Source organism: Sebastes fasciatus, chromosome 5 (genome assembly GCF_043250625.1).
Source record: "Sebastes fasciatus isolate fSebFas1 chromosome 5, fSebFas1.pri, whole genome shotgun sequence".
Classification (NCBI taxonomy): domain Eukaryota; kingdom Metazoa; phylum Chordata; class Actinopteri; order Perciformes; family Sebastidae; genus Sebastes; species Sebastes fasciatus.
Genome location: NC_133799.1, coordinates 35,134,253 through 35,204,496, shown reverse-complemented (window position 1 = coordinate 35,204,496; position 70,244 = coordinate 35,134,253). Strand labels below are relative to the sequence as shown.

Below are 70,244 nucleotides of genomic sequence, written 5' to 3'. Positions count from 1 at the left end.
TGATGATCCACTCTTCTTTCAAGATATATTCAACATGTTGCAAGAAAAAAAACAACAACTACATGATAAAAATTTGATAATGACAGGAGACTACAACACTGTGTTGGATGTAGATCTGGATCGAAAAGGCATACAAACTAAGAATTATCATTCTAGAGCATATAATGCTATTTCTGGCCTCATGACCTCACTAGATTTAATTGACATATGGAGATTGCAAAATCCAAAGCAAACAAGATATACATGGAGACGAGGAAATCAGGCTAGCAGAATAGATTATTTCTTAACATCATTTTCTTTGACTCCAAAAATGAATAAAGTCGAGATTAAAGAGAGATTTAGGTCAGATCATCATCTTATAACCTTGAGCATTTGTACCACAACGTTTCATAGGGGTCCAGGATACTGGAAATTAAATCAGAAGCTATTGAAGGATAAAGAGTTTATAGATACAACAAACAAATTCATAAAAGATTTCTTTGTAGTGAATAATGATACAGCGGATCCTTTGATTATATGGGATGCTTTTAAAATACACCTTAAGGGGACACTGCATTCAATACAGCTCAAGGAAAATTAAAAATCGTTTGGAGACAGAAAAAATATTGATAGCTGAGATAGAAGATTTAACAGAACGGGTAGACAATAATACAAATGTGTCACAAGCTCTACTGGACAATATTGTGCACAAGGAAAGAGAGTTAGAAAGACTATGTGCAGAGAAAGCCATCGTATCATATTTGAGAAATAGAATAGAATGGCTGGAAAAATCGGGAGAGATCAACCAAATATTTTTTAAATCTGCAGTATAAAAACACTGTAAAGAAAAATGTTTTGAAGCTTGTAGTAGGAAATAAAATCATTGAAAAAACCAAGGGAAATTTTGCTGGTACAACATAATTATTTTTCAAAATTGTACTCCTTTCAGAGCCCACCAGAGGATTTATTGCCTCAAAATACTAGCCCCAATTCTCAAGACGATAATACCGTAAAGTTAACAGAGAAAGAAAAAAATCTTGTGAGGGACTTATTACGCTTGATGGAATTACATCCAGCTATTAACTCCTTTGAAAAAGGTAAAAAGTCCAGGAGCCGATGGCATACCTGTAGACTTTTATCAAACCTTCTATGAGTCTGTTAAAACACCTTTGCTGAACACCTTCAACTGGTCATATAGCAAAAAAACAACTTACAGAAACTCGACAGGAAGGTTTAATCTCACTATTATTGAAACAAGATTCAGGTGGAAGGTATAAAGATCCCACTACTCTAAAGAATTGGAGGCCAATCACACTACAATGTAACGATGCTAAAATATTAGCCAAATGTCTTGCAAACAGATTAAAACTAGTACTGCCCAATATTATTCATCCAGATCAGTGTGGCTTCTTACAGTGTCGATCTATCAGTGACAGTATTAGACAAATAATTGAAATAATTGAATATTATGACTCAACAAAAACCCCTGCTTTCATTTTTTTTTTGTTGCTGCCTTTGAGAAAGCTTTCGATAAAGTACGTTTGGATTTTATTTATAAATGTTTAGAATATTTTAACTTTGGAGACTCTTTAATTAGTTGGATAAAAAGTAATGTATAGTAATCCAAAGTGTAAAATAATAAACAATGTTTTTTTTCTGAAACAATTAAGCAATATAGAAGATTGAAAGAAGGATGTCCACTGTCTGCGTATCTAATTATTATAGCTATAGAAATCTTAGCACAAAAAGTAAGAATGAATAACAACATAGAAGGTTTGAGAATAAATAGTTTGGAATCAAAAAATATCAATGTATGCGGACGATGTAAACTTTCAAAATCAACCAAATGTTGCATCCTTTACTGCTTTGGTTAAAGAGTTGAATAACTTCTCAGTAATTTCCGGACTAAAACCTAACTATGATAAATGTACTGTGCTGCGAATTGGATCTCTGAAAGGTACAAATTTTAATATCTATAGTAATCTGCCCACTAAAATGGTCAGATGGCCCAATAGATGTCCTTGGTATACATATCCCTAAAGACATGGACCTTATCACAATGGCAAAACTTTGATAGAAAGCTACATACAGTCGACAGAAAATTAAAAGTTTGGGGAATGACTAACTTAACTTTTATATGGAAAAAATAACAGTGATAAATTCCTTAGTGATTCCTCAGTTTATCTATATTCTCATGTCATTACCTACCCCAGGAGAGGAGCTGTTTTTAAAAAATATGAGCAAAATGTGTTCAATTTCATATGGGGTTGGAAGCCTGACAAAATTAAAAGAGCTTATCTGTATAATGATTACAAACACTGTGGACTTAAATTGTTAAACCTTAAGGCACTCAACTTTGCACTAAAAGCATCCCTTATACCAAAATGTATCTTAAATCCGCAGTGGTTTTCAGCAAAATTATTGAGGTCTGCTCATCCTCTGTTCCACAAAGAACTCTATCCTTACCTACAGTTAACTGCTTTTCAGTTCACTATATTAAAGAGAAAGTCCTTTCCATACTTATCCGGCTTTTTGGAAGAGGCCATAGTCAGTTGGTTTCAATACCAATATCATCAACCAGAGTGAAGTTATGAAATCCAGAGCCAAGTGTTGTGTTATAATAGAAATATTTTGATTAATGATCACCCTATCTTTATTGAATCAATGTTTGAAAAATGAATATTATTTATAAATGACCTTTTGAATAGTGGGGGCGAAATCAAGACTTATGATGAATTTAAAATAGTATACGGTAATGTTTGTGACCTTTTTACATTTAATCAACTCTGTGCAGCTATACCTCAGATCTGGAAAAGGAAGCTATTATTATGTACAAAACAAATGGCGTGTTACCCCTACATTAAGGACACAACATGGATGTATAAGACAAAAATAAACAAGAAAATATATCAGTTATACATGCAACTTAAACACATTTCTGCTGCACCAGTAGCTATCCAGTCAAAATGGGAGTATTTGTTAGACAACTGTATCCCATGGAGGAAAGTATATGCATGTATTTACACAACTTCTTTTGATGTCTACATTAGAATGTTACAACTAAAACTAATCTACAAATTCTTGCCTACTAAGAGAATGCTAAAATAAAAATGGGGCATCCAACAATGTGACATATGTAGATTGTGTGAGGAGGAAGAGGAGTCAGACATTCATTTATTTTGATATTGTAAGGAAGTTGCATTATTTTGGATTAAAGTTGAAAAAGTGGATCTCAGTCTACAAATCAAATTTCTATAGTTGTCCTTTATCTATAATGTTTGGTGATTTAAGGGGTGATGAAAAAAAAAGGAAAAGACCTGAACAACATCATCATTACGATGGGGAAAGCATTTATATTTAAAGCTATAAAAAGACAACAGTTAAACACTGAACATTTCAAAATGTTTTTGAAACATCAGTGGGTTCTTGAGAGGGATGTTAATAGAAATAAAGAACAGAATATAATTTTTGATCATGGGTGGGCTACTTTGAGTCAGGGTGAGGATTGGAGTTAAACAAAATTAATTAATAAGTAATGTCGATAAAAAGGTCAACTAAAGGGATGTAAATATGTCCTTTTTTTTTTTTTTTGTCTGTAAAATAGAATAGATAACTGTGTAAGCGAATGTGTCTAAGTGGATATCTATATGTAAGCGGGTGTGGATATAGACATATGTATATACTGTATGTGTGTGTGTGTGTATCTACATACATAGTCAAAATTGTTGGTACCCTTCCGTTAAAGAAAGAATAAAAAAAAACAATGGTCACTGAAATAACTTGAAACTGACAAAAAGTAATAATAAATAAAAATTTATTGAAAATGAACTAATGAAAATCAGCTAATGTTTTTGAATTTTGGTTCAGAATCATTTTAAAAAACAAACTAATGAAACTGGCCTGGACAAAAATGATGGTACCCCTAGAAAAGATTGAAAATAATTTGACCATAGGGACACATTAAACATTGGTATCATGGTGTGTACCACACTGAACATGGACCACCGAAAGCTAAGAAGAGAGTTGTCTCAGGAGATTAGAAAGAAAATTATAGACAAGCATGTTAAAGGTAAAAGCTATAAGACCATCTCCAAGCAGCCTGATGTGTTTAGGCAGTTGATCGCACGCTAAAATACCCAAGAAATTTGTCCCATTAATAATTCTTTTTCTAACAATGCTAGTTAGTTCTATAGTATTCATAGTGTTTTAGTAGTAGTCCATGAGCAGTTTTCTCCTGTTTGAGCCAAAGTGGACTTAATGGAAGACAACCCCGGAGGGCACCAAATCATAAAAAAAGTGAGACTGGAATTTGCCAAAATGCATATTGACAAGCCACAAAGCTTCTTGGAGAATGTCTTTTGGACAGATGAGACAAAACTGGAGCTTTTTGGCAAGTCACATCAGCTCTATGTTCACAGACGCCAAAATGAAGCATCCAAAGAAAAGAACACTGTACCTAATGTGAAAATGCAAGAGTGGCGTTAGGAAAAGCGTCCTCTTCAAAAATTGTGAAGTTTGGTAAACACGACCTCAGCTGAATGCTGACTATATACACAAAGTGTAGGTAAAAGGTGGAGCTAGTGACATCTCATGAATACGCATGGTTGACAGGGCTTGAGGTTGCCCCCTTCACACTACATACATTTTTTATTTTTTTATTTTTTTTTTTAAAAACCCACTATATTGTAACTCTACCGACATTGCACCGCTTTTTTTTTTTTGGGAGATGACTACAAGCAAAATTAGTGGTGTACTAACACACATCTACCAATTTAAATGTTAACAAATCATTACAACATAGATACATCTCCTAAAGAATTTTATGAGATGGCATACAAGAGATGACCCCCATTTGTCCCTGGATACAGGCTTGATATCTATTACAAACAATACCACCCCATACCCCCACACCCTCTCACAGATACATCTCCTAAAGAATTTTAGGAGATGACATGAAGGAGATGACATACTTCCCTTCTCACACCATTTGTCCTGGATACATGTTAATATCGACTACGAACAACACTAATCCATACACCCTCTCACAAACAAACATATTGTTACAGGAGCCATGCTGATATAGCCTGCAAACAGTACCAACCACCACAGCATCAAAAGACATAAACATTTTGACCACAGCACACTAGGGTTTGTTTGATCTTTTATGGGTACTGTAATAAAAAGACAACTCTTGGATACAACGGAGTTCACATATAGGGATACAACTGTGTTTTGTTCACTGAAGCAGTATCCACAGGAGGGGGTCTTCTTTTGTTTACGGAGCAACTGATAACATCTTGGATACAACCGACTTTTTTTTTTATCTGAATCAGGATCAACACTATGGGTCTTCTGTGGCAACATCAAAAAGCAAAAACATTTTGGTCACAGGGACCAGGGGTTTGTTTGAACTTTTAATGATACTGTAATAAAGACACATATTGGGATACAACTGTATTTTTTATCTGCATCAGGATCCACAGGATGGGGTCTTCTTTTTTTGTTGTGGAGCAACTGATAACACCTACAGCAGACACCTTTGGACAACTATCAATAATTAACATCAGCCCTAGGGTTACAAAAAGGTCACCAGGGTCACCAAGGGTGCACCTGCATCCCCACACACACACACGCACGCGCACACACACACACGCACGTGCACGCGCTTTTCACATGCACGCGCAAACGCACCAGTCTTATACTACTATTGTGTTCTAAAGTGCATGTGGCATGCATCCTTACCCTTTAACCTGAAGGTCTCAGCTCTCCTCTTAATTACATATTTTTCCTTACTGGTTGACCCCTCAGGATAACGGTTATGGATTTTCACATCCAGCAGCTGTTTAATGATACTGGGATCCATTTTCCAAAAGCTCTCCCTTTCTCCACCTGACTCACCAATCTACCTCTACCTACCTTACTCTCACCTACTTACTCCCACCTACCTTACTATCACTTACTTACTCTCACCTACCTTACTCTCACCTACTTACTCTCACCTACTTACTCTCACCTACCTTACTCTCACTATCTCTGACTATTTTTGATTATTTCGATATCTGACTCTCGCTCACTATTGCTTTCTATCGCTTACTATCTCATCACAAACCCACAAAGTTGTGCCATGTTGACTGACTTTATATAGCCTGGACATCATGAGGCCCTAATGACTTCATGATGTCACTTTTGTGTCAACCTGTGCCATCAGGTGTAATTGAACCCCCACCCCCCTTTCCAGGTTTCAGGTAATGCAAGTTGTTTAAAGTTATATGATGTTGTTTTACCTGTTATGTTTCTTTGATCAAGCCTCACGGTCATCTGTCTCTGCTTATACTTTATACATACATAATTAGTAGTTGTAGTTAGTCCCCCCCAGTTGTGAAATGAGAGTTAACATTCATGTCTGTCTACTCTGGGTGAATGGGTGCTGCATATCGTTGTGATGAGAGGGATAAATGTCTGTAGCCTTTAGTGTTGAACATGATCGCTGGTAGATAGCCTACAGATGTTGTATCACAAGTTAATCTGACTTGATCACAGTTTGCCACAGTTGAATGGGTTCGACCTGGGTGTAAACTTCAGACTGTATTTGTCATTTACGAATGAAAGTATAAACAGGTCTCAAATCAACTTCACATCATACTAATAACGATATGATACATACACATATCACACTGACAGCAAGAAAAAGTTGTAAATGATTTATTGACGTTAGCAGTGTTTTCAACAGGCATCGACAAAGTCACCTACTTTACCATTCTCATGTCCTCGCGCTGAGATTGGCGTCGCTACCACAGCCTCACGTCCGCGTAATGACTGTTCTAGCAAACTGTTCTGATCGTAATGTTTCAAATGACACCGACAAAACAATCGGACAGAAAGGAGAAGCGGGATAAGCGATCAATATGTTCCTGGTGAATCGACAGGGGTCCTGACAGGCCACTCCTACCACACATCTGCACGGGAATATCACCAGTTAATTCAGCCACCAGTTAATCTTGCACACCGGTATATCCACCAGCACCATGCAGCATGTTCCGAGTCTCACCGCTGTGTTTATATCTTTACAGCAATCAGGCCGATCCATTCACTTAAAGTGATCAAGACAATCAGTAATATCCCCCACCTGGAAAAAGGAAGTTTGATAGGTGTACACTATTTATTTATTTATTTAAGGTGTTATGGTGAACTTGTCCTGCATTATGATTAGGACTGATAATGATAATGAGGATATGGAGAGTAACGATTGTGTGAGAGCTGTCACTGGCTTCATTTACACACTTTGTTAATTTACACAATCCATACTGGTGAAGATGTGCCGGGTGGAGGTGACTGGAGGAGGCAGAGTGGCACACCGCGGTGGCGCACTGGAGACAGTCTGATAGTTGCATCGGATAGTTGTTTTCATTTTGTCTATGTATACTGTATCTGTCCCTATCTAATAAACCATACATAAATTAATAAGTCATGTCATCACTGCAGCGATTTTACACAACAACTTTATGAAAACTAATATGGTACTTGGTGATATCTGCACACTATTAGAAGATATTATTAAAACTGTTGGCGCTCATGTTCTGCCATTCTTTAATGCTATTTGATATAATCTTGGATTTCTACAACCTATGATGATGATTTCAACAGCTGCTCCACAGCTGACTGTGACTGTCGGTAGTCCGGTCCTCTCCTCTGAGCTCCAGAGGTGGAGGACGTGATGGAGACAGCGCTGATGAGATATTGAGCGGAATTTGCTTTGGGGTTTGAGTTTATCTTTCACATTTGTAAGGTGCTTATGGAATAGTTATGGCTATTCTATAGTTAAGGCAATCTCACGGAACTCCTCAAAACAGTTCACTTGCTTCCTCCGCACTGGAGACCACTTTGACCAGGTGCTCAGTCTTGTTTTTTTTTTGTGCCTGCATACGTAATACAGTTCTCCATCTGGTGTTTAAATGTCATAGTATTAGATTTATTGGGGGTTTTACCATGGCAGATGATCATTGTGTTCTAAAGTGCATGTGGCATCCTTACCTGAAGGTCTCAGCTCGCCTCTTTTTTTTTAAGATTCTTTTTTTTTTGGCATTTTCAAGCCTTTATTGATAGGACAGTGGACAGTTTAGAGAGGGGGTGACATGCGGAAATGGCCGCAAGTCGGGTTCAAACCCGGGCCGCCGCAGTTAGAACTCAGCCTTGTTATATGGGCGCCCGCTCTACCAACTGAGCTATCGTCCTCAGCTCGCCTCTTAATCACATATTTCTCCTTACTGGTTGACCCCTCAGGATAATGGTTATGGAGTTTAAGATCCAGTAGTTGTTGAGCAATACTGGGATCCATTTTCAACAAGCTGTCCCTCTCTCTGCACCAGAGCCTGCCTCCATCTGGCTCAATCTACTCCTTCCTACTTCTAACTACCTTACTCTCACCTACTCACCTCCTCACACAGACAAATGAATATAACAAAGACGAACAGGCAAATTCACACAAACCAGCTTCTCTCAAATGCACACAGTCACAGCTCAGTTACTCACCCACTTCCACTCACAAGGACAATCACTCTATCACAGTTAATGCTCAATCACTCATTCGTACTATGCTAGTCAGTTATACGTATCGCTAACTTGCATAAACTGGGGGAAAAAAATCCCATTCCGTTGCAGACCGAGAGGAAGGAGGCCGGCTCTCAGGTAGGTCAGTGTCCTCTGGCTCTGAGTTGGATTCCGGCTCTGGTGGCTCAAACATATACAGTAGGGCTGTATATGTCCAATAACGCTTCCAGACGTAGCGTCCATCTTTCAGGTTGCTGGGTAACGGTAGACAGGCTGCACCTTCCCTCGCTTGTGGGTGTGGTTTCAGGCCTTCAGCGGACACGCCCCCGAGCGTTTCAGAGCAGAGAATACTGTTGATGTTTCCATGATTTTGAAAGCTAATTTGATATACTTGCTGATTTTTTTAATCATTCAAATATGGCTGGGTGGTTAGTAACACATTTTTCTGTGGTGTGACAAACCGAGAATGCATATTTATTATTGCTTTACACAGGCTTTAAATCAGCTCTTAAAGTACTGGACAAAAAAAAGAACTCATACCACTATTACCAACTTCAAAAAGACAAATAAACACAGGTTCCTGTTCATTTATAATGGACATTTTTGTTGTGATATCTAAACAAAACTATCCGTCAACAAGGAAATAAAAGCCTCTTGTCTACAGACCGGTCTCTATAGAGCTCCAGCCAGCTCAAAGCGGTCTCTAGCGTGACCGCCCAGCTGGCGAGGTAGCGACCCCGGCAGGCGCTAGCTAGCTGTCACGGCAGTTTGTGGAGCTTCTTAACTCCAAAAACGTTGGAGCAAATGTTCGATTCGCCATCTAATATCGTAAAACTGTCAATATTCAAAATCTACACAGCGGATTTCTCGCCTCAAAAACTTTCAGAAGTGAATTTAGGGATGAAATTACTACGAAAATTAAAAAAAAAACGAGCCGTTTTTGGCTGTTGTTGTTGTTGTTGTTGTTGTAACCGTAGCCTGTAGCGTTCCAGCGCTTTGCATTGTGGGATACAGTAGGCGAGGTAGACTGGTCCGATGCAGACTGGAGATTTTTTCCACATCAGTACTGTTGTGTTGGCAAAGCCATGTGAGCCATGTGACATCCAGGTACTTTTGGCATACTGCAGATTTAGCTACATACTACATACTACATGCTACATTTTGGCCAAATCAGTACGTTCTACTAGCATAGTATGAGGTTTCGAATACAGCCTGTGTCTCTCTGACCCTGCTGCCACTCGCGTGCGTGTTCTCTCAGGCTTGCCTGTGACTCTTGTACAATCTTCCGTTTCCTGTAGATGTTCACAGTCAGTGTTGCTGTTTCACCTCTCAGACGGACTTCAGATCAGAAGATGAGTGATTGTGTGGAGGAAGAGGAGGACGGAGCAGAGTCTCTAGTTTCTGGCTGTCTGTCTATGAAGAGTGACCGGTCTAAAGATAGACCTCCAGCCTTCAGTAATGAACCTGGACCCTCAGAGTCAAAGTAAGAGAGCTGCTACTAACTCATTTATGGGACTCGTTTTCACTTTCCTCTACCAATACTGTTTTCTGTGGATTTTGTGCTTCTATTTTAAAGTTTCTACTAAAATGTATTTGCTAACTGAAGTTGAACAAACTTTTCTTGACACAAAGACAGAGCCCCCCCCCACCAGGCAGTGTTACTTCCTGTTTTTTGGTTATCGTTCTTTCTCAGACAGAGAATGGGGATGTTGTAAATAGTCAGACGTCATTCATCACCATTGCAACCAGATTGCATAGTTTATCATCCCAGTTTAGATGAATTTACTGTTTATCAGACCACGAATTAGACCAGAATTATCTCTACACACCGACTCTCTCTCTCGCTCTCTTCTTTACCGTCTCCTGGTGAGGTGGCCGTCTGGCTGCTGCTGGAGCCGCACTGCCGCACGCCGGCCACACTACACCGGAGGACGGGTAGACATGTTGCTGAGGTCCGCCCATTGAAATACAGTTTCAGGACGTTTTGGAGGTTCACCATCCACCAGCACCGGTCGCTCTCTCCTCAGCTCCAGCACCGACACCGTACCGGGCTGCTCTGTGATTCGTTTCTTTCTCTAACGGGACTTTTCTCTTGTTTTCTGTTGAGCTGAAAGTTGTGCTCCCCGTCGTTCTGACCTCTAAGAGGCCCACAAACCTCCAAAACGGTATCGGCTGTTTTCCGTTAATTTATCTCCAGCAGGAGGAGACGGTAAAGAGAGCGAGTGAGAGACACAGTCAGTGTGTTGTGTTAATTCTGTCGGTGGGATTTTGTGTAATCCACTGTGTTGATTTCACCTGTTCAGCACACACATGGTGAAAATAAACACACTAAAGTAAGGAGGAGGAAACTAAAAACTAAAATGAAAACCTTCAGTTAGTGAATGCAACCTGTTGGGCTAGCTAACTACACCTAACTAACTAACTACACCTAACTAACCAACTACACCTAACTAGCTAACTACACCTAACTAGTTAACTACACCTAACTAGCTAACTACACCTAACTAACCAACTACACCTAACTAGCTAACTACACCTAACTAGTTAACTACACCTAACTAACCAACTACACCTAACTAGCTAACTACACTGAACTAACTAACTACACCTAACTAACCAACTACACCTAACTAGCTAACTACACCTAACTAGTTAACTACACCTAACTAGCTAACTACACCTAACTAACCAACTACACCTAACTAGCTAACTACACCTAACTAGTTAACTACACCTAACTAACCAACTACACCTAACTAGCTAACTACACCTAACTAACTAACTACACCTAACTAACCAACTACACCTAACTAGCTAACTACACCTAACTAGTTAACTACACCTAACTAACCAATTACACCTAACTAGCTAACTACACCTAACTAACTACACCTAACTAACCAACTACACCTAACTAGCTAACTACACCTAACTAACTAACTACACCTAACTAACCAACTACACCTAACTAGCTAACTACATCTAACTAACCAAATACACTAACTAACTACACCTAACTAGCTAACTACACCTAACTAGTTAACTACACCGAACTAGCTAACTACACCTAACTAACCAACTACACTAACTAACTACACCTAACTAGTTAACTACACCCAACTAGGTAACTACACCTAACTAACCAACTACACTAGCTAACTACACCTAACTAGCTAACTAACTAGAAAGACAATCTGACAGACAGATAAACAGATTTATTTGAATAACTGTAATCTAAGAGGACTAATTCAAACTTTTAAACCAAATTATTGACAGTAGCAGTAGTTTGTGTGTTTAGAGCTACTGAACTGTCTTTGTCATCAGAGAATTTATCAAGGATTCATGTGATGTGAATAAAATCATCTTGGTGTTTGCAGAATTCAGTCCAGTCAGAGAGCAGAGTCTCCAGTACCCAGCTGTCTGTCTATGAAGAGCGACCAGTCCATACATTTTCTTCAGGACTTCAGTAATGAACCTGGACCCTCAGACACAAAGTAAGAGACTGTTTTTACTGTAAACTGACCTGGTGGACGATGATGCATTGAGGATTAAGACTAAATGTTCTGCTAAAAGATTTATATTCCTGATGCAGAACTATTAGTGCAGATACTGTTTCTTAGTCTGGGTTTTATAGCTACAAACTACTGATTGTATTTCTGTAACAAACACCTGAGAACCTCCATTTCACAATTTACACTTCAAGAAAATATTCATATTTTTGCCTGTACGTTGGAGTCGCTGTAAAGATTTACAACTATTCAAAATCTGAAAGAATGTGCTTCAAATGTGTAATTAATTTTCTCACGTTTGTCTTCAAAATACTGTGTTGGTTTGACTTCCACTAAAATCAGCTGTTATGACAGCTTTTTTGAAGTGGGGTTGTATGTATACTCCCGTGTATACCTCGCCGTCAGACAGCCCTTTCTGACGGAGAACTGAAGCCGTTATATCACTGTCTTCAAAGCCACAAGACTCCATTCACAAAAACAGTAATTTTCCCTCTCAGAACAAGGGAGTATCTGGTCTACCGCTGCATCCATCGGTTAGTTAGTTTGTGTTATTGTGTGACTTTCTGATCTGAACTAACGTGGCGTCCACAGCAGTACATCGCTTAGCTTCCTGCCGGTTCTCCTGTCTGCTTCTCCTAACGGGAGCACGCCGACCGCATTCTAAGTTACTGTATTAATACACTGTGACTATAAGGACGTATATATTTCAATCAGGAGAGACTCCATATCGAATGAACAATAATTTATTACATGGTGCATGATAAGTTGAATAGTGCAAAGTCTTTGGTGATAAGGCTCCATCGTGACGTGGTATATCAAAGAGGGTAGTGATGCTGTGTCATGCTCAAAAAATCATGTGATTATCATAAAGTGGGCGTGTCTGTAAAGGGGAGACTCATGGGTACCTATAGAACCCATTTACATTCACATATCTTGAGGTCAGAGCGTTCTTCCTGACAAACTAGTATGACATGGTTTGATAACAATGGATTCCTTAGGTTTTCTAGTTCTAGTCCATTCTACCAATATCTTCACTCTAGCTTTACAACTGAGCCTGCTACAGCCTCTGAAAGACAGAATAGCGTCCGTAGGATTGTTAAGAGGTTAATAAGACAGCCAGATAGGAAATTCAGCTCATTAGTGTTTTTAAAGCAGGAGAGGTGAAGAGAAGAGTAGCACCGCTCCCGCGACGTCGGTCTCCGCCGGGTCCTCTGGCAGAGCTTCCAGTACATCATTCAGTTCCAAAAGCACAGACATGCCTTCATCTTCCCTCTCCAGAAAGTACTCACGTTCACAAAACTCCACAATGTGCTTCACCATTGCACGGTGGGTTTTGTTCTTAATGTCCTCAGAGTCTTTGCCAGTAATGTTGCAGTACTCACAAACTCTGTGCAGTTCTTTCACAGTCAGTCCATAACAATTTAGTTTCTATTTCTGACAGAAACTCTTCTTGGTGCTCCGACATCTTGTTTAACGCGCTTTTAACTCGTCAACACTTGAAAAACAATAAAACGAGACGGCGTCGTGCTAGCTAGACTTCAACTGTTCTCTGTAGCTAACGTTAGCTCACTTAGTTGCTCTGCTGCTCTCACACGTGTCCAACGTTACCGTGTTCTTCCAGAGTTAAAAAGTCCTTCGCCGTGAAATAATATCCATACTCATCTCGGTAGGACCTCCAAATTGTTACACCACTCACACACACGGTTTGGTGTAGAAGAGAGAGTTCAACTTTTATTAATTCACCGGCAGAACTGGCAAAACCAAACTAGCTGTCGATGCAGCACCGGGCACACGCACTTCACAGAACAAGGGCCCCGTCTAACAACAGAAACTTCTTCTTCTTCGCTGGTAGTCATTTACGACAGAGAGTTTCACCCTGCCCCCTGCTGACGGGTGTAATTATACATATTTAAACAAAAGACTGAATATCACAGCATATTACTGAATGACATATTAGATAAATGTAACTAGGAATAGATATATAAAAAAATTATATATCTCTCAGGTGCTACAATCCTCCCCTGCCAAATGAATGTTGTCCTCAACATTAGCATTCAATTTCAGTGCAACTCTGACTATAGGATGTAATACCAATACAACTACGTCATTAAGACAACACTTTACATTTAACATGTCATATAATGGCAATGGCTTTCACTGAAAGTTAGCAAGACGTAAATGTTCTTCAGTGCATTTGAACAGATTTTACCTTAAGTGTACATTACTATTGTATACCATGTGATCTCAGCACACTCTGCTCTTAAATAACACCACAGTGTTTAAACTTAAGAATAGTCTTAACTCTGAGCAGTTGTAACAATATACAGTACTAAATTGATACTTTGAAACAAAAACATTTCTGTCACTTCGCTATACACTTCACATCATACACACATATACCAAAAACATTCCATATGCATTACTTAAATATGCCATATCTTAATCCAAACTATATAGTTTATGACTAAACTTCTTTTCAGTTGCATATCCCATATGAGTAACGTTTTGAAAATATAAGCAATTTACTAAATGCATCTTTTTTTTCTCTTTTTGTTTAAACCAGGTAAGTGTAAACAACAATTAAATCACAGTAAATAACTTCACATTACTTTCAGACTCTTTTCTTCTGTATACTTTGTTTATCTCAGTCCTCCTTGTCCCATGACATCCATACTGGACAGTAACTACTCAGTTCACAAACAGTCCATGTTACTGTATCTGTTCTTCCAGAATAATCTGCAACAGTCCATAATGAACCTATTAGCAGTCTTTCAGTAATATCCTGCGGGAACAAGAGCAGGATAAACCAGTTGTGTTCCAAACATCTGTGGAGGTAGCCAGGGCACACTGTATTGTCCATATACTGGTAACAGTGCATTTACATACAGCGGGTTAGTGTGAAGCCCCACCACACGACGAGTAGGCTGACCTAATGATTCATAGGTCAATGTCTCTTTCGGTCGTCTTTCCCTCTGTGACCTGCGTGGCTGTGTGTCAGAAGGCTCTGACTCCTGTTCGCTGGGCAGGTCTTCAGACTGAACAGTTTCTGCGACCTCTTGAGTGTCATGTCCAGCTGTGACATCTCCGGTAAAGTCATTGTCCACAAGCATTTGCGCTGGAGCATCCATTCTGAACTCCTCCGCTTCAGCGTCAAGTTCAGGCTGAGGTACTGTTTCAGGAGTAATGGGAGGTGCAACATTTTGCTCTGCAGGCTGGTGGTGATGGTGCCTCAGTCTATGAGCCCAGTAATATTCCTCCTCATCTGAACTCTCTGCGTCCTCTGATGTCTCATTTGGTGTATTCTCTTTGTGTCGCTTTCTTTGTCGAGTATGAGAATTTTGTCCTCCCACAGTGCTTTGAGCTGGTTCTTGAAGTGGCAAAGCATTACATGGCATTAACATGTTGCGATGGAGGATTCTGCCTCTCCCTGTGCCACGTTCAGATTTTACCTCATAGACTGGGCTGTCTTTCCCCTTTTGAGAGACCACAATGTGTATTTGGTCCTCCCGATACGAGCGCAATTTTCCTGGTCCCCCACGCTCTGACATATTTCTCACAAGGACCCTATCTCCTGGGGAAAGCACTGAACTTTGTCTCTTTTGGTCATAATACATTTTTCCTCTTGCTGTAGTCTTTTGGATGGTTTTTGATGCAATGTCATATGCTTCTTTCATCTGCTGTTGCCATTTTTGAGCATATTCCTGGTGTGAATTACATCCTTCCTCATCATTTATTCCAAAGATCAAGTCAATAGGCAAACGGGGATTTCTGCCAAAAAGCAAGTAGAAAGGAGAATATCCAGTTGCTTCACTGGTTGTGCAGTTGTAAGCATGTACGACTTTACTCACATAGTCACTCCAATTCCCCTTTTTCTCCTCATCCAAGGTCCGCAGCATTGACAACAAGGTGCGATTAAATCTTTCAGCTGGGTTCCCTTGTGGATGATAGGGAGTTGTTTTTGAGTTGGTCATGCCAGAGTATTTTTGCAGGCGTCTGAATAGGTGGTTCTCAAATTCTTTGCCTTGATCGTGATGTATTTTAGCAGGGAAACCGAATTTGAGAGAAAAATCATTGAAGATCTTTTCTGCTGCTGTTTTGCCTGATTTGTTACGGGTTGGGTAGGCTTGTGCAAACTTAGTGAAGTTGTCAATAATCACTAAAATATACTCATACCCTCCCCTGCTTTTTTCAAGGTGAACATAGTCTATAGAAACCATTTCGAACGGTGCTGTTGCAGGTACATGACACATAGGGGCTCTGCTATGCACGGCAGGTTTTTTCTGGATGTTGCACTTACAAACTTGGGTTATAAAAAACTCAATGTCTTTTTGCATCCCAGGCCAATAAAACCTCTGCCTAGCAAGGTGTAAGACACGTTCTACCCCCAAGTGTCCCATTTCACAGTGAAGGTACTTGTACACAAGCTCTTTGTATTTTTCTGGAAGCACAATTTGATTACAGGTCGCCGTTTTGCGCTTCAGCAGACCCTCTTGAGAAACATACAGTCTTTTCCATTCACGAAGCAGTTGCTTAGTTTTTGCTGCTTCCATATGCATGATCCTCTTGTCTGGTTTTTCCCCAGACCTTTTCGACTGGAGTACATGGGATACGACAGGATCTTGCAGCTGTGCCTGTAGTAACTCTTGCTGTGTTACTTTTATGTCTGGCTGATTATCTGCAGCTAACTCCTGAACATGTGGGCTGCATGTAATGGCTGAAACCCAGTCCACTTCGTGTTGTTTTTGTGTTGCATTGAATATTACACTTAAAACTTCAGGGGAGCACTGCTCTGTGCACTCGCTCATATAAGAGTCCATACTCACAGGTGTGCGGGACAGGAAATCTGCATCTGTATTTGTTTTTCCTGGACGGTACTTCAGTGTTATGTTGAAGTCGGCAAGCTCACACACCCAGCGATGTCCGGTCGCATTCAGTTTAGCTGTGCTCAAAACATAAGTAACAGGGTTGTTATCACTGTATACTGTTACTGAGGGGGCATAAAACAAATAATCCCTAAACCTGTCTGTAACAGCCCACTTGAGCGCTAAAAACTCAAGTTTCCCTGAATGTAAGCGGTAGTTTTTTTCTGCTGGTGTCAATGTTCGTGAGCCGTACCCAATAACTCTGAGTTTGCCTTCCTGCCTCTGGTACAAGACTCCTCCCAGTCCTTGTTCTGAAGCATCAACATGGAGAATGAAGGGATCTTCAAACCTTGGATAAGCTATTACAGGTGGGTTAGTCAGGACATCAACTAGATAGTTCAAGGCTTTCTGGTGAGTGTCACTCCACACTATTTTCTGATGTGGGGGGAGCTGTCCTGCCCCTGCTGACCGAAAGGTGGGCTTTGACTTAGGACTTGGGGTTACATCTGTTGAGAGTAGTTCATACAGGCATTTTGCATGACGAGAGAAATCCTGCACATAGCTTCTATAGTACCCCAGGAAACCCAGAAGTTTGCGCAACTCTTTAATGTTTGTAGGGGGTTTTGTCTTAAGCGCTTGCACAGCTGCGATTTCTTTACTGTCCATCTTGTAGCCTTCAGCTGAAATCACTCTTCCAACATAGCGTACCTCATTTTTGAATAGGTCACATTTGTCTGGCCTCAGCTTAATTCCCCAAGCTTGCTGTTGTTTGAGGACAGACCTCACATCCTCAACATGCTGTGTGAATGTTTTACTGTAAACCAAGACATCATCCAAGTATGGAATACATATTTTGTCTCTGAGACCTTCCAGGCTCTCTTCCATACTGCGCTGGAAAGCTGAAGGTGCGTTTGTGAGGCCAAATGGAATCCTGTTCCATTCGTACAGCCCCCATGGGGTTGAGAAGGCTGTGAATTTCTTTGAGTCCTCACTGACACTCCCTTGATGATAAGCTTTGCCTTGGTCCAGCACGCTGAACCAAGCATTTCCACCAAGGCCATCAAGTATCTCCTGTATGCGTGGTATGGGGTGCCTGTCCGGGATTGTCTTTTTGTTAAGACTCCTGTAGTCAATACAAAGCCTTAGGCTCCCATCTTTTTTTCTCACGCAGACCACTGAAGCAGCATATGGGGAGGTGGATTTGCGGATGAAGCCTTTGCTTAACAAGTCCTGGATGTGGTTCTTTACCTCCTCATACAATGGGCGAGGTATGGCATTATATGTTCTGGCTACTGGGATCTCATCAGTTAGCTTAATGTCCATTTTTAAGTTTTTAATGTAACCTACATCATCTTTGTGTCTGGCAAATGCTCCTGATTCCTCCCTGAGCATTTGTTTGACCACCGCTTGTTGTTCACTGGTCAAGTGGTCTACCTTGACAGGTGGATCCAGCAGTTTGTCCTGGGGATCATCTTGAGATGATTCTGTGGTGGAGCAAAGTGGAGCCTGAGAATTTTCAACAACTACAGAATTAACCTGGTGTTCTTCTGAGTACACTGGGTAACAGTCTGTTATTCTCTGCATGCTTCCTATCACAGCTTTACTTGGCATTGTGATGTCATGTTGCGTGGTATTTCTCACATAAATGTTCACTTTACGTGAGGAACAGGAAACATTTATCAGTTGACAGGTGATTTTGAGGCCTTCATCCAATGACAAGTTCTCCTCAGGTTCAAAGAGCATTTCAGTTTTCACTTTGAGATTGGTTTTGACAGGACAGGTAATACACTTTATTTCCCCCCTTGGAACTACAACAGATGTGCGTCCTGTGAGGACAGGGTAAGTAACATTCTCATTTGTAGCTCCCTGAATGAGGTTAAGCAATGTTTCTGCCTTTACTGACCCTAGTCTGAGTGAATTTCTGAGCAAAGCTACTCTTTCACTAGACTGAACCTGGTCCTCTCTGTTTATCAACATCTCCTCAATGGCATTAAATCCTATTATGGGCCTCTGCATTATGTCCCTGCTCACTAGTACTGGAACTAGTATCTCATCAGATCTTGCTGCTTTAGCTTTAGGATCACACAGACTGAAACTAACTGGGACCCATCTGTTACGTGCCTGCAGGGCCAGACAGGCCTGCAGAGTTTTCTCCTGTGTTGTTCTGCCCCTCCTCCTTGTCTTGCAGGTGCTTCCAGGGTACAGAGGTAATGGAGGTGATTGGAGTCCACCTGTGCAGAGTTTGCCAGCTGCAATTAGCTCACACTAATTCCATCCAGCCAATCGCTGTCGTGGGCTGCCCATAAAAGAGGCACACTCTGGGCTCTCTCTCTCTCAGACTCATTTGTAATGAGGTTTTTGGATGTTGAAGTCTCTTGTTTCCAGTGGGAAAGGAAAGATAAGGTTTGTGGTAAGGAGGTAGAGGGCATAGGTAAGTCTGGGGTACCCTGTACACTTGCACGTAGGTCTTTTCATGTCTAGAAACACTAGGTTTAGTGGTTGTTGCCATCCCATGTATGTTTTGTAAAACTGCTGTTAGTAGATAAGTTAGTCAGCCTTTTTGTTTGTTGTGTTAAAGAAGACAGATTTAGTTAGGCCTAGTTTTGGTTTCTTAATTTTGATTATTTGGCAAAACTATATTGTCCCTACCTCCACCACATTTGTGAACCTTCCGTTGTACTGAAATAAACTGTTACAGTTTGAAACTTCACGTTGACTCTGTTTTAATTTGGTTGTTGTTTAGTTATTGTTCCACTTTGTGGACGTAACACCATCCCTGAAAGGGGATTTCTGTGCCATTTGCAGCCCTTAAGTCCAGCAGTTCATCATCACTTAGCAGGTCACTGATGGGACGGATTCTTGCATCAGGTAAGTTTTGTGACTTCCATGTCTCACTCATGATGGACACTTGTGCTCCTGTGTCCCACAGGGCTTGAGTCTTGACACTGTTCATTCTGCACCAGACAAGACACTTTTTGCCTACCAGTTGTGCTACTTGCTTGCGTTTTGTACAAGGGTTGTGTGAGTGAGAGGGTTGGTCTCCTTTAAGTTTCACATTTGACTTTAAAGGTGCTGATGGGTGATGAGAGGGCAGTTTTTTTCTTTTCCCCTTCACTGCGCACAGAGTTACAGGCTCTGTTTGAGGGTTCTGCTTTGGGTGATTTTGGGACTTTAATTCCGAGGTCATGGCACGTCCCTCCATCACAACCTCTGGTAGTTTCCCGACGGCTTCTGTCTTTCCCCTACTCTGCACCCTCTTGCCCAATGTGTGTCACTGCCGCACTTAAAACAATGATTGCAGTCCTTTTTGTCCTGCTGACATGCTACACATTGTCTCCTTGGCCTCTTAAAAGCATCAGCTGGAGCTTTGGTATGGCCGTCATCAACAGTATTTCTTCCCCGCTGGACAGTTTGCACAAGGGATGCTACTTGACCGGTCAGCTCCCTTATTGCTGTGTTGCTCTCCTCCATCTTTGTAAATAAGGAGTTGTCTTTAATCGGTTTGTTAGCTTTAGCTGAGACTGGGGTTGTCAAAGGGTCATTTTCATCCTCACTCCTTTCTACTGTGCTCAGGCTTGCTTTATGAGTGGCTTTATTTGTAGCTTTAATCTTTTGGGCTCTCTCATTTTCATAAAACTGTGCTATCTGCATTTTTTGAAGGAGCAGCTCATCACTACTGTTCCCATCCTGCAGATAAATCCTCATTTCTGCTCTTATGTTATCATTTGACAAGCCTGTCATGATGGACTGAGAACATTGGCTATGAACTAGCTCTTTGTTATATTTCAGGCCAGACTGGGAACGTTCAGATGCAAACAGGATCTTTTGCTGCAGGTCAAGTACTCGGACCAGAAAATCAAGTGCAGTTTCACCAGGTCCCTGTACAGCTTTTGTCAGTTGTTGGTACAGTACTGTTGCATCCTTTTCTGCATAGTGTGTTCCTAATATTTGTCTGAGAGTGGCTAGGGTGAGATCCATTTTCCCCTCTAAATAGCTCCTCAGTTTCAAGCCAGGATTCACAGCACATATGACAACCTCCATAATTTCCTCTTCTGGAAAGCCCTTCCTTAGACCACTTTCAATCTGGTGTTCAAGGCTGCTAAAGCTCAAAGTGTCTCTTGATGTTGACTCACCAACATGTCCATTTATCCTGAAGTCCTTTCTGAATCCATTGGAAGCCAGAAAGCTGTTGCTGATGGAGTCTCTGCCTCTGCTTTGCGTCCCCTCGTCCCGCGCTGTCTCCCGGGCGACCCGCTGCTTCGGCGCCGGTATGAGCGGTGCGCGGTCTCCCTGCCGGCGTCCCGACGCAGGCTGTGCCTCCTCCTCCGCCGCCTCCTCCTCCTCGTCGTCGTCGGCTGCAGGTGAAGAGAAGAGTAGCGCCGCTCCCGCGACGTCGGTCTCCGCCGGGTCCTCTGGCAGAGCTTCCAGTACATCATTCAGTTCCAAAAGCACAGACATGCCTTCATCTTCCCTCTCCAGAAAGTACTCACGTTCACAAAACTCCACAATGTGCTTCACCATTGCACGGTGGGTTTTGTTCTTAATGTCCTCAGAGTCTTTGCCAGTAATGTTGCAGTACTCACAAACTCTGTGCAGTTCTTTCACAGTCAGTCCATAACAATTTAGTTTCTATTTCTGACAGAAACTCTTCTCGGTGCTCCGACATCTTGTTTAACGCGCTTTTAACTCGTCAACACTTGAAAAACAATAAAACGAGACGGCGTCGTGCTAGCTAGACTTCAACTGTTCTCTGTAGCTAACGTTAGCTCACTTAGTTGACCTGCTGCTCTCACACGTGTCCAACGTTACCGTGTTCTTCCAGAGTTAAAAAGTCCTTCGCCGTGAAATAATATCCATACTCATCTCGGTAGGACCTCCAAATTGTTACACCACTCACACACACGGTTTGGTGTAGAAGAGAGAGTTCAACTTTTATTAATTCACCGGCAGAACTGGCAAAACCAAACTAGCTGTCGATGCAGCACCGGGCACACGCACTTCACAGAACAAGGGCCCCGTCTAACAACAGAAACTTCTTCTTCTTCGCTGGTAGTCATTTACGACAGAGAGTTTCACCCTGCCCCCTGCTGGCGGGTGTAATTATACATATTTAAACAAAAGACTGAATATCACAGCATATTACTGAATGACATATTAGATAAATGTAACTAGGAATAGATATATAAAAAATTATATATCTCTCAGGTGCTACATCCACATAATAGTTTTCCACCGGCAAACCAGCGGGATGCTTTTATTGTGAGGCAGCTATGGGAAATGCAGTGTATTTGTCAGCGAGATTTGCAGTTCTTTAGCCACGTTTTAACTGCAGGAACTTTTCCCCAGAACTAAGAACCTTTTGAGGAACTCATTGTGTTTCGACTGCAGGGACCAGGGTCTACATTAAGTTCCTGGGACATTTTCCAGGGCCTTTTTAACCCAAAGAAGGCCCTGGTCGGGGGGGGTAGTACTTTTTGAAAGTACCGGAACTTTCAGGGTGGAGTTTGCAGGGATGACCGTTGTTGATTGGTGAAACACACACACAGCACCACTGCTTCAAATGTACCGCTTCATTCATAAACAAAGAAGTTCTCTAGTATCGATTTAGGACCATTTTAGGACGAGGGGAGAAAATGTTTCTTTATTTGATAACATCAAAAGTAAAGTTGGGCTCTGCTGTCGGCCTCTCGACTCATTAAAATAAAGACTGACAGAAAAAGAGAGAGAGATTGCGCGAGTGAGCTGAGAGGGAGACAGCGCGGCGGTGCTGTGAACGAGTGAAAGAAAAGTTATTTTCTGATTGTTTCACAGCGGTTACGTTGTAAAGCACAAATAAATAACCATCAAACACTCAACAGATGATTTACTGTAGAGACGGACGCTCTTAGTCTCATTCTCCTCGTCTGCATTTCATTCACCGTCGCTGATTGGTCAAACACACTGCTTCAACTGTACTGCTTCATTCATAAAGCTAGGAATAAACTTTCTGTTATTCCGTCTAAACAATCCACCAAAATCTACTTCTGAAATCATTTTAAGCGAGCTATAGGCAATGCCACTGCTGAATCTGGTTTTATTTTAGAACTAGATCGCCTAGTTTGACAGCTTGACAGTTTTGTGAGTCGGACACGTCGCACTGGACCGGCTCATGTGCATAAAGCATTGTTCTCCGCCTTTTCATTTGGAAAGAGCAACGGCCAATGAGGAAACTCTGACACTCGGCCAACCAATTGTGTAAGTTCACCACTCACTCAGGGACAGACTTTTGCGGTTGTAGGGCAGATGGCCCTCTGCGGTCCAGCCAAAAAGACAGAGAAAAAAAGAGAGACCGCATGAGCGAGAGGGCGATCAGTAGAAGAGAGACAGAGAGACGTAGCGTGACAGTGTTGTGAATGAGAGAAAGAAATGTTATTTTCTGATTGTTTGACAGCGTTAACGTTCTAAAGCAGAAATAAATAACCCTCAAATACTCAACATGATTTACTGTGGAGATGGACGCTCTTAGTTTCATTTACCTCCGCTGCATTTCATTCATTACATCCAACGTGCATCAGTAAATTTCGTCACAGTGAGATAAAACCTAATCTTTATTTTTTTCGTTTTTTAAATGAAACGGACGGACACACTGAACAGCAGACTGCAGAGTGCGTTTACCGCTGCGACCACCAACAGCCCTCGTCACATGTCATGTTGCTTTTTCATACATCAGCGGACTAATTTGCTGAATCTTCACAGGTCTTTAGACTGTAGTGGAAACACAGACAAAATTGGGCTGAAGGAACTTTTTAGTTCCCAAACAGTAGTAGGAATAAAAAGTCCCAGGAACTTTTGGGGGAAACCCAGCTTTTGTTATTGTTGCTGTTCAATAAAAACAGGTCTACACAATGAGATATGAACATATCCTGCATTATTTGATGAGTGGATCAGTTTTAAATATTACAGTGAGGAAGGAACAGCCACAGTGAGCTGTTTAGATGAAGAGCTGCAGACGGACAGCTGAGGCTCCGCCTCCTCTGCTGTCAATCAAACATGTACACCGACTGAGAGAAAAAGGAGCATTTCTGATGCTTCCACAAAAACTGGACTATATAACCTTTACTTCTTTTTTTTTTTTTACTTTATATTGATCACTGTCATATTGGCAATGAAAATAATAAGCAGATTGTCAAATTTTCTTTATTTTTTCTCAAACTTTTTTCTTTCTCTTTCAGCAGATAGCATTCTGCAGGAGGTTGTAGATGAACATAAGATCAGTCTGAGGAGGAGATGTGAACATGTGACTGAAGGAACTGATGAAACAGGAAGTGGAACCCTCCTCAACAGGATCTACACTGAGCTCTACATCACAGAGGGACAGAGTGAAGAGGTTAATACCCAACATGAGGTGAGGCAGCTTGAGACAGCTTCCAAGAAGATGACCCTCCATGACGATCCAATCAAGTGCCACGACATCTTTAAAGCCTCACCTGACCAACAGGGAAACATCAGAGTCGTTCTGACGAACGGCGTCGCTGGCGTTGGAAAAACCTTCTCAGTGCAGAAGTTCACTCTGGACTGGGCAGAGGGCTTGGAAAACCAAGATGTCAGGCTGGTGATTCTGCTTTCGTTCAGGGAGCTGAACTTGATCAGAGATGAGCAGTACAGTCTTCTAAAGCTGCTTCATGTTTTCCATCCAACATTACAGAAGGTCACAGCGGAGAAGCTCGCTGTCTGTAAAGTTCTGTTCATCTTTGACGGCCTGGATGAAAGCAGACTTTCAATGGATTTCAAGAACAATGAGGTTGTGTCTGATGTCACCCAGAAGTCATCAGTCAACGTGCTGTTGACAAACCTCATCCAGGGGAATCTGCTTCCCTCAGCTCTCGTCTGGATAACTTCCCGACCTGCAGCAGCCAATCAGATCCCTCCTGTATGTGTTGACAGGGTAACAGAAGTACGAGGCTTCACTGACGCCCAGAAGGAGGAGTACTTCAGGAGGAGAGTCAATGATGAAGAGCAGTCCAGCAGAATCATCTCACACATCAAGACATCCAGGAGCCTCCACATCATGTGTCTAATCCCAGTCTTCTGCTGGATCACTGCTACAGTTCTGGACCACATGTTGACTACAGACCAGAGAGGAGAGCTGCCCAAGACCCTGACTGACATGTACTCACACTTCCTGTTGGTTCAGACAAAGAGGAAGAAGCAGAAGTATGGTGAGGGACATGAAACGAGTCCACAGGAGCTGACAGAGGCTGACAGGGAAGTTCTTCTGAAGCTGGGGAGGCTGGCGTTTGAACATCTGGAGAAAGGAGACATCATGTTCTACCAAGAAGACCTGGAGCGGTGTGGTCTGGATGTCACAGAGGCCTCGGTGTACTCAGGAGTTTGTACAGAGATCTTCAAAAGAGAGTGTGTGATCTTCCAGAAAACAGTCTACTGCTTTGTTCACCTGAGCATTCAGGAGTTTCTGGCTGCAGTCTACATGTTTCACTGTTACACAAGCAGCAACACAGAGGTACTGGAGGCCTTCCTGGGAGAAGGATATGTTCATTCACTAGATGACTTCCTGTGGAGAGCCATGGAGAAATCCCTTGAAAGTAAAAATGGCCACCTGGACCTGTTTGTTCGCTTCCTTCATGGCCTCTCTCTGAAGTCCAACCAGAAGCTCTTCGGAGGCCTGCTGGGTCAGACAGACAACAGTCCAGAAATCATCCAGAGGGCCATTAAAAACCTGAAGGAGATGAACAGATATGATACCAAAATCTCTCCTGACAGAAGCACCAACATCTTCCACTGTCTGACGGAGATGAACGACCAGTCGGTACATCAGGAGATCCAAGAGTTACTGAAGTCAGAAAACAGATCAGAGAAGAACATCTCTGTGATCCACTGCTCAGCTCTGGCCTACATGCTGCAGATGTCAGAGGAGGTTCTGGATGAGTTGGACCTGAAGAAGTACAAGACAACAATGGAGGGACGACGGAGACTGATTCCAGCTGTGAGGAACTGCAGAAAAGCTCTGTAAGCCCAGATGTGATTAACTTTATAGATCAGTGTAGATTAGTAGTTTAGTTATTCAAATATACACACTATAAATTATTCTTAAAATATAATATTCTTATATGTGTTCCACGTGTTTATTACATAAATATGTCAGTTATATTTTGTCACAGATGTTCTTGAGCTGTTTCAAATGTTGAGTTAAAAAATGTTTCAGTAGGTTGTGTTTCTAGCTGTCAAGTTAATGAACACACTTATTCTATTTATTTCTAATAATTGTTAAATTTTACAGTTTTTTCTTATTTATCGTTTTGGGTGATGAAGACGACATGTGAACCTGGTAAAACAAATGAAAAAAATAAAAGATCAGCTGGCTGGTGGAGCGCTGGGTCTAACCGGTGTAACGGCAGCAACAGAACGTTTGCTGATCCGGCGGGGAGTCGGGGCGGGCCTGGGATCAGAGCCCTGGTGCTGGGGTTTGCACTGGCTGAATTTGAGCTAACTGCTAACTGGGGTTACGTCTCCTGGAGCTGCCACACACTCTACTCCCGGTGAAGCAGCCTCCCGGAGGCGAGGAGGATGAAGCGGGGGCGCGAGTTTTCTCGTTTCTCCTTCTAATGATTTAATCCAGACAGTGCAGTGTCCGTTCAGAGCATGTCTGTTCAGAACGGGCCGAATGCTTGGCTTGTGGTGTTGCTGCTTGCAGCTTTCTCGAGAACCGCTCGTACAAAAAACTTCACACTCGACATTGTGCCTCCTTGGGTCCTGAGCAATACACCTGCCATGACATAGTTGTGTCACACACCCAAGTCACGGTTACTCATGGTTAGGAACACCGGTGAAAAACACTCTGTTTCAAAGGAAGAAACAGACCCCGGTAGCTGTTACTCGCAGTCAGAAACATCGGTGAAATACACTTAGCGGAGGTAATTTCCAAATAGGTGTATTAGTTGCTTGCTTTGACATAACCACCACGGTTATAAAGTAGAGCATGGATTTAATTATCGGAGGTATTTTTCTCGAGGTAACGGTATTAGTGTTATTTGTTAGTATCAAGTCTGACACCGGGGAAATACCGTCTTACTCATGGGAGAAAAACACACACAGGTCACAGCTTACTCACGGTTACACCCGTGAAATACAGAAGAGTTTGGTTGTAAAGTGAACTGCAGTCAATGAGCAGCGGTCTGCCCGCTGTGGATGACATGTTGGACCCCGCTGCTGCACAGAGAGCTGGTCACTCGTTTATTCAAAGTTTAATAACATTGAACGTGTCAGGCATCCAAACTTGACAATGCATGTCCTTGGATCCCCAGCATTACACCCACCAAGTGTGAAGTCGATTGGATGAGCGGTTCTCAAGATATGGGAAGGACACACAGACAGACAGACAGACAGACAGCTTTATAGTTAGATAAACAAACTATCAAAATGCACACAGACTCTGGATGTATTATTGACAAGCCCTCGGTATTTGATATTAAGCCAAACACCGTACCGGACTGGTATACCGCATTTTACCACTAGGTGTCGCAGCAGAGAGCCCATGAACGAGAGTGGAGCGCCTCCAGTCTACTTGGTTGTAATGCACCTCTAAGCTGGTTTGCCAACCGCCAATAAACACTAAAGAAGAAGAAGTGGCACCACATTACACCAAGCCCCCAGGAAGTGCGCCGGTCGACGATCTGGACTTTCGTGGTGGCCAAACGGCGGTACTGTAACTTCCGTGTCAGTCACGTGGTGCTGTTGGGCCCAAAAATACTTTTTCCCATAGACTTCCATTGGGAAAGAGACGTCTGTAACTCAGCGGATAATTTTTTTTGAGGTGAATCAACTCCCCAGTACGAACACTCTAAAAAGGAATATTAAAGTTGTGAAATGCACTAATAGCTGAATCCAGAGTTATTTCCCTTCCTCCGTTCATGTGAATGAGACCCAGACCGTGACGTTGGGACCCCTTGACCGAGTCATGTGACCGAGCGGACGCTACTGCGCATGTCCCAATTGCCCATGGTCCGCCAAGATCTGGGTACTTTTCCAGACGGAAGTCGAGCCATTTAGGCTTCATGCGCCAATGAGCAACTTTCATAGGAATGAACATGGCCCCGCCTCCAACGCTGTATCCAGTTCTTTTAATACATCCATGCCTGACACCTTACCTCGTCTGTTTTTGGGCTGATCTCTTTCATTGGCTTCAAATCCAAAATGTTTCTTTGAGACCAGCTCTGCCATGTCTCGACTCGTCACCCCAAAAAACACATGAACTTTCTAGTAAACAAACCTCTTCTTGTTTATAAACCAACATAATATCATAATATTATATTAATCATGTTGTCATATTGCTAATGTTTTCACTGGTGTTGGTTTGTTGGTTTGTTTGTTTGTTTGTGTTAGCAGGATTACTCCAAAAGTTTGTGATGGATTTGAATGACATTTTTGGGATGGGTGGGGTGTGGCATAATCAACAATCCATTACATTTTGGTGGTGATCTGGATCATTATCTGGATTCAGGAATTTTTTTAATGATTCCGATCAGCCTGAGCATTAAGACCACAGGGTATAACACATGCACAGTGTAACTGATGACGCGTTGATGACACATGACCCCGCCTTCTTCTTTCTGAGAGCAGAGAGATACGTGTGTGGATGTGTGTGCGGGAGCCACTGACCGTCTGCGGTGAGAAAGAACAAAGCGGTAGCTGACGGGATGAGAGACAACGTAGTGTAACGTTATACAGACATAACAAGGCTGCTGAATGAGAGAGGCATCCGCCGATACGTTACACGGAACACACCGTGTTAATAACAAGCCGACCACCTCACGGTACCGCCAGCTGTGAGCTGTGATCTGTTTCTAAAGTCAGGGGTCTGCGCTCTCCGAGTGCCATTCTAGTTAGTAATGTAATACAGGCTAGATTTAGCACTGTCTCTGTGTCACTTTTCAGGTCTAATATTATTATCCGATTTGTTTCATTTCTGTACCGTTTGGCAGCATTGAATTTTCCCATTTATGGACGTGAATCTGACAGCAGCAGGTAGCTAGCAAAGAGAGGTCATCTTTCTCAACAGTATTATTATTACTCATTCAGTTTTAAAAAGGCTTTTCTAATCAAGAAGGCCTCATGCTAACTTTGTGGAGACGGACCTGGGATCAGATCACACTGACAGACTGGACATTAGGGAAACCTCAATGTAACTACAGTTCTCTCTCTTCTGCAAGATTAAAGAAAAGCAAAGATTAAAAGTCTGCAGGTTTGAGAGAGAGTGATTAGAATTATTGTTTCATGTCAAACAGTGAGATAAGATTAGCTGAACCACTGAGATAAGATTAGCTGAACCACTGATGTGAGCAAATGTTAGTCAAATAAGTATATATCAAACTGTTTAGTCATTAAATGCATGAAGTAAATATTAACTGTCCTCTTTCATAATAACATATTTTGTAATTTTTGTGTCATGACAGACTTTCTCGTTGTGGACTCTCAGATACTCAATGTGAAGTTGTGGCCTCAGCTCTAAAGTCCAACCCCTCCAATTGCCCAGCCTTAGTATGTATCCAGTCAGTATGTTGTGTTTGACAGTTTCCTTGTTGAGCTGCAGGAGGATTAGTAACACAAAGAGGGAATTTGGTACTAAACAGTCTGTAACTTTGGTAAACACTATAAAATTCATTCACCTATGTATCGCACATTTTTTTTTGAACAATTTTGAAATAGATTTTTTAAAGCCAGAATCAATATATTTGCTTCATTTGAGTCTATGCGGAGGTAGAAGGAAGTTACCGCTTTTATTGTTGTAGTCTGAGTAACGTCACGTCATATCCGTTCCAACCAAAACAAACCAGCCAGCCGCCGCGAGCCGAAACGAAAAAGTAGAAAACGGCGGAGGTTCTGCGTGGATACGACCTGCACCCTCACATGTTAAATCCAGCGTGGTAAACACTACACATCTGGTAAAGTATGGAAACACTTTGAGTTTCACACATTGCAGGAAATCACGGCTAAAGCTGCATGCTAACTCTGTCATAGACAGGAAACGTTACCGTATGGCGGTAACATGGCGGTCGAGCCGGCCGTCGCTCTCATCTCCGTGGTCAAATGAGCCGACGCTACAACTGTAGATCATCCATATACTGACATTTATGTAAAATGCATTCAAACAGCCCCAATGGAGCTGACCATGGATGTATAAAGAAAACGGAGCTGATGGGAGAGCTAGAGACGGACTTGGAGAAGTTAGAGGAAGTGTACACGTGTGACTACGTCCGGTTTTCAAAATAAGGTGTTAACAAAGGAAACTGTACATACAAAATACATCTATGGAAATAAGATTGATTGGATTATATTCACCAGAAGTATAAAACATTACATGTCCCTTATAAATTAAAACGAAAATACCACTAATTTGTGAGGGAAATATCTTTATCCTTTGATTTTTTGGTTGCTGAAAAAATTTAATAAATAATTCCTGACAATGACTGATATATTTGACTTCAGGACATCTCTGACTAAATACATGCTGAAAATCAAACATTTTTACTGTATTAATTTAGATATTTTACAAAGTAAAAGTCCCTAGATGTGTATGATTCAACTTTTTCTCACGGTCTAGTGTTAAAAAAGTTAACAAAAATCACAATAAATCGCAAAATCAAATCCCAATACTTAAAAATCACAATACATATTGAATCGTGATAGTTTCGAATCGGGAGATAGTTGAATCGTCCCAGCCCTATTAAACACTCACTTGATTTGTCGGACTCAGACTGCTGAATCTTCAAATTAGTTTCAGTTGAACTTATGAAGTAATTTCTTACAGTGTAATTGTGTTATGAAGGGACCACTTCACAGGAGGAGTGATTACTGCCACAAATAATTATTTTAATGTACATGTGACATGTGGCTGTTGTTTACAGACACACTTGAACAAATGTGGACCTTTCCTGTAAATGACACAAACCTACTAAGCTACCAGATACAGTGAGAAGAAGGCCATGTAATAAAGGAAATAATGAAGTCCAACAAGTCTGATTTGATATTGATCCTCTAATTCCAGACTTGACTGAGATCAGCCGCATGTTATTGATGTGTGTTGACATGAACAGGTGTATGAATGTTTTGGTTGACATTTGGATGATGTCTGTAGAAGGCTGACATTATGATGATCCACAATAACACAATGACAAAGTCACTCTACTCATTTTAGGGGAAAGCTCATTGATTAGGACATAGTAATGTTGAGCTACACATTTAAAACCTGAACACACCTGATTGGATTATAAAGTGATTTTTATTTTCATCATTTATTCTTTATTCAGATTGTTGAGCTGCAGGTTGTCAGAGATCAGCTGTGCTTCTCTGGTCTCAGCTCTGAAGTCGAACCCCTGCCATCTGAGAGCTGGAGCTGAGTGGAAACAAGCTGCAGGATTCAGGAGTGAAGCTTCTGTGTGGTTTTCTGGAGAGTCCACACTGTAGACTGGAGACTCTGTGGTCAGACACCATTTTTCACTTATGTACTGAGATTAATATGATGTGAAAGTTGTGGTGACACTAAACTGCAGACATAAGGCTGATATTATACTGATCCACACTGAGGGCCCTATCTTAGACCCAGCGCAAAGCGGCGCACAGCATAGTTTCAGACTGACGCAGTCGTCATTTTCATGCTTAGCACCCACGTTGTATAAGTAGCAGATTTACTTTTGCTGATTTTTTTTTCTTCTTTTTGTTGCCTGATTTTCTTCCCTTTCCCCCCAAATCCATCCTGACATATTTGACATCTTTGGAAACTTTGAGATCTTGAGTCGAATCTTGAATCAATGTCTGTGTTTTTTATTTGTGTTTGGCTGCACAACATGAGTTTGTATAGATGGATCCACTGGTGGAGCTGTCAGAGTTTAAGAGGTGAAGTCACTACGTCTTTATTGAAGTAGCAGCACGTTGTCATTAATATTAACGAGAGCTCTGTTTCACTGTTTGTATTTTACAGTTTTTAACCTGCATCCTGTTGGCTTCAGGTGTTTGGAGTTTACATTTTCTAAACTTCGACGTTCTAAACCTTCTTCAGCTCTGAACACATTATTAAACATTGAATGATTTCAAGCAGGAACTTTGTCTTCTAAACTTACATCATTTATTCTTTATTCAGATTGAGTTGGTGCAGTTTGTCAGAGATCAGCTGTGCTTCTCTGGCCTCAGCTCTGAAGTCCAACCCCTCCCATCTGAGAGAGCTGGACCTGAGTAACAACGACCTGCAGGATTCAGGAGTGAAGCAGCTGTGTGGTTTTCTGGAGAGTCCACACTGTAGACGGGAGACTCTGAGGTCAGTTCACAGACTCTCTGTTACTATTATAGATCTTATACGTTTAATTAACAATTCAAACTAATTTATGAACAAACATATATGAGGTTGTAGATTGCCTTTTCTTCATATTTTCATGTTTCTTGAACTAAATTCAGTCTGCAGTCACAAAAGACTTATAGAAAATATCCAGTTAGTTGTTGAAGTAAATTAATGTTTATCATTGTTGGTAAATGATCACATCTGGATACAGAAGATCCTCTGGACTAATATGTGTTTTACATTGATCAAGTTTACTTCATGAAGTAGAAACATTTCTCTGGTTTCTGTTAAATTAAATGTGTTTTCACAAATAATGTCTGATCATTGATATTGATACTTCAGCAAACACCAAATGCAGCTGTTTAAAGGATCAATATAGTGTTGATCCTATAATTCCAGACTTGACTGAGATCAGCAGCATTTTATTGATGTGTTTTGACATGAACAGGTGTATGAATGTGGTGGTGACATTTGGATGATGTCTGTAGAAGGCTGACATTATGATGATCCACAATAACACAATGACAAAGTCACTCTACTCATTTTAGGGAAAAGATCATTGATTAGGACATAGTAATGTTGAGCTACACATTTAAAACCTGAATACATCTGATTGGATAATAAAGTGATTTTTATCTTCATCGTTTATTCTTTATTCAGATTGAGCAGCTGCAGTTTGTCAGAGATCAGCTGTGCTTCTCTGGCCTCAGCTCTGAAGTCCAACCCCTCCCATCTGAGAGAGCTGAAGCTGAGTCACAACAAGCTGCAGGATTCAACAGTGAAGCTGCTGTCTGGTTTTCTGGAGAGTCCACACTGTAGACTGGAGACTCTGAGGTCAGACACCATTTTTTACTTCTGTACTGAGATTAATATGATGTGAAAGTTGTGGTGACACTAAACTGCAGGTATCAGGCTGATATTATACTAATCCACACTGATTATGTCAATGCTAAAGTACATTTTCTTCTTCATTGGTTTAGTCCATTGACTGTGGCAGAGCAATGTTGAGCTACACATTTAAAACCTTAATAATCAAAACACCTGACTTTCATCGTGTTAAAATAATTATAAGAAATACATAAATATGAGGTATAAATAAATAATCTCTATTTCAACTATGAGACAATAACAAATATATTCAGTATGTTTTTTCTATAAATGTTATGAATCTATATGATGCTTATAATGACTGAATAGTTTAAACTGAAGATGCTTTGATTTTATGACTCCACTATTCTTAAAATATATATTATAGATGTCTTATCTTTTATATCTTTTGTTCACATTTCCCCAAAATTCATCCTGACATATTTGACATCTTTAAACTTTGAGATCTTGAGTTGAATCTTGAATCAATTTCTGTGGGTTTTTATTTGTGTTTGGCTGCACAACATGATTTTGTATAGATGGATCCACTGGTGGAGCTGTCAGAGTTTAACAGGTCAAGTCACTACGTCTTTATTGAAGTAGCAGCACGTTGTCATTAATATTAATGAGAGCTCTGTTTCACTGTTTGTATTTTACATTTTTTAACCTGCATCCTGTTGGCTTCAGGTGTTTGGAGTTTACATTTTCTAAACTTCTACGTTCTAAACCTTCTTCAGCTCTGCACAGATTATTAAACATTGAATGATTTCAAGCAGGAACTTTGTCTGCTAAACTTACATCATGTATTCTTTATTCAGATTGTGGGGCTGCAGATTGTCAGCGATCAGCTGTGCTTCTCTGGCCTCAGCTCTGACGTCAAACCCCTCCCATCTGAGAGAGCTGGTGCTGGGTAACAACGGGTTGCAGGATTCAGATGTGAAGCTGCTGTCTGATCTTGTGGAGAGTCCACACTGTAGACTGGAGACTCTGAGGTCAGTAGAGGGTCGGAGTCGGTCCATGCTGGTTTCAGCAGTATTGTTGCGATGTGTTTCCTCAGTTAAGCTGTGAGAGGAGAACGGTGACACACAGAGAGAGAGAGAACAGTCAGCCAATCAGATCAGCCAGAAGTTTGTTGTGATCATGTGTTAGAGTTGATGTGGACTTCCGGTCGATAGGCAGATGGAGTAGACGCACTAGCCGGTGCTCCGGTAAACTTTTCATTTTTATACCATCCAGCCCTCTAACTTCCACGCCAAAACGAAACCTTTTTTTTATTTATCTAATTTTTCTCCTGACCGACCCTTTTATTTCTCACAATGACTTCGAAAGGAGCCAAGGGGAGCAAAAAAGAAGATGCTAACGTTAGCTTAACACTGGAGGCTATCACCACGCTGCTTGAGCAACACCGTGATGCGCTAGCCACCGAGTTCAGAACATCATTCAGCCAGCTGGACTCAAAACTAGACCAAACACGGCTCACAGTGGAGGACCACGGCCAACGTGTCTCCTCCTTGGAACTAGCTGCAGAAGACCTCAGCCAACGAGTCGTGGATCTGGAGAACGTGTGCACCACCCTGAGCGAGGATAATGCTAGGCTAAAGGCTAAAGTCACCGACCTGGAGAGCCGAAGCAGGCGCCAGAACATCCGTATCCTGGGTCTCCCGGAGTCCATTGAAAGCGGACGCCCCACTGAATTCTTCTCAAATTTGCTGCGCGAGGTGTTCGGTACCGAGACACTGCCATCCCTCCCAGAACTGGACCGGGCCCACCGCTCCCTAGCTGCTAAACCGGCCCCCGGACAGCGACCGCGCCCGGTTATTCTCCGCCTGCACCGGTATCAGGCGAAGGATCTGCTCATCAGAGAGGCACGGCGGAGAGGTAAACTTGAGTTCCGTGGCCAGCCCATCCGTGTTCTGGAGGACTACTGCCCTGAAGTTGTGAACCAGCGGGGGGAATACAGAGACGTGATGGCAGAACTTTATCAACTGGGACAGAAGCCTGCTCTGCTCTACCCAGCCCGGCTCCGGCTGACGCTGTCCAGCGGAGCCAGAAAGTGGATCAGCTCAGTGGACGAGGCACACAAGTACATCAGCAGCCTCCGCAGGTCACCGGAACATTCATAAAGGGACTCTTTAGTAACTATGGACCCACTGGATGAGAGGTATCACTGTTTATAGCCCTACCATTTTACACGTAGTGCGGCGTATGTTAACTGTCACGTGGGTTTGTTTACATCGGTGAACATGTTCATTTATCCAGACTATACACGTGTTTTTGCGCTGCTCTCTTGTTAGGCTACATATACAGACAGTTGCAAACATTTACAAGCAAACATTACTTTATTTAGCCTGGTTCTATACTGGCTCTCTGGAGCTGTTATCACATATGACAGCTTTGCCCTCTCTGAGTGTGATGCCGTTTCAATGAGAATCTGCGCTGGATTTTAAAGGGCCAGTTGAACAGTTAGTTCACATTTCAAGCTGGAATTATCATTTTGAAGACTGGTTATTCTACGTTTATTAGTACTTAAGTGGGTCTTGTCCTGTACCGTTAATTCAACTATTTAGCTATCTGGTATGGCACAAGTGAATCCATGTTTTCTCCCTCTCTCTTATTTCTGTCTACTTTGAAATCACAATTCCATATGATGTCTGATTCCTGCTTCTATGGTTTTGGTGAAATTTTGTTTTTAATTTTGATTTCTGATTTCTGAAACTCGTGCTAGAGCTTCCCAGCTTCCACAGTTCATAAAGTTGATTGTTTAAGCCAAAATATTGTTTTAGAGGTGCTTGTAATCTACTTTTGTATGTATACCGGAGCAGCAGTTAATTTAGTTTAAGACAGGAAGAGTTGTTGTTGTGCAATGTTTGTTCTGAAGAGCTTGCTGCTTTCTTTTTTAGCAGTTTTCTTGGTTGGGGAGGGGGGTGGGGGGAAGGGATATGTCACTGCCAGTAACACCTTAGTAACTTACACAAACCTATTACTGTACACTAGTCACTCCTGGTCTCCAATGACCTGCTACAGCTGTATCTTAAAGCAACCACTTGAATACTGTGCTCGCGTCCTAACCTTTTTAGTCAAGCTGCATGGATAGGCACTTAAAACTACAGAGCTGGAATGTCAAGGGTTTGAACCACCCCATTAAAAGAAAGAAGGTTTTCTCACACCTCAAACAACTTAAAACAGAAATAGCCTTCCTGCAAGAAACCCATATTTGCAGTTCAGACAGTGGTCGTCTTCTGTCATGCTGGATGGGGCAGAAATTTCACTCCGCTTTTCCAGCCAAAGCCAGAGGGGTTTCAATCCTTATCAGTCAAAGTATTTCCTTCGAACCACACAATGTGATTGCTGACAAGTTCGGTCGATATGTTATTGTATCTGGGAAATTATATGACACACTGGTAGTGCTTGTGAACGTGTATGCCCCTAACTCAGATGATGTAGGTTTTTTCGAACATTTGTTTTCTCTGCTGCCAGACCTCAACACATACTCTCTCATACTTGGTGGTGATTTCAATTGTTGGGTAGACCCAGTTTTAGACCGATCTTCCACTAACCCCAGCACAATAAGTAAATCAGCCTCTTTCATTCAAGCCTTTCTCTCTGACTACGGTGTCTGTGATGTGTGGCGCTCTCTACATCCAAACGATAGGGAATACTCGTTTTTCTCGCACGTCCATCATACATACTCCAGGATAGATTATTTTTTTATCGACAACCAACTAGTCCCGCTGGTTCAGTCCTGCGCTTATCAGAGTATTGTCATTTCAGACCACGCTCCTATTGGTTTGACCATGTCCCTCCCTGGCCTCCCACAGAGGAGCAGGCACTGGCGGTTTAACTCAACCCTACTGCCTGACGATAATTTTGTGAAACATATGGAGAAAGAGATAGCCTTTTTTCTTACTACTAATATATCCCCTGAAACCTCTAGCCTAATTGTATGGGATGCTCTTAAAGCTTATCTTAGGGGGCAGATCATAGCATACACCGCTCAAGTGAAGAGAAAATCCTATAAAGAGCGCTTGGATCTGGCCCACCAAATTGGAGAGATTGACAAACAATATGCTCAAACTCAAAGTCCAGACCTTTATAAAAAACGATTAGAACTCAAAACCAAATTTGACCTGCTTACAACTCACTCAACTGAACACTTGCTTTTAAAAAACAAGGCCAGGTTTTACATATATGGAGACAAATCTGACAAAATGCTAGCCAACCAACTCAAAGGCTTTAAAGCAAAACAAAATATCTCTAAAATCCAAATGTCAAATGGTCACATAACTTCAGATCATTCACAAATTAATGAGACATTCAGGGATTTTTATTCCCAGCTTTACACCTCAGAGTCTCAGGCCGATTGTAATGTAATTCTTGACTTCCTGCACAGTCTAAATATTCCCCAAATTTCTTTGGACTTCAGGAAGAGACTGGAAGAGCCCATATCTCAGGCAGAAATAGCTTTAGCAATTTCCTCAATGCAGTCAGGTAAGAGTCCGGGTCCCGATGGTTTCCCAGCAGAATTTTTTAAAAAGTTCTCCTCGCTACTTTCCCCACAGTTATGTTCAGTCCTATCTGAATCCTGTAGGCAAGGTTCCCTTCCTCAATCATTTACCGAGGCTTGTATCACTCTCATTGCTAAAAAAGGTAAAGACCCAACCGAATGTGCCTCCTACAGGCCTATCTCCCTTTTAAACACAGATGCAAAAATTTTGGCTAAGGTCCTAGCCCGTAGACTGGAGAATGTCATTCCTACAATTATATCCGAAGACCAAACTGGCTTTGTCAGGGGCAGACAATCGTACTTTAACATACGACGACTATTCAATATCATCTACTCTGCCTCTGAGGAAGTCCCTGAGTGTGTTGTGTCTCTCGATGCGGAGAAAGCATTTGACCGTGTTGAATGGAACTACTTATTTGCTGTTCTGAACAAATTTGGTTTCGGCCCGAAATTTACCTCGTGGATTAAGCTACTATATTTGCATCCCTCAGCCTCAATTAGTACTAACTCCCAGCAGTCTAAACCATTCAACTTACATCGTGGAACCCGTCAAGGGTGCCCTCTGAGCCCCATACTTTTTGATTTGGCCATCGAACCGCTTGCCACAGCCTTCCGCAGTTGCGGGGACATATCTGGTATTTGGAGGGGCAACACAGAGCATAGGGTCTCACTTTATGCTGATGACCTCTTGCTCTTTGTCTCAAACCCGGGTACCTCACTACCCCCCGCTCTGTCGTTGCTCAATCAGTTTGGTAAATTTTCAGGATACAAATTAAATCTCAACAAAAGTGAGCTTTTTCCCATCAATGATGAAGCACGAGCCTTAGACCTCACCAACCTGCCTTTCAAAATTGAAAAAAATAAGTTTTCCTATTTGGGCATCTCAATTACTAAAAAGTACAAAGATCTATTTAAGGAGAATTTTATTGCTCTGTTAAACCAGATTAAACAAACACTGAAACAGTGGTCACCTCTGTCCATGTCTCTCGTGGGTCGTATCAATTCCATCAAAATGACCATCCTACCCAAATTTCTTTACCTCTTTCAGGCCCTACCACTTTTTATCCCCAGATCTTTTTTCAATCAACTTGATTCAATTATTTCCGCCTATATATGGCAGGGTAAGCGTCCCCGTCTTAACAAGGTTCATCTCCAAAAAACCAAGGCTACTGGTGGTCTGGCACTTCCAAATTTCTGTTTCTATTATTGGGCTGCTAACTTGCGATGTCTTGCGTTTTGGTCTTACTTTTACAATCAGCCCGACTGTCCTTACTGGGTAGCGATGGAACTCCACTCGGACGATAACCTGTCTGTTCTTGCATTGCTAGGATCCTCGCTTCCGCTCCCCTCAATTAAATCTATCAGGAACCCGGTAGTTAAACATTCTTTGAGAATATGGGCTCAATTCAGGAAATACTTTGACTTGGACAGCTTCTCTACTCTAAGCCCCATTGCGTCAAATCATCTTTTCAAACCATCTATTCAGGACCCTGTTTTCCAAGAATGGCACAGGAAAGGTATTGTGCGTTTCAAAGATTTATTTGTAGATAATACTTTGGCATCATTCGAGCAGCTAAGCAAAAAATTCAGTCTTCCTAAGTCCAACTTTTTTAGATATCTACAAGCAAGGCGCTTTGTGCTCTCTCAGTTGTCCGGCTCCTCTGCATCGATAGACACGGCAATTGTCAATACGATCCTTTCTTTAAATCCATCACACAAAAGACTTATCTCCACTCTCTATGGCATGATATCAGACTTGAAGCGTGCCCCCATGGACAAGCTTAGAGCAGCATGGGAGGAGGACTTAGGCCTCTCTCTATCACCGGATACATGGAATTCCATATTGAAGCAGGTTAATTCATCCTCTCTATGTGCTTGTCACTGCTTACTTCAGTTTAAAGTGGTGCATAGGGCTCATATCTCAAAAGCCAAACTGTCTCGCATGTATCCTGAGATTAGTCCCAACTGTGACAAGTGCAAGAGCAGTGAAGCCTCCCTTATTCACATGTACTGGTCATGCCCTAGTCTTACAAACTATTGGACGGAGATCTTTCACACTCTATCTCAGGTGTTAAACGTCAAATTAGAACCAAACCCTCTGGTTGCTCTGTTCGGGGTCACCGGAAGTGAGACGCAATTACCTGCAGAAAAACGACGTACCTTATCCTTTGTTTCCCTTCTGGCTCGGCGAGCAATCCTGCTCAGGTGGAAGGGCGCTGCCCTTCCCACTCACACACAATGGTTGGCGGACATCATGTCTTGCTTAAAGCTTGAGAAAATCAGATGCTCGCTTCAATATTCACATGGGAAATTCCTGAAAGCATGGGGCCCTTTTTTAAATACATTCCAGACACTGTAAATACTTGATTACCAAGTACAGCTTGACTACATCACAAAGTATTCAATCATTCATCGCAAGTCATTGGCGTGACAGTTAGCTTCCCATATGGCGTGCTGGCAGTGACTGGGGAGGGATTGTTTTATTGTTTGTATAAATCCTTTGTTTTGACTTGTTTATTTGTTGGCATTGGTGCCAGCTGCTAATAATGTATACTAATACCTGTCATTCTTTTCTGGTTACCGAATAGAGCTGTACCTTTGCTATATACTGCAAAAAAAACCAATAAAAAGATCTTGATTTAAAAAAAAGAGTTGATGTGAAGAAGATGTTGTTGTTGTGTTCATGTCTCCAGGAAATAAAGCTGGATTACAGCTGACAGCATCACAACATGTATAGAGACAGTGGTCCTCATCCATCAAACTGTCGTACCATCAAATCTGATCAGAAAGTCTTTATTCTCTCATTGATCAGTTCATCTCTGTCACAGCTCTGAGATCAGTCTGACTGAAGCCTCGAATCACTGGCTCTTATTTCATAGAACCATGGTTACATTTCGTAACCATGATGTGGTCTGCCCAAAGAGTTATTAAAGGAGGGTAACGGGATGAGGGTGTGGAGTTTTAGTGTCTTTTGTAACTCGTTCCAGTCACTAGGAGCGGCAAACTGGAATGAATGACGACCAGAGGAGGTGCAGACTTTAGGAACGACCATACTGATGAATTTACTAGAAGATAAATTGCGGTTACTGTTGGAGATATTGAGTAGTGAGCGGAGATATGGAGGTTGGTTCTGCCAGTGATAGTTTTATAAATGAACTGTGTGCTGCATCACTGACTGACAGCTGATGAAGGGAGTCTCTGTAAACATTGGTTTATGACTTCTGTTCTCTTCTTCTCTCATCAGCTGGAACCGAAGGTGGTGATCTCTCTCAGAGTGAGTGATCAGAAAAGTGGATGTGTTGCGAGGATCAGCCATGTCCTGATGATCCACAGAGGTTCACCACCTGGACATGGATAACGCAATGGACTGTAATAGGACTATGCTAATGCAAAGCTCAAAATTTGTTTGTATGAATGTTCCTACTGTTTATTAGTTGTATAATAATTGTATGACTTAATTCCCACCTTTCTATGGGCATGTAGTGACAGTCAAAATACGCCCCCTGCTGGCTGACTGAGGTAATATCCCAGTAAGCAGCAGAGGAAACAGGCTCAGTAGTTAGTATGTGGATGAGTAGAAGGAGCTAATTCATGTGTTGTTGTGCGTTCATGACATACAGTAAGTAGTTTCTTATTTGCTCTCCTTTGACTTCTATGTAATAACTGTGTATTTATTCCTTTCTGTGCTTTTTTATCTTGTGCTTCAAAAGTACCGTGCTGTGTTCGCAGGATAGGCTAATTAGCATTCTATCGGAATGATATCAGGCTCTCTATAGTCTTTATTCCCCTGCATTGATATTTGACTATATTGCTATATTTCTGTTATAGTATGGTCTACTGTATAGAGTAGTTAAATAAGTCTCATTACACATTGCTTTGTGTTCAGCTCATGTTCAGTCTGTAGGTAATAAGTGTGGTTAATTAAGGCTGCGCTGTATGCGCTCCGCTGCCGTGCATGTTTCGGCCACCAAAGGTCACTATTATTCATTACGTTAATTCAGCTATATAGTATTGTGATAACCAGTGTGTATATTGTACTGAAAAAAATGTTTTTACAGTATGTAGTTGCTGTCAGGTTGTGTGTAAATGTACAGTATATATTGAGTTCACTGTGGCTATATTATTAACAAGAAATACTGCTGTTTAAGTTGCTTATATTATTTAGGTAAATTGTAAGTCAAGTTAGCTGATATTGTATTTCTCTGTTTGTTTCTGTAGGACCACAACACACATAGATCACAGATACATAACCTCAATCCATAAATAAAGAAGAGTGGATTTAACAGTTATCCGAGAGTGGAGTTTTGTGTCCTGACCGACACCCAGTGGCGAGTGTCATATATCCACCAGCCTAAGAAAGATTCCTCAGTTACAACTATTGTTATTACACAATCATATTAATTACATAGGAATTGCCTGAAAACATGATTTTCATTAGAAGAGATTAACTCAACTGATCTAAACATATATATATATATATATTTATATATATATACATCACAATGATTTCATTCAAAAGACACCTCTTTAACATAAAACGACATTTCACCTACTACAGGGCACTAAAGAGGAACATGACAGATCATGAATGCTTAATTCATGTTGACTTTTCAGAAAACTACGCCTGCAGGCACTCCTCTGAAATCCAAGCTGTACACTTTGCATCAAACCAGCAGCAGGCAACACGCCTCACCTTGAGTTCTACATGCTGGGGGTGTGAAAGAACATTATGTGCTTTTTTGGGCCGTGCACACAATACAGGCAGAAAGGCAATTTTGATCTGTTCTGTACTAAGCTGCAGCACTGTGGGTTCAAATCAGGCAACTGGAATTTTTTTGAGGCGAGCCACGGCAAGAGTGCTCCAGATGGAATTGGAGGCCTCCTCAAAAAGGACTGCTGACAGGCTGGTCAGCCACGGGAAAGACATCCCCAATGCTGAGCTCTTCTTCAACACACTGGTGTATGCACAGACCTCAGTAAAACTGTTCTACATCAGTGAGGATAACGTAGATGAAGCCACAAAGAGCATGCCAGATAGTCTCCAGGTGGTGCCATCAACCACGCGCATTCACCAAGTAGTAACAGTTAGCCCGGGACAAATCAGTTACCGTGATGTGAGCTGCCTTTGCTCAAAAAGACAGACCCTGGAGTGTCAGTGTTATAACTCCCAAACCTTTATCTTCGAGGTTCAGGCAATGGCACCCACACAGGAGGATAACAGTCAGAATCTGTATGAAATTCCTTGGCAAAACTCAGACATCATCGGCCAATGGTGTTGTGTGAATTATGATGTCGACATTTATCCTGGAGTTATTCAAGAGGTGACTGAAACTCATGTCGAAGTAAAATGTACAGTATGCACGGGATTGGAATCAACCGCTTTTTCTGGCCACCGCGGGATGATGTCTTATGGTATTTGCATGAAGATATCATCAGATGATTCCTCCTCCAACTTCTGTGACCTCACGTCAAATGGAGATCAACAGGGACATATGGTCCAAGTTCTCAGATAGTTAACTGTCTGAAATCAAAAGGAACATGAAAGGAACCAAAGAAACACAAAGATGAAATAGACTCAGAGTAGGATCAATTTAAAAGGACTGTTTTGTGATTGAGTAGAATTAAAAGAAACACAAAAGAACAAGAAACAAAGATGAAATACAATATGATTAGGACGAGTTGGAAAGAGAGACACATCTTGACTAGAGACATATCACAGAGACACATCTGGACTGGAGAGACACCAATGAGACACAAATCTGGACTAGAAAGACACCAATGAGACACACATCTGGACTAAAGAGACACCACAGAGACATATGGACTAGAAAGACACCAATGAGACACAAATCTGGACTAGAAAGACACCACAGAGATACACATCTGGATTGGAGAGACACCAATGGGACACACATTTAGACTAGAGAGATACCAAGGAGAAACACATCTGGACCGTTTTGTGAATAATTAAAAGAAACAAAAAAAGAACAAGACACTGGAAGATGAAATAGACTATGAATAGGAGGAGTTGGAAAGGACTGTTTATAAATTGAGAATAATTCAGTATTAAGCATGTTTAAGTTGAAGATATGATGTTTATTTTTTCCATTGTTTCATTGGAGTTAATAAGGACAAGAGGGAGGAAGGGAGTCATGGTGAAAAGGACAGATGAGATGGGAGGGGGGAGGAGAAAAGTAAAGGCAAAAGGAGAAAAGCTTTTCCCTTTCAAGAGATTTGTTATTAAAGATAGGAAAAATGAAGAAAGGAAAACACAGAACATTACTTATGTATTCACACTTTATTTTGTCTTTTACAGGACAGGAGCACAATATATGCCACCCCCAACACCCATGTCCCTCTTGTGCAGATCTATTGAGATGCATCAAGAGACATGCATCTTGACTATCGCATGAAAAGACTGTCTTTTGAGGCACTGATGGCCCTTCTCAGGAGGGAGAAGACCCATGGCTGGGTGCAGCGTATGGAGGTCCTCCTGGTGGTCTACTGGCTGGCATAAGGTCTTTCGTACACTGTTGTTTGTATGTCAGAGAGGGACTATTTAGTATACACACCAGAGAGAAGGTCGAGAAAATGTAAGGGCAGACGCACTTTGGTGTGCCCCATGTTGATGTCCCAAAGACCCTGTTAGTTGGGGCCTTCGTTTTATAGGAGGTGGTTTGACGGCCTTGTCATGATTCTCTAGCTGCATCTCATTTCCCGATTTGTTGCCTCCTCGTCTCCTCGTCTTCCGACTGTTACCCGGAAATCGATCTCAGCGCTCCATCTCGAAGGACATCCCATTTCCTAAAATGCAGATCGTGGAGGCTTGCCGGAGGAGCTATGAGCAAGGATACACTGGAGTATCCTTTGCAGAAGTGTTTTTGGCACCCGTCACGTATAAAAGGCACGTGACACGCAGCTGGAATAATCTCAAACCATGGCGGGAGCACTTCACAAATGTAAGTGTGTTTTTATAGATTGTAGTTGTTTAAGATGATGAAACTTTCTGCCCTTCACCGTTTGTGTAGCACCTCATAAATTGTTGTTCTAAACGCATTCCTCATGACATTTCACATTGATAGTAGTATTATTATCTATGTTTTTATTGGAACATTTGGGCTCCAATTTAACTGCTATAGGCCTAATCCTGACATGATGTTTACAAGTGCAAACAGTTATTAATATTAAATTCTTATATCAACAAAAGCATTTGAGCATTCAGCTCTAATTTGCTGTATTTCATGTTGTCATATAATAGTCAATTGCCCAGTACGTAGTGTGCAATTATCATTCCAAAAACAGTCCTGTGACGAGTGTTCCAATTGGGGCTGTAGGCTACATTTGAGATCAATCTTACTTTGTCATTTCTTACAGGGACCCATGATGAAACTCTGACCGTCATCAGACTGAGGGCAGAGAATGACACCCTGTTTACAGGGAGGAGCCACACAGCCAAACAGGCCTGGGAGTGAGTTAGTGGATTTCTATGTAGTGCATGATACTGTAATCTGTAACTGTTGTTCCTTTCAACATGCTACTAATGTTCATTGCAACCTCAAGATGCTTTTTACATGTCATCATGTTGACAGAGCCCTTTTCTGGATTAAGATATGATCTATAGCATTTATGTATTGGTATTTTAATGATTTCTCCTGAACTTGCTATGACAATTGTTATTTACATGTGAGCTGACACCTGTGGCTGTGGACCTAACTACTTGCTGACAAATAAGTTAACCAGTAACATATTTTTTGTATCACTCAGGGAAATACTTCAGATGATGGGCCTTTCCAGAGTAAACCCCACACAGGTGGCAAAAAAGTGGGATAATCTAAAGCGGAAATAGAAGGTGTGGTTTAAATTGTATTTGCAGGATAAATGCTCAGTGATGTGTAACATGTTCCCTTGCATTCATGTTTGTCTGTGAATCCCATTTTTATGTCCGGTCAGTATACTATTGAATAACTTTCTCTCTTGCTTGTGTTTCTGTAGGAGTTGAGATTCCCCGCTATACTGGGACAGGGACTGACAGGGGAGAGGCCACAGCAGCCACAAGGCCATATTTTTCGGCTGTGCATGAGGCCATCGGTGGGAGGCCATCTGTAGATCCTCCCACCCTGATGGACTCTGCATGTGTGGATGCTGTGGCCTCTGGTAGTGGCTCAACATCCACTGAGGCTGAAGCAGAGCCAGGACAGTGGAGGATGACGAGGCCACTGAGTCTGGCTCGGACAGCCATGTGGAGGATGTTGAGCCCTCCACCTCTGCCGGTCCCCCCCCCCGTAAAAAGAAGAAATGTCTGTGTTGGAGTTTTTAGAGGAGGAGGAGAAATTCAAGAGGCAACATCAGGCAATGCAGGACAATTCTAAACGATTTCTAGACCTCTTTGAAAAGTTTATCAATAAGAAAGATTAGTGTTTTTGGTTCTTGGAATTTTTATTTGAAGGAAGACAATGGATTTGTGTTAACAGTTTAGCACTTTTTTTCTATGTACATGGGTTTCAACTTTTCAGATTTGTTTGCATAGTTTCATTTGTTTTGTGTGTAAACAATGGAGAAAAACTAATTTTCTGGCAATGTCATCGCAGACCCCAATTTTATACTGCAAATATACTTATGGCTAGCGAATTGCAAGCCATATAAGGGTTACCTGTTACAACCGGAGCAGAACCGGCAGCGAGGTGACCCCGCCCACAGAGCGTCACTCTCTCCTCCTCATCCTAAACTATAAGCAAAGTAGCTCCTACTGTTAGTCTGCAAGAACCAGCAGAACAGGCTTCATGTACTCCCATCATCTAAATATAACATGTTCTTTCACAAAGGCTTTATGTAATTACACTGTTTAAACAGATGATATTTATATATTATATATATTTGATGTCACTGTACAGGTAGTAAATAGTGACTGTAAGCACCACAACACATTTCTGTTTCACAGTCAAACTTTATTTGAGAAGAGAGATGACAATATTAATTATACACAGCATTTTTAATCCCACCTGCTGTTATGTTGACATGGTACAGGATAAAGTGTTTCAGCTCCAGTAAGCTAAGCTACGGCAAGCTAAGCCCCCGAGAGTGTAACGTTAACCGGTCTGTGGTCATGGTAACACAGAGACAGCTCCTACAGTAAATAATATACCATTACTCTGATTACTTTACTACATTTATCAGGTGTCTTTTACCAGAAATAATTAACTGACTAGTGTTTCGCATCTTCTATTTTCCACCCTGCTCCGGGGGAGGGGGAGAAATTGACGCTGTGTTGAGGACGTTTGATTGACAGGAAACGCTGACCAATCAGAACAGAGTGGGAGGAGACAGGCTGTGAATCAGGGTCTCTCAGACAGAGGGAGAATGCAGGCTGAGTGAGAGAGACACTATGAGAAGAATGTTTGTAACTTCTTACATGTATAAATCATTGTCGGTGTCCCATGCGCTCTCGCGTGTGGCTACGCTGTTCAGACAAGATTCCAACAAAAACTACATGGAAGCACCAAAACCGCAAAGTTGTATTGAAGCCCGTCTGTTAAACAGTGTTGGCCGCACTGTGCTCGTTCATGTCTATGTAGAGCGAGCACAAGCGCGAACCCAACGCTGACTTTCGGCCACAGGTGTCGCTGTTAACAAGCAATTTCTGATTCTTACAAACAGTCCCTTTAAGTTTCTCAACTGACTACAAACACATTATGTCTGGATTTTGGTGGAAAGTCAGCACCTTCATATTTTATATGATTTTTGATGTAAAATAAACAAACAGATCTGATTAACATGCATTCTCTAGATTTTATATTCAATAATCATGTACATACAGGAAAAGTCCAGTTTTATGTGTGACTCTGCCAGTTTTCACGTGACATGACATGACTGAGCACAGACACATAAAGTCCCTGATCCTGCTGGAGCTGCTTTCTGCCAGCAGATGTCACTGTTCCCTCTGTTTAACCACAAAGGAGGTTTATCTGAATGGATGCAGTGAACACTGAACTGATGATGTGAATGCTTTCTTTCTGACTGACTTGGTTTTGTAAAGGTTAAGTGTCATCATAATGTAGTTAAACTTGATTTAAAATGATGGAAACTGGATTTGAAATTAAACTCAGCACACTAATTGCACAAACACCCACTTGGACTCAAGTATGAACTGATTAGAGTTTGGTGGTCAAAGGTCAAAGGTCACTGTGACCTCACAAAACACACTTTTGGCCATAACTCAAGAATTCATATGCTAATTATGACAATTTCACACAAATGTTTATTATGATAAAATCATGAAGTGATGACATTTTGGACAGATATGGATGTAAACTGCAACTTGAATGGTTGGGTGAGGCGGTAATTCTTGTTTTTTCTTTTCGAAGAAAAAACAAGTTTTTTTTATTTCAAGGATGTTTAAGTATTTAGAATTAACAAATTTTAAAATAAGTTAGCTAACTTTGCGATATTAACAAAGAGATGTAGCTAACGTTAGTGTTAATGGTCAATTTAATTTTTTTAAAACTTCAACATGTTTCTGTGGTTTTCTGTCCACATGTTAAGATCTGTTACTGTACTGGACAGTGAACTCATCATTGTAGTAAAGATGAGACTGCAGGTATTTTGGCATATTAGTATTCAACAACTGTCTTTGACAGAACCTCTTTAACATCTCACACAATAAATAAAAGTTCACAGTGTTCCTCAGCAGGGAGAGAAAACTGCATGTTCACATGTTATAATAAGTGCAGGAGTATATTCTAGTATACGTTACAGTTCCAGTAGCTACAGTTTGTGCCTCTCATGTCTGACCTTTAAACTCAAGTCACAGAGTTAAGCAGACTATTTTCTGATAAAGTCCTTCAACAGCAAACACTTAGAGCTGTTTTGAAGACTCCCAAAGACTCTTCTGAACATCTGTTGCAAAATAAAAACACATTTTTATCACTTTCCCAAGTTGTGATTGTATTAACAAATCCAGGTTGCTGGAAACGGCATGTCCTTTGTTTTTATTTTTGTAAAACACAAGCAAAACGTTCACACCTTTTCTATGATATTGTAATTGTATATTGGAAGAAACATCAATATAAAGAAATGTGACTCATATGATAATATAATACATTTTAAAATGTTGCTTTACATTGTACTAATTGAGCAATAAAGATCTTTAATTTGTGTTTTGATTATGAAAAAGAGTTGAAAAGTTGCAACTCAGGAAAATGGCTGAAATTATTTTTCATTGTGCAACAGTCAGCTCAGACTCCATTTTGAGTAGAAGGAGGAAAACTGAAGACTGAAGCAGGGTGAGTGTTGATCCAACATTTTATTATTTCACTGTTAAAGTGTCTGAGTCAGTTTTCTCCCTGTGGACTGTAGAGGAGAGAAATGTTAGAGTGAACTCAACAGTTTGATTCATCTGGCTGAATAGTATTTGTAAGTTGAGGGTTCGTTGTGTGGTGGTGGATCACTCTTTAGGAGAATAAACATGCAGGATGGAGACAGATAACTTTTTAAGCAGCCACTTTACTGTTCTTCCCACTTCATCAGTTTCACAACAATAACAACACTTCCTTGTTCCTAACTCACATGTCGTAGAACTAACCAATCACAGGCCAGAAGGACCTGGACTAAGGTAAATGTCAGGAAGATACTCACAGGCAGATTCAAGATATTATCATAACTATTTCAAAGATGCTGCCGTAAATATTTGAACATGTAAATATGTAAATAATAATCTTGTAAACATAAATATGTAAATAATTAACTGTAAACATTGTAAGTATATTTTTAGTAAATTAACTCAAATATATGAATTGACTTCTAAACCTTACACTTATATTGAGTGTTGTTGATAAAAAACATTCATGAACTATTGTTAGAAAGGCCTGGATTGTAATAGGACTATGATAATGCAACGTTCATAATTTGTTTGTATGAATGTTCCTACTGTTTATTAGGTGTATAATAATTGTATGACTTAATTGTAAGTCAAGTTAGCTGATATTGTATTTCTCTGTTGGTTTCTGTAGGACCGCAACACACATAGATCACAGATACATAACCTAAATCCATAAATAAAGATCGACACCCGAGTGACGACGAGTGTCATATATCCACCAGCCTAAGAAAGATTCCTCAGTTACAGTTCATATTAATTACATAGGAATTGCCTAAAAACATGATTTGCATTAGAAGGGATTAACTTAACTGATCTAAACATATATATATATATATATTTATATATATATACATCACAATGATTTCATTCAAAAGACCCCTCTTTAACATAAAACGACATTTCACCTACTACAGGGCACTAAAGAGGAACATGACAGATCATGAATGCTTAATTCATGTTGACTTTTCAGAAAACTACGCCTGCAGGCACTCCTCTGAAATCCAAGCTGTACACTTTGCATCAAACCAGCAGCAGGCAACACGCCTCACCTTGAGTTCTACATGCTGGGGGTGTGAAAGAACATTATGTGCTTTTTTGGGCCGTGCACACAATACAGGCAGAAAGGCAATTTTGATCTGTTCTGTACTAAGCTGCAGCACTGTGGGTTCAAATCAGGCAACTGGAATTTTTTTGAGGCGAGCCACGGCAAGAGTGCTCCAGATGGAATTGGAGGCCTCCTCAAAAAGGACTGCTGACAGGCTGGTCAGCCACGGGAAAGACATCCCCAATGCTGAGCTCTTCTTCAACACACTGGTGTATGCACAGACCTCAGTAAAACTGTTCTACATCAGTGAGGATAACGTAGATGAAGCCACAAAGAGCATGCCAGATAGTCTCCCGGTGGTGCCATCAACCACGCGCATTCACCAAGTAGTAACAGTTAGCCCGGGACAAATCAGTTACCGTGATGTGAGCTGCCTTTGCTCAAAAAGACAGACCCTGGAGTGTCAGTGTTATAACTCCCAAACCTTTACCTTCGAGGTTCAGGCAATGGCACCCACACAGGAGGATAACAGTCAGAATCTGTATGAAATTCCTTGGCAAAACTCAGACATCATCGGCCAATGGTGTTGTGTGAATTATGATGATGACATTTATCCTGGAGTTATTCAAGAGGTGACTGAAACTCATGTCAAAGTAAAATGTACAGTATGCACCGGATTGGAATCAACCGCTTTTTCTGGCCACCGCGGGATGATGTCTTATGGTATTTGCATGAAGATATCATCAGATGATTCCTCCTCCAACTTCTGTGACCTCACGTCAAATGGAGATCGACAGGGGCATATGGGCTAAGTTCTCAGACTTGTAAACTGTCTGAAATCAAAAGGAACATGAAAGGAACCAAAGAAACACAAAGATGAAATAGACTCAGAGTAGGATCAGTTTAAAAGGACTGTTTTGTGATTGAGTAGAATTAAAAGAAACAAAGATGAAATACAATATGATTAGGACAAGTTGGAAAGGACTGTAACAGAGAGACAACATAGAGACACATCTTGACTAGAGATATATCACAGAGACACATCTGGACTGGAGAGACACCAACGAGACACACATCTGGACTAGAAAGACACCAATGAGACACACATCTGGACTAAAGAGACACCAAAGAGACATCTGGACTAGAAAGACACCAATGAGACACACATCTGGACTAGAAAGACACCACAGAGATACACATCTGGATTGGAGTGACACCAATGGGACACACATTTGGACTAGAGAGATACCAAGGAGACACACATCTGGACCGTTTTGTGAATAATTAAAAGAAACAAAAAAAGAACAAGACACTGGAAGATGAAATAGACTATGAGTAGGAGGAGTTGGAAAGGACTGTTTATAAATTGAGAATAATTCAGTATTAAGCATGTTTAAGTTGAAGATATGATGTTTATTTTTTCCATTGTTTCATTGGAGTTAATAAGGACAAGAGGGAGGAAGGGAGTCACGGTGAAAAGGACAGATGAGATGGGAGGGCGGAGGAGAAAAGTAAAGGCAAAAGGAGAAAAGCTTTTCCCTTTCAAGAGATTTGTTATTAAAGACAGGAAAAATGAAGACAGGAAAACACAGAACATTACTTATGTATTCACACTTTATTTTGTGTTTTACAGGACAGGAGCACAATATATGCCACCCCCAACACCCATGTCCCTCTTGTGCAGATCTATTGAGATGCATCAAGAGACATGCATCTTGACTATCGCCTGAAAAGACCGTCTTTTGAGGCACTGATGGCCCTTCTCAGGAGGGAGAAGACCCATGGCTGGGTGCAGCGTATGGAGGTCCTCCTGGTGGTCTACTGGCTGGCACAAGGTCTGTCGTACACTGTTGTTTCCCGGGTGTTCGATGCGCCGTAGACGACTGTGTTTGACATTGTACATCGCATGTGCGACTCAATCCTGTCTTTCCTGGACAAAGTGGTCCCCTTCCCCACACTGGCACAGTGTGCTGAAGTTGGCCATGGATTCCAACAGCCCGGCCTTCAGCCACTGTGTGGGAGCCATTGATGGATGCCACATCCGCATCAAGGCTCCCAATGATCTACATGCACAAGATTACCTGAACAGGAAACTCTTCCACTCTGTCCAGCTTCAGGCAATCTGTGACAGCACTGGAAAATATGGACATATTTGTTGGGTACCCCGGTTCGGTCCACAAATCCAGGGTACTAAGAAATAGTCCAGTATTTATCAGGGACTGTTACCCACCAGCTGGTTACTTCATCTTGAGGGATACCCATGTCTGAGGACACCAGTCACCCTCATTACCCCGTACCGGGAGCCTCTGCGGGGAAGAGTGGAGGTGTGCTTCAACGCTCACCAAGCCAGAGCCCGATCCATCATCGAGAGGGCCTTTGGAATGATGAAGGCACGGTGGCGAGGGATCTTCTTCAAAGCCCTGGAAGTGGATCACACCTTCGTTCCGAAGGTTGTCGCAGTGTGTACAGTGCTCCATAATATTTGCATTACTGCTGGGGACATCCTGGAGCCGGCTGAGGAAGAGGAACCAGTGCTACCACCACAGGTAGTGAACGGTGTGCAGGTAGACAAGGTTGTTCGGGTGGTGTTGCCCTCAAAGTTTAAAGACCTTGTGTTGAGAACATCACATGATGGAGTGGCAGGTTATCTAGGGGTAAAGAAAACATTTGACAGAGTGCGCCGCCATTTCTTCTGGCCTCGTCTGAAGAGGGATGTAGGAATGTACTGTAAAACTTGCAACACATTTCAGTTAACTAGAAAGCCCAACCAATTTTTTGATCGCAAGACGGAAACCCGTCTATTTGAGCCAGGGGATCAAGTTTTGGCATTGTTGCCTATAGTTGGTTCACCGTTCCAGGCAAGGTTTAGTTCGGCCTACAGTCAAAAGTCATATGTCAGAGAGGGACTATTTAGTATACACACCAGAGAGAAGGTCGAGAAAATGTAAGGGCAGACGCACTTTGGCGTGCCCCATGTTGATGTCCCAAAGACCCTGTTAGTTGGGGCCTTCGTTTTATAGGAGGTGGTTTGACGGCCTTGTCATGATTCTCTAGCTGCATCTCATTTCCCGATTTGTTGCCTCCTCGTCTCCTCGTCTTCCGACTGTTACCCGGAAATCGATCTCAGCGCTCCATCTCGAAGGACATCCCATTTCCTAAAATGCAGATCGTGGAGGCTTGCCGGAGGAGCTATGAGCAAGGATACACTGGAGTATCCTTTGCAGAAGTGTTTTTGGCACCCGTCACGTATAAAAGGCACGTGACACGCAGCTGGAATAATCTCAAACCATGGCGGGAGCACTTCACAAATGTAAGTGTGTTTTTATAGATTGTAGTTGTTTAAGATGATGAAACTTTCTGCCCTTCACCGTTTGTGTAGCACCTCATAAATTGTTGTTCTAAACGCATTCCTCATGACATTTCACATTGATAGTAGTATTATTATCTATGTTTTTATTGGAACATTTGGGCTCCAATTTAACTGCTATAGGCCTAATCCTGACATGATGTTTACAAGTGCAAACAGTTATTAATATTAAATTCTTATATCAACAAAAGCATTTGAGCATTCAGCTCTAATTTGCTGTATTTCATGTTGTCATATAATAGTCAATTGCCCAGTACGTAGTGTGCAATTATCATTCCAAAAACAGTCCTGTGACGAGTGTTCCAATTGGGGCTGTAGGCTACATTTGAGATCAATCTTACTTTGTCATTTCTTACAGGGACCCATGATGAAACTCTGACCGTCATCAGACTGAGGGCAGAGAATGACACCCTGTTTACAGGGAGGAGCCACACAGCCAAACAGGCCTGGGAGTGAGTTAGTGGATTTCTATGTAGTGCATGATACTGTAATCTATAACTGTTGTTCCTTTCAACATGCTACTAATGTTCATTGCAACCTCAAGATGCTTTTTACATGTCATCATGTTGACAGAGCCCTTTTCTGGATTAAGATATGATCTATAGCATTTATGTATTGGTATTTTAATGATTTCTCCTGAACTTGCCATGACAATTGTTATTTACATGTGAGCTGACACCTGTGGCTGTGGACCTAACTACTTGCTGACACATGGGTTAACCAGTAACATATCTTGTATGACTCAGGGAAATACTTCAGATGATGGGCCTTTCCAGAGTAACCCCCACACAGGTGGCAAAAAAGTGGGATAATCTAAAGCGGAAATAGAAGGTGTGGTTTAAATTGTATTTGCAGGATAAATGCTCAGTGATGTGTGACATGTTCCCTTGCATTCATGTTTGTCTGTGAATCCCATTTTTATGTCCGGTCAGTATACTATTGGATAACTTTCACTCTTACTTGTGTTTCTGTAGGAGTTGAGATTCCCCGCTATACCGGGACAGGGACCCCCCGTAAAAAGAAGAAAAAGTCTGTGCTGGAGTTTCTAGAGGAGGAGGCAGCCAAGGAGGAGGAGAGATTCGAGAGTCAACAAAAGGCAATGCAGGACAATTCTAAATGATTTCTAGACCTCTTTGAAAAGTTTATCAATAAGAAAGATTAGTGTTTTTGGTTCTTGGAATTTTTATTTGAAGGAAGACAATGGATTTGTGTTAACAGTTCAGCACTTTTTTTCTATGTACATGGGTTTCAGCTTTTCATATTTGTTTGCATAGTTTCATTTGTTTTGTGTGTAAACAATGAAGAAAAACAATTTTTCTGGCAATGTCATCGCAGACCCCAATTTTATACTGCAAATATACTTTAAAAAAAATAAATTAAATAAGCATGTTGCAAACAAATCAAGCATGTATCCTTTTTTGGAATTCAAATCAAGACAATCCAGTTTGAAGAAATAACAAGGAGATCTTTATTAAATAGAAAGCTGTGACATGACAAAAAAAGCCAAGGTTTTTTAAACATTTCACTTTTGCAACCTACATTCACAAGGACATCACTGGTCACATTCAGTCTTGTGAAGGGCTCATTACATGGGTGGAATATGGTCTCAAAAAAGTACAAAATGCAAGTCTCCCCTAAAAAATAACCCAAGGGACACTGTAGTGTTTGGACAAAATTAAAATGCCTTTATTTTACATGGCAATAATTGTTTAAAATGACCAACGCATTGCAACCAACATAGGTCTTCATCAGGGTCACTGTGAGCATTCAGCAGTAGCTTGCACACCTATACTGTGTTATACTAATCAGTAGAGTGGGAGGCTGGTTCTCCATCAATGAGCAAGCCTATTGGTGGAAAAACAAGGAAATAACACATCATCAATAGGGAGGAGAAAGAGAGAAAAATAAAGGGGAGGTGAAAAAGAAAGGGGAGGAGGGGGAATTAAACTGGAATTAAACTGGCTCTTAAATGATAGCTGAGAGCAGCTTGGTGCATTCCCCTCTTGGCCAATCAGGGTGTGACGACGCCCTTTCTGTAGGACTTAAAACAGGAGGGAAACTGCACACCCAGGGTCATTCTGATCTCTCCTTCACTAAATGCAACATGTGTTATCAGCCAAGCCAGAAACTCTGGTCTGTTTTAGGCCCTTTTGAGATTCTGTGCTCTTTGTGTTTTGCTTATTGAGAGTGTTGACCGTCCTAGTTGGGGAAACAACATAAATACCATTCAATTAGGTTACCTGCACTAGGACGTTTAGGTGCTATTTGTGCAAGGATCTGGCTTGCCTCACGATAGCCTAGCGCCTGCAGGCTGTATTTTGTTATTCTATTCATTTGTTGATTTTCACTGAAACCCTTTATACCAATTTCTTTTGGTCTATTTTATTTGGGGAAACTTTAAAGGAGGGTAAAAGGAAAAATAATAACATTTCAGTTTCCTGAATTGTTTGTTATTGTAGAGGCATTTGTTCATTATTATTATTATTATTATTATAATAAAGGAGGCATTTTATTTTATATTATTATGTGGATGGGAACTGGTTTTCAGTCTTCTGCCTGATCAACTACAGTCTGGGGGGAATCAATACCGCCACAGTTATGCAATGTCAGCATCAAAATCAAATTTGATCCCGAGGGGAGAAATTGGGTCAAGTTACTGTATAGAAAGACAGTAACTTGCCTGCCCCCCCCCCCCTCATTAGGAGATTGGCCTCACCTGCTGGGAGCACATATAAGCAGGGTCATTTCAAGATGGCCTGTCTCTCTCCCTTATGGAAGGCTGATGCCTTGCAGGCTCCCAGCTTGGTTTGTTTGGTTTTGCTTATATTTAGTTATCCATTATGTTAAAGGTATCTTACAGTACAGTGCTCCATACTATTTGCATTACTGATGGGGACATCCTGGAGCCGGCTGAGGAAGAGGAACCAGTGCCACCATCACCAACTGTGCAAGGGAATGAAGATGGAGGTCAGCAATACAGGGATAGACAGGCAGCACATGTGTCAGCCCTAAACTGGTGTCTCTCACCGCTGCAAGAGCACAACTATTTAATTTAGTAAAGTAGATACGGTTTTCCTGTTTTTGTTTTCTGCCAATAGTTGAAGAACTTTTCTTATACATTTTTGTTTTTTTGCACATTAATAAATCAAGAACTTGCCTTTGTTTCACAGTGTTTGTCCTGTTTTTTGCAGTGGATCTTTCTGTCAGATAATAAAACCATGGGTTGCCAAAGAAACACTAACATCATTCACTCTGAATAACTAGTGGTAAAGGGGCTTACAACTATTCAAACTATTCTAATTAATACATTTAGTAACTTCGCATTTGACTTCTTTCAGTTAACAGAACGGGACCCCACATCTTTTTATGTATTTTTTATTTTTTTAACCAGCTCTGCAAAAAGCCTAAGGAACTGCTAATTTTGCTCCATTAAGGCAGCATCGCTGGCTCCCTCCTTCTCAGCCTTCTTCCTGAGGAAGGCCAACACGCCCTCACCCCTCTTGGTGGGTGGCTGGGAGGAGATGGAGGGCATGGGCTCCTCTTCCTCACTCGAAGCATCATCCAGGATGGAGGTTCCTGAGGGGTTCTTTGGAGGGTGAGGCTTCAGCAGCAGCCTGGCCACGGTTTGGCACCGAGCATGAGGCAACAAGTGTGGGAGGCTGAATAGACTCCACTAGCGCGTCATGCATGGAATCAAACCACGGCCAAGTAGCTGCTGTTGCCTCACCACTCTCTGTTCCTGTGCCGGTGGGGGGGATTCTTCAACTCCTATGGATAACAGAATGTTAGTGAAAGGGCAGCAGAATGCAAAGTGACCAATAATGGAGTAGTCTATCTGTTACTAGCCATTCAACTTTGTGGCTACTCATAGTTGCTTTCACCTCAAATGTTGAAAAGTTCATCAAATGTGTAGATTACTAAGTAATAGGCACATTACATTTCCATATAGTAGGCTGGAGTATCCAATGTAAGCTTATTTTAATTGTACACAAGCCCAGCCATATGATTTGCTTTACCTTGTATTTGGTTTTCAGGTTGTCTCACTTTTTTGATGCCTGCAGGCCAGTCACCTGCCCCTTCAGACGCATTTCCTTCACCACCTGTCTGTAATCAGTCAGAACAGCAGCTCATCAGCAGTGTGTAATAAATCAATAGGCTATATATTTATTTATTATATTTATTATATTTATTTTAAATAAATACAAATTAAGATTTTTGGACCAAGTCCTCAAATAAATCTAAAAAACGTTTGTTTGTTTGCTGAGTTTCAGCAAAGCGCTCCTCCTCTTTTTTTGCTTCCTCCTTCAGGAAATTCAGCAGTGCCCCCCTTGTGGCCCGCCGCTTTCTGGGTGGGGGACGGGTAGAGGTGGATGGCTCATCATCCAGCTCCGCGGTGCCGCTACTTGTGCCAGGCTGGGCAGATTCCTCTTCCTCCGCAGATGCCTGGCCACAAATAGCGGACCTAGCTCTGGATGATGAGCCACTGGGGGCCACGTTAGCCACGGGCTCAGGGTTTTCCCCGACACATGAGTCCATCAGGATAGAGGGCCGCCTCCCGATGGACTCATGCATCAGGGAAAACCACGGCCATGTGGCTGCCGTGGCCTCACTGTCGTATGAGGAGTTTACAAAGGGGACCCAATCGCAGAGTAACAGGCAGGACCGGTAGTTAGAAATAAAAGCGAGCTTTAATAGAGCTGAAAAATCCAAAACAACAAAAGGCAGGGAGGGGAACCAAGTACCAGAAGAACAAATAGAAACAAACAACAAAAACCAAACAGAGGACCAAAACCAAAAATCGCAAACCAGGGAAACACGAGGAACACCAGGATCAGAGCAGGAGGAAACAAGGAACACGGAGGACAAGGTAGACGGGGCTGGAGAGACAAACGAACCGACAAGGGCAGAGGGGAACACACAGGCTTAAATACAAGACATGATTACACACAGGTGAAACAAATCAGGGCGGGGCAGACAATCAACAAAAGGCGGGAAAGCAAACAAAGGAGGGAAGTAAAACCAGACAAGACACAGGAGGAGTGAATTACAAAATAAAACAGGAAACTGAAATGAGGATATAAAAGAAACCAAACACAAACCAAAATCACATAAAACATAACTAATAAGAAAGACTGGCACAGCCAGAACATGACAGAGCCTCCCCCTCAAGGGACGGATCCCAGACGTTCCACAAACAGAACAGGGTGGGCGGAGGGGGGTCCGGAGGGGGGTCCGGAGGAGGGACTCCAGGAACAGCGGGCAGTGATGATCTCAGGCGGACGACCCGAGGGCAAAACCGGGACAGAGTCTGGGAACTCGGGGGGACGGCCCGGGGGCAGGGCAGAGACAGAGCCGGGAAACTCCGGCAGATGACCCGGGGGCAAGGCAGAGTCAGAGCCGGGAAACTCCGGTGGACGACCCGGGGGCAGGGCAGAGACAGAGCCGGGAAACTCCGGCAGATGACCCGGGGGCAAGGCAGAGTCAGAGCCAGGGAACTCGGGCGGACGGCCTGGGGGCAGGGCAAAAACAGAGCCAAGAAACCCGGGGGCTTGGAACTGTGGCCCAGCAGTCACAGGAACACGGTTTTTGGGCTGAAACCCAGGCGAAACAGGAGGTGGCGGTTGCGGCCCAACCGGGACAGCAGGTGACGGTTGCGGCCCAACCGGGACAGCAGGTGACGGTTGCGGCCCAACCGGGACAGCAGGTGACAGTTGCGGCCCAACCGGAACAGCAGGTGACGGCTGCGGCCCAACCGAAACGGAGGTCGGCCAGACCCCCGACAGGAGACGTGGAACGGAGGTCGGCCAGACCCCCGACAGGAGACGTGGAACGGAGGTCGGCCAGACCCCCGACAGGAGACGTGGAGCGGAGGTCGCCCAGACCCCCGACAGGAGACGTGGAGCGGAGATCGCCCGGACCCCCGACAGGAAACGTGGAGCGGAGGTCGGCCGGACCCCCGACAGGAGACGTGGAGCGGAGGTCGGCCGGACCCCCGACAGGAGACTTGGAGCAGGAGTCGACCGGACCGCCGACAGGACACGTGGAGCAGGAGTCGGCCAGACTCCCGACAGGACACTTGGAACAGGAGTCGACCGGACCGCCGACAGGACACGTGGAACAGGAGTCGGCCGGACCGCCGACAGGACACGTGGAACAGGAGTCGGCCGGACCGCCGACAGGACACTTGGAACAGGAGTCGACCGGACCGCCGACAGGACACTTGGAACAGGAGTCGACCGGACCGTCGACCGGACCGCCGACAGGACACGTGGAACAGGAGTCGGCCGGACCGCCGGCAGGACACTTGGAACAGGAGTCGGCCGGACCGCCGACAGGACACTTGGAGCAGGAGTCGACCGGACCGCCGACAGGACACGTGGAGCAGGAGTCGGCCAGACCCCCGACAGGACACTTGGAACAGGAGTCGACCGGACCGCCGACAGGACACGTGGAACAGGAGTCGGCCGGACCGCCGACAGGACACGTGGAACAGGAGTCGGCCGGACCGCCGACAGGACACTTGGAACAGGAGTCGACCGGACCGCCGACAGGACACTTGGAACAGGAGTCGACCGGACCGTCGACCGGACCGCCGACAGGACACGTGGAACAGGAGTCGGCCGGACCGCCGGCAGGACACTTGGAACAGGAGTCGGCCGGACCGCCGACAGGACACGTGGAACAGGAGTCGGCCGGACCGCCGGCAGGACACTTGGAACAGGAGTCGGCCGGACCGCCGACAGGACACGTGGAACAGGAGTCGGCCGGACCGCCGACAGGACACTTGGAACAGGAGTCGACCGGACCGCCGACAGGACACTTGGAACAGGAGTCGACCGGACCGTCGACCGGACCGCCGACAGGACACGTGGAACAGGAGTCGGCCGGACCGCCGGCAGGACACTTGGAACAGGAGTCGGCCAGACCGCCGACAGGACACGTGGAACAGGAGTCGGCCGGACCGCCGACAGGACACGTGGAACAGGAGTCGGCCAGACCGCCGACAGGACACGTGGAACAGGAGTCGACCGGAACGCCGACAGGACACGTGGAACAGGAGTCGGCCGGACCGCCGACAGGACACGTGGAACAGGAGTCGGCCGGACCGCCGGCAGGACACTTAGAACAGGAGTCGACCGGACCGCCGACAGGACACGTGGAACAGGAGTCGGCCGGACCGCCGACAGGACACGTGGAACAGGAGTCGGCCGGACCGCCGACAGGACACGTGGAGAAGGGGTAGGCTGAACCCCCGACACAAGGGCAGGCCTGGATTCGGCTGAGACACTGGGCAGCCTAGATTTCCTTCTCCGATATCCATGCCTCGCTCCAGGGACTCCAGCCCCCAGATGGCAATCCCGCTGGAAGCCAACAGGCCGGGGCTGAGGCTGATGCTCGGGCCGAATCCGGATGCCCAAAAAGGCATAAAAGCTCTCTGCTGGGGTCATTATGGTCGGTTCGTTCTGTCGTATGAGGAGTTTACAAAGGGGACCCAATCGCAGAGTAACAGGCAGGACAGGTAGTTAGAAATAAAAGCGAGCTTTAATAGAGCTGAAAAATCCAAAACAACAAAAGGCAGGGAGGGGAACCAAGTACCAGAAGAACAAATAGAAACAAACAACAAAAACCAAACAGAGGACCAAAACCAAAAATCACAAACCAGGGAAACACGAGGAACACCAGGATCAGAGCAGGAGGAAACAAGGAACACGGAGGACAAGGTAGACGGGGCTGGAGAGACAAACGAACCGACAAGGGCAGAGGGGAACACACAGGCTTAAATACAAGACATGATTACACACAGGTGAAACAAATCAGGGCGGGGCAGACAATCAACAAAAGGCGGGAAAGCAAACAAAGGAGGGAAGTAAAACCAGACAAGACACAGGAGGAGTGAATTACAAAATAAAACAGGAAACTGAAATGAGGATATAAAAGAAACCAAACACAAACCAAAATCACATAAAACATAACTAATAAGAAAGACTGGCACAGCCAGAACATGACACTCACCCCCATCTGTCCCCGTCCCGTTTGGTGGATTTCTCAGCTCCTGGAAGACATCAAACAAGGGATTTATCAGTTATATGTAGACAGACTAAAACACTACAATGTGAGGCATTATGTAAAATAACAATAGCCACAAATGCTTATTTATGGAAGTGAACTGAGCTCATAAGAAATACAATATTTCACCTTGTATTTTCTTTTTAAATTGTCCCATTTTTTGGAGACCTGTGTGGAGGTGAGGATTCCCTCCAGGCCCATCATTTTTATGACTTCCCTGTGGAGTATAAAACATGTCAACTTATTGCATCCCTGATCCCAGACACAAGATAGTTCTGTTCAATATCAATAAAAGGGCATCTCTCATTAATGTGACAATGTCAGATCATATTCAACTGTGAGTTTCACATGCAAAGTGAGGGGAAGAGCTTAAGTGTGATTATTTATAATAAGTATAACACATGATAAATAGAACACACACATAATAGGCACGTGGACAGTTGCGATAGCGTGACATTGTATAGATTACCACAAAATGCAGTGAAATAGCACGGTCAAAACAGACGTAAAACAGTTAACTCACCCCCACGCCTTCTTTGCCGAGTGCCTCTTCCCCGTGAAGAGGTGGTCGTTTTGTGTCCTCTGGGTTATAAGACGTTTTGTGTCTTCGTCGGTCCCTGTTAAATGACACATATTTCATACATATCAGAAATGGGAAACATTAAGTAATGTCACACATCATTTTCCTCACATCATATGAAGAACAATTAATGATAGGTTGTTTCTTGAAATAAGCAGCGCGTCTGCCATGTGAATACTGGTGGCGTTACTTTTGCTCTGGCATAACACACTTATATTCTAACAAAGGTCCGATAAATAACGGATGCTCTACAATACACACATTAGGAGGTGCTGTCATGTCATAACTGAACGGACTGTGGATGAAATAAATGTAAACGTTGCATTAACGTCACATTATTTCACAGAATAACGATGAAATAACATTAAACACCGGACACTTACACTTGTACTGTTTCTCTGCCGCCATGGTTCAAATGCCTGGCAGATGTAACTGGGGGCGGAGCTTTTAAGCTGCACGACTTCCAGGGAGGATGGACTGGTGTATCCTCGCTCATCGCTCCTCCGGCAAGCCTCCTCGATCCTCGCTCCTCGATGCACAAATAAGGGCTTTGGGACGGTCTTCAAAATGGCGCACCAGAACAACTTCCGGTTCAAGCGAGGATCGAGGAGCGAGGAAACGAAAATTAAGAGCTTTGGGACGCACCCCTGGTCGAGGAGGAGCAGAGTGTAGGAGTGAGCAGGCAGGTTGGAAACAGGAAGCAGCAACAGCTGGCAGGTGAACAGACCTGAGCAAACAACAAAAAACAAGGTAAGTCCAAAAACTCCAAAAACACAAGCATGAGCAAAGACGAGAGTAAATAACTAAGAGAGCCTGAATGTGTCTAATACCACTGAGGGCGACGGAACGATCTGGCGATGACTGGCAGGAAAACCGGGGTAGATATACTGCAGGTGTGTGTGATGATTGGATAATTGCTGTTAGCTGCTCCAGCAGTGCCTGCCCAGGAGAAGGAGGAGGAGGAGGAAGGCCATACCTCCTGACACACTGACAGACTAGACAAACAGGGCAAAACACACAGGAGACAAGAGGGAAGGAAACATAGGAAACACAAGGAAAACTAAACTGCCAAAGTGATATCATGACACCACAACAGATAATAGAACAGATATCCGCTGGTTACATTTAGTGCAGTTTGGAACCACAGAACCCTCCGTGCTTATGTGCACATGAAACGTGTCGTTTTGATTAATTATTCTACACAGTTCCTTCTGCCCATCAACAGGCATTTCACTCCTCTTATAACTCCCTCAAGACCGTCCGTGTCAGTCTTTCACCCGGACGGTGTCTCCATCCTGGCCAAAATATCGTCTGAGCTCCACAATTTTAATTATAATAGCCTGAGACAAAACAAGTTGAAAAATAATTTCCGTAGTCCCAGACAACAATACGTTTCCTCTGAGGAAAACTCTCTACAGGACTCCCAAACTGTCAGTGCGTCATGACTGGGATAGTCCTGTGATTAAAGCATACATAGCGCTCCGCGTGTCCGTCCTTACGTCTGTTTGCTTGTCACACTTTTGTTTCCGGAGGAGAACTCGGAAACTATTTAACTTAGGAACAAATTTGGTATGATATTTGACAGTGTGGTCTAGTTGTGCCTTTTGGGAATTAGGAGTCCAGGGTGCCCAAAATTTTAGAAATTTTTGCAAAAGGGCAAAACCGTTGGCCCTACTTTAGTAGGGTTCAAGCAGTGAGCGGAGGCATGTTGCCTTGTTTTTATGCATCATGCAGCATACATGTTTCAGTCATTTAAAAACTGAAGCTACTCCTCAGCTATATCCCCCACGATGGAAAAGGGAAGTGGGTCATAAGTGCTGCCTCTATGTCTCTATATCACTCAATGATTATTCCAAGGAGTAATTGGAAAGCTTGTGGTCTGTGCTTCAGTATCCAGTGTTACGAGGGTGTTATTGGTCAGGAGGTACAAACTTTTATTAATATGCATAAATACGTTTGAAGTAAGAACTTGAAGCACAAGAGTGAATGTCATGCGCGGTGTGCGAAATCTTTAATTCTAATGATCGAAGTGCAATAAACATTTTAACAAGTCTGTTCTATTTACATAGCTCCACCTCTCTTACACATACGAGTGCTGTGGGCAACACTACATCCCAGATGCTTCCGCTGTGATAAATCAGAAATAATTCACTTTGTAACAAGTAGGGATGTTAATAATTAACCGTTAAGCATTTTAACCGATTAACGCTACCGGTTAAAAGAAATATGAATAATTAATTGAAAAGCTTAGAAAAACTAGTCACTTTAAGGAGAAAACCTGGTCCACCTTAAAGGTCACATATTATACTCCATTTAAACTAGTTATTATAGGTCTCAGACACCTCCAAACCATGTCTCTGAAGTTTTTTTTTCAAAAAAACAATCAGATCATGCATTCCAGCATGTCTCTATAACCTCTGTTTCAGCCCATTTCCAAAAGTGCTGATTTCTGTGTCTGTGGCTCTGTAGGTCTCATATTATGCTCATTTCCAGGTGCAAAGATGTATTTTAATGTTGCACTAGAACATGTTTACATGCTGCAATGTTCAAAAAAACCTTTATTCTTCTCATACTGCAGCCTGAGTCTGCCTGCCTCAGAGCCTAATTCAGCCTCTGTCTGAAAACCCCTGATTCACAGCCTGTCTCCTCCCACTCTGCTCTGATTGGTCAGCGTTTTCTGTCAATCAAACGTCCTCAACAACAGCGTCACCCTCCCCCTCCCTCCCGGAGAAGCTCTCTCTCTCTCTCTCTCTCTCTCTCTCTCGAGAGAGAGAGAGAGAGAGAGAGAGAGACGAGTGGAGAGATAGCAGCTAGAATAAAGTTTATAAACCACTTTAAAGTTTATAAACCAGAAACTTCACCCAGCGCACGTTACCGGAGGAATCTGATCAGAAATCGGCGACACATGATCAACATCTGCGGTCCAGATTCCAGGTTTTCCTGACGGTTTCTCTCAGGTAAATAATACTATTTATATCTCTGTTAGTTAGCTCAGTGTTTACCTCATGCATCAACTCTGTAAACCGTAAACATACACTCTGTTTTACGTTTGTCTTTACAGATCCATCTGTGAGAAATGACCGACAGAATCATCCCAGAGGAGAGCAGACAGCTGAGAGCAGATGGCTCTGTTTACATGGAGATACAGAGCTAACCCGGTAGCATGTAGCTAACCCGTTAGCATGTAGCTACATGCTAACGGGTTAGCTACATGCTACCGCTATGACACGGTGTGTAAACACAGCGACCATCAGGGTGGAAAATAGAAGATGTGAAACAGTAGTCAGTTCATTATTTCTGCTAAAAGATAAATGTAATGGTAATGGTATATTATTTACAGTAGTAGCTGTCTCTGTGTTACCATGACTACAGACCACCAGAGCTTAGCTTATCATAGTTTACCAGAGCTGAAGACTTTCTCCTGTACCATGTTAACTTAACTGCAGGTGAGATGATTACAAATGTTGTGAATAATTAATATTGTCATCTGTCAACTCAAATAAAGTTTGACTGTGAAACAGAAATGTGTTGTGTTGCTTACAAGTCACTATTTACTACCTGTACTCTGCTACATGCATGACATCAAATATATATAATATATAAATATCATCTGTTTAAACAGTGTAATTACATAAAGCCTTTGTGAAAGAACATGTTATATTTAGATGATGGGAGTACATGAAGCCTGTTCTGCTGGTTCTTGCAGACTAACAGTAGGAGCTACTTTGCTCAAGTTCGGTTGAGGAGGAGAGACAGTGACGCGCTGTGGGGCGGGGTCAGCTACTGAAGGTTCTGCTCTGGTTCGACCAGGAAACCCTTATATGGCTAATTCTCAAATGACGTCAGAAGAAAAGAAAAGCTGCGCAGCGTTGTTTCGACACCCATTTCCGGACAAACGGAGCAGGAGAAAAAGAGAGAGGATGGTCTTTTATGATACTATGGTGACTTGTAGACACACTGGGGACAGATATTGATGTTTAAAAGACATGGAAAAGTGCATTTTGCATAATAGGTGACCTTTAAGAGAGTCTGAGCCGGTCTGTGCTACTACCCCGTTATGTAGTTGGATAGTAGCAAACAAGCTAACCTGTGATGACAAGAGAGTAAGCGTAGGTAGCTAAAATGATGAAGGGTTAAAAAACACACGCTACTTAAGCAGCGCCAGTGAAGTCTCCACAGCACCTGCTAGCAGCAAAAAGCGCAAAACAGTAAGGAAATATGACTCGAGTTACCTCAAATTTGGATTCAGCTGGAGCGGGACGGAGGAAGAGCCCAGGCTGCAGTGTGTGGTGATGTTCTTAGCAATGAATCCATGAAACCAGCGCACCTCAAACAGCATCTTACAACCAAACACGCAGTGCTGAGAGACAAACCAGTGGATTTTTTTCTAAGAAAACGTGATGAACTGAAGCAGTCAAAGTCCACGATTCAATACTGTGTTACACCCGTGACCAAAGCACAGGAAGCTTTGCATCGTGCCAGCCTCCGCATAGCGAAAGCCGGTAAGCCACACACAATTGGTGAACAACTACGTCTGCCGTTAGCAAAGAGATGACACACATCATGTGTGGGGAAAAGGCTGCCAAACAGTTAAACTTGGTGCCACTTTCAAACGACACTGTGTTGCGGAGAATAGGAGCCATGGCAGATGGTGTTAAAAACACACTGATTGAGCACATTAAAAGTAGTCGCTATTATTCCCTCCAGCTGGACAAGACTACGGATGTTTCAGATTTGGCCAATTTGCTTGTTTATCTAAGATATGAATATGATGGTGCAGCTCAGGAGGACTTTCTGTTCTGTCAATCACTGCAGACCAGAACTACAGCTGAGCACATATTCCAGCTCCTGAACGCGTTTGTACAAGACAATGGGCTCGGCTGGAAAAATAGTGTTGGAGGATCATTCCTTGCTGTGACCCAGAAGTGCCTACACCAGAGAGCTGCTTGTACACCAGAGAATGGAAGTCTAACACTTTCTAGGCAGCTCTCCAGCAGGGAATCTGCAACTATCAGCCGCGGTCTACTACACAGGCTCTTCTTTTGTCCAGACTAATGAGGTTTGTAAAAATAATGACATGATCTAAAAGGTGTGTCTTGTCCCACGGCTTTCTGTTTTTTTTCCCCTGGTAAAATCATACACTACTCTCCTTTTAATTTTTCGGGACAAATCTGATTGCTGCAGTGGGATGTAGCACATGCTATGAACACTGTTACAGAGAAACTTTTTGATTATACATTACAGGTGCTCAACGCAATGTATGTGAGAACCTTCGCTGCCATCAGAATGGCACATCAAAATCATGTGCATAACTACATTCTGCCTTCCGTGCTGTATAAATGGAGATCACACCAGACCGACCTGCTTGAGGGACTGAAACAGAGGGAAACCGTATCTCTTGGTGGTGACATGAGAGCCGACAGTCCAGGCCACTGCGCAAAGTATGGCTCATACTCCATGAGGGATCTCAGCACAAACAAAATTGTTGATATCCAGCTCGTACAGGTAAATATATATGAAAAACTAGAAGTGCACTCAGAGAGCGCAAACCTCCGCCAAGGCAGGTTTCATGCACGTCGCAAAGCCTTTGGTGTTAATGCACAGGCTAAGCGGAGTTATTAAAAAATTCCCGAAGCCGGATCGCCACCAAAACCGAATGGGTTGTTCATTGTGCCACACCCCAACCCTCCAAAAAATGTAATTCAAATCCATCGCGGATTTTTGGAGTAATCCTCCAAACGGACAAACCAACAAACAAACAAACCAACACCGGTGAAAACATAACCTCCTTCCTAGGCCTTCGGCCTTCGGCCTTGGCAGAGGTAATAAATTAGTTTCTTGATTGTGTCATTGCAATTATGTTGCTAAGGACCAGCTTGTTTCCATTATCAGCTATTACATTATTACTGCAACAGGGAAACTCTTGGGACATTTTGAGTAATTACATTTTTAGAGTTTTGAAGTCTCGATGTAAAAGAAATTGGTCGCACTTTATTTTGCGGTGAACACATATTTGTCTTTCAACACAACTGAAATATATTACTGCAACACATCACACTATGCAGCTAAATTTATCTTCATCTGAAGGTGCAAAATATTTGCTGAAATTTTATGTCCGTTTATGATCCACAGAGCAATGAAGTGGGAAGCGGTGTCCATATGGAAAAGGAAGGTCTGGAATTCCTTGAAGGATCTGGTCTCAAAGTGGCTTCCCTGGTGACAGACCATCCAGGTTCAAAAGTTTCTCCGGGGACAGAAACCAGACATTGACCTCTTTCATGATGTGTGGCATAATAAATCTCTGAGAAAAATCTGATCTCCTTCTGTTGCAGTTGTTTCTTGATCCCGGAGTATTCCTTCTTTTTATTCTGTAGAGCAGTCGAGTGGTCGTGATCAAAGAAAATATGCTTTCCTTTATATTAGATTTTTTTCTTTTTCCAAGCTCCATGCAGAATGCTCTCTTTCATTCGAAAACTTGAGAATTTCACAACGATGGATCTTGGATGATCAGTCGGGTTTGTTGGCTTCTTCTGCAGGGATCGATGCGCTCTCTCTACACCCAAACTGAGTTCAGGCGGTAGGTTTAAAAGTTCCTTAATGAGAAGTTCGATAAAATTCAACATGTCTTCTTTAAAAAAAAAAAAACGTCTCTCGGATTGGAGCCGGCTCGTTCACGACCGACACATCACTAGCCACTTGTGATCCGATCTCCCTTCTCCGCTCTATATGCAAATAAACACGTAGTAAACACACGGCTAATACAGCAGCCGTTGTGACGTTATATTACATGAATGTCAGTAGTAATATCCTTATCCTTCTAATATACTAATATCCTTATTTGTGATTTCTGGTACATATATTAACATCAAAATAAAAGGTTATTGTACCGGTGGGCTGGCGGGCGTCAGCTCCGTGCAAAGCAGCAGAACAAAAACAGCGACACATCTCCGACAGTATGATAATGATGCACTTTGCGTGCCTAGTCTGATAGTCTGTAGATATGTAGCCTATAAATGAGATATATTTTATTATATTAAAATACAGTTGTACCGACAGGATACAGTAGACCGTTTCCATGCTGACAAGCGCCCGTGTCTGCCTGTTTATTCACCTGAGGGGCGCGGTGATCCCGCGGATCCCAGCTGGACATCAGATGAGTAGGCGGTCCTTAATGTGGCCAGGACACATTTGCGTACACACTGCTAAAAGAATGAGGTCATATGTGGCCCAGACCGACTCTGAATGTGGTCTGAAAGATCCGATCTCAATGTGTCTTGAGTGTGTTCACACCTGTACTTAGAGCTGTCCACTTGTGATCGGATCACTGAGGTTATCACTGTTAATAACAGGTCTGAACAGGGCCTCTGTACGTATGTCTGTATCAAAACACAGAGCCTACATTGATTTGAACTTAAATTTTGGCACTTTATTGATATGTAAAATTAGCACTTCGCACACCATAGGGGCATGGTGCCTGTATGCTGTTATTTGATTTCGGTGGGTTGTAATGATGCAACACAAACATGCAGCCAGTTTAGATAGAATATATTGTAAAGAAATTATATTGTATGGCTTCAATATATAATACCTGAATTTGCTCACATTTTAGATGCATTCAGATTGTGATGATTCTGTTAGTTTTGGTTTTGTTGTTGGTCTTTTTGTGTTTGCTCTCTTACTCTCTCTCTCCCCTTTCCCTTCTGTATTTTCCTCCTGGCAGGGCCTGTGTGTGGCCGGCTCCGCCTTCGGCAACAGACGAGGCACACCAGGTTCCACTCACCTCATCAACCTCCCTATAAAAGCCCAGTCTTCACTCCAGTACGCCAGATATTTCCGTCTCGTTCGGTAATGCATCGCGTACCTTCTTTCCTAATGTTTTTGTACGATTGCTATTTTCTAGTGTTGCTCGGGATCTCCATACTTCCCTGTGTTTTTCCTGTGCTCAGATTACCCGGTGTGCCTCGCTGCTGCTCCAGCTTCCGTGTCTCCAGTGACTGAGATATTCCATGTGCTCAGTCCTCGTGTTCCATTCTCTCCTCGCCGCGAGCCGGCCAGCTCCCTGCCCTCCTGCTTGCGTTTTTCCTCTCGGTTGGAAAATAAACTCTGTTTAATTTTTACTTACATGTGTCCCGTCTCTACTTTGGGGTCCAAACTAAACCGAAACCCGAAAACACAGAGCCTACATTGAAGAAGCCTATTTGAACTTGAATTTGGG

The 70,244-nt window shown here is 42.6% G+C and overlaps 1 pseudogene; it reads left to right on the top strand.

Moving 5' to 3' along the window:
- Positions 1–9,780: 9,780 nt before the first annotated feature.
- On the top strand, positions 9,781–41,891 carry LOC141768564 (protein NLRC3-like; annotated as a pseudogene).
- The last annotated feature ends 28,353 nt before the right edge of the window (positions 41,892–70,244 follow it).